This window comes from Coregonus lavaretus (assembly GCF_964263955.1).
Source record: "Coregonus lavaretus genome assembly, chromosome: 8".
Classification (NCBI taxonomy): domain Eukaryota; kingdom Metazoa; phylum Chordata; class Actinopteri; order Salmoniformes; family Salmonidae; genus Coregonus; species Coregonus lavaretus.
The window spans coordinates 37544719-37616807 of record NC_139995.1 but is presented as its reverse complement, the minus strand read 5'-3'; the positions used below and the strand labels follow the sequence as shown (position 1 = coordinate 37616807).

General features: G+C 43.4%; 2 protein-coding genes across 2 annotated transcripts in view; both read left to right on the top strand.

The window, feature by feature from the left end:
• Window positions 1–23624, top strand: part of LOC311134040 (RNA-binding protein Musashi homolog 1-like) — a gene marked incomplete at both ends in the record, with an annotated part of 28356 nt that extends 4732 nt beyond the window's left edge. The window contains 10 exons of the mRNA XM_084167646.1: window positions 8867–8908; window positions 9353–9445; window positions 15893–15941; window positions 20737–20819; window positions 20941–21058; window positions 21520–21600; window positions 22193–22249; window positions 22615–22671; window positions 23000–23154; window positions 23586–23624. Coding sequence (XP_084023772.1) covers window positions 8867–8908; window positions 9353–9445; window positions 15893–15941; window positions 20737–20819; window positions 20941–21058; window positions 21520–21600; window positions 22193–22249; window positions 22615–22671; window positions 23000–23154; window positions 23586–23624 — 774 coding nt within the window. The remainder of the gene's footprint in view (window positions 1–8866; window positions 8909–9352; window positions 9446–15892; window positions 15942–20736; window positions 20820–20940; window positions 21059–21519; window positions 21601–22192; window positions 22250–22614; window positions 22672–22999; window positions 23155–23585) is intronic.
• A 3818-nt stretch (window positions 23625–27442) lies between these two features.
• On the top strand, window positions 27443–69406 carry LOC311134039 (transmembrane protein 233-like; the record flags this gene model as incomplete). The annotated part of the gene is made up of 3 exons (XM_084167645.1): window positions 27443–27653; window positions 32133–32257; window positions 69203–69406. The coding sequence occupies 3 exons, from the start codon at window positions 27443–27445 to the stop codon at window positions 69404–69406; spliced, it is 540 nt and encodes a 179-aa protein (XP_084023771.1).
• Window positions 69407–72089: the final 2683 nt, after the last annotated feature.

The following is a 72089-nucleotide window of genomic DNA, read 5'->3' as shown; positions in this document are numbered from 1 at the left end:
TAACCCTTTCCTTTCCAACAAAAACTGAAGCGATTAAATCCGAACATCATTGAAAAGAATAATGTAATTAGAATTATTATTGTTCTTGTAATTATTTTATAAATCCTTGGCCCTTCTCTGAAGGTGTAGAAGGCCCTCATTGAGTGGCTCTATTTTCCCTTAGCATGTATGTTTTCACCATTCTGAATGTCTAAAGAATCTATATGTTCTTCTGAAATATGAACACAGAAATACTGGACATTTTGAACTCTTATTTGTATTTATTAAGGATCCCCATTAGTTCCTGCCAAGGCAGCAGCTACTCTTCCTGGGGTCCAGGAACATTAAGACAGTTATTTACAATTAAAAATATTATTGGTGTCAATTTGACAAAATTACAATCATGGTCTTGAATTGGACTCACATTTTTCTTAGTCTCGGACCCCTTGTCACCCTCTCGGTCTTGACTCGTTCTCGCCCCCCCGGTCTTGGTATTAAATCGGTCTCGCTTTAGGTGGACTCGACCACAACACTGGTTGACTTGAATGGAAATGTCAGTTCTATTCAATCTAATTCTATGGATAAGACTAGTCTTTGAAGAAACCGGTGATGCCACACACAGTAACATAACCGTTGATGATGCTTGTGTCTAAACACTTGTTTGTTGTTGATGGCCAACACAAAGATTGATTGCTGCTAATGTCAATATTTCAATGACTATACAAGGTGTGAATATGTGTCTGTGTGATTTTGTGTTGGTCATGCATACAGCTTTGTCAGCAATGGATGTTTCTCCATCCCCCACCCCCTCGATACACACACTCTCACGTGTGCACACAGTACTATTACCACCGACACACACACTGCCTAGCCCTAGAGGGATAACATTTGACAGTGAAAGGTGAGAGAGAGGGGGAGGATAGAAGGCAAGTGTGGTTACATGACGCAGGTCTGTTGCCCTGGGTGAAATCAGTCACATCCACAGGGGACATAATGGTGACTCCACAGCCTAGTGGGACTTTTGTCTCCATATCAACTCTCTTTTAGCATTTGAAGATGAATGCAGCATGTACTGCTGCCACCAATGCAGAGCCATCCCAAGGACAACAGCCACTATGCCATAAAGACATATTTACATTTTTGTCATTTAGCAGATGCTGTTATCCATAGCAACTTACAGTAGTGAGTGCATACATTTGCGTACTTTTTCATCCTGCCCCTCGTGAGAATCGAACCCACAACCCTGGCATTGCAAGCACCATGCTCTACCAACTGAGTCATACGGCAGTGGTTGTGTAGGACGTTGATTTACAGGTCCTTAGTTACATAGCTTTGACTAAACTAAAACGTGTTTTTCAGTTACAATTAATCTCTTCAATATTGGTCACACTTTATGATCCAATAATATGCCTATTAGAATTTTTCCCAAAGGAGCAAAGCAAGTGCACTGATGTTATAGCTACAGTCTATAGATTCTACAGTAATTACAGTAAAAGTAGGGTTTTTGTGGATACAGTGAACACATTGTCATAACATGGTAGAGATACAGTATGTTTGTGAAGACGTTGAGTTGTATTCATACGACCACCACTCCAAATGAATCACCTGTTCAAGACAGATAAAAATACTATTACGTTAACTATCTTATAAATAGATTGCACCATTTATATCTTGTTGTTTACTTGATCGAGGTGGTAATGTGTTTTTGTGTAACCCCGTTGGTATTTTATAGCCTGGTTGTCGTCTCTGTTCAGCTATTACATTCCACTCCTTGTACACATCTTTTGCATATGACACAAAGAGTCAAATGTTACAGAGACAGGTACTCAGACTAGGTATTTTACGCTTCAGAAATTGTTTGAAATCAGGAGCAGATGTGTGTTGGGTGTCATGGCGATGTATCTGTGGATCCTAGTTACAGTAGGCCTTGTATTGTCAGAAGTGTGTTTGTGCGTGTGTTTCTCAATCTGATCTTTGAATATCTTATGAGCTAGGTGACATTTGAAGACCCCGGGCTCTACTGTGTCGATGTGTGTGTGTAAAAGTGTGATGGTCAATCATTGTGTTACCGTGTCTGGATAACGCAGTGCATAATGTTTAAGAATGAGCGGGGCGTCTGTGATGCTAATGCTAGGCCATAGGTAGGAGGAGGCCAAGCCTCTGCAATCACAGCAGGGTTTGGTTTGGGACATATCACCCTGAAAGGAGGTTGTTGTGGCCATGTTGAGGGTTGAATGGTCTACCACGGCAGGGACACCATTTTTGATTTTATAACAATATTTTGTTTCAGCTCACCTTGTTATGTTTCGGTGTGCTGAAAATGTCTGGTGTGCTGATTTCACATACAGTACGTCAATTGATAAATTGTGTCTCTGTGTAATTGGAAAAAAACATACTCAATTTTGGTGTTCCAGTCTCCCTTACTTTGTCTCTCGCTTTATCTCTCTCTATCTGACTCTATCTCACCTTCTCCCTGCCTATCTATTCACCTATTTCATTCTGTCCTCTTTTTGTACTATCTCTTCTACTTTCCTTGTGCACTTTTACCTCTTGAACACTCCCCGCCTCCATCCCTCCAAACCGTTTTACCCTCTCTCCCTTGTGGATGGCTATTGTTTGACCAGCATGAGATGAGATGAGAAGGAGAGTGAAATTCCTTTCTGGAATTAGAAAGAATGTTCCATGCTTTGAGTGTTTTTTTCGATGCTCACCCCATGGAGGGTGAGAAAGAAACAGAGAGAGAGAGAAAGTGAGAGAAAGGCCAAGGTGAATGAGAGGGGTTTGGCAGTAGGAATGGGGGCAAGTTTAAGCGCTTTGAAAAGCAGTGACAATACGCTTGACACTGTAAAAGCAAAGAGCTGGGGACAAATAGAAGAGTCGTGATTTATTTTTGGCAACTACTTGATTAGGAAAGTCTGTGTTACCTACTGTAATTCAGATGGAAAACATAGCACAGTCTAATCATATAAAGGACCAAGATGTGTGCGAATAAGTCAAATGTCTTTGATGAACCTTTTACTGCAGTGGGCTAAATCAGGGTCACACAGAGTGATTCTTGGTAGTCTTAACATGGTTATGGGCTTAAGAAAAAGAAGACACCTGTACTATGTCAGATATAGTGGTCATTGACTGCAGGAAAGGGCTACATCATGCAGAGATGTCAAGGGTAGTTTTGCATGAAAATTCGAGTTACTCGCCCATATCTCAAGACGACTTTCATGTTGTTATTGACAATAACAGTATTGACCAATTGAATAGGTTTTTATGAGCGAGGCATATTGGTGATGTTGTTTTGGCATGAAGACAGAGTCCTACTTGTTTGGCTGCTTCAGAGGACTCGGACACAGGGAAGTAGTGTGATGTAGTGCATAGAGGACCTGAGTGTTATTGCCTGGTCTGGAGTAAGACTATCCAGGGTCGTTTTTTATTAGTGCACCTAATGGAAAACGTTTTGTAGCGGAAAATGGAAATGAGTCTTTCTTATTGGACTAGTCCACATAGTCCCAGTTTAAGTAATTTTTCTTCCATTTGATGCCTAATGAACACGACCCTGGTCCCATTTTGACTATGCAAAACAAATATAGTCTATTACTAATAGACTTTAGCACATCAAATCGTCGTCATTAGTACGAAGTAAGTTTGGATTGCATGGATTTCCTATGCACATAGTCAAATTCCAAGCCCACACAATTTTTTTGTGGCTGTTCTAGTCCAACACAGCTAAGTAAACCAATCAGTTCGTTAGGTATGTTAGTCCTGCTGCATTGAATATACCTCATGAAGAGTGTGAGAAAGAGAAAGAACTTTGGTTACACTCTAATATCTTATTTGAAGGTCATAAACTGCTGATTTATGTTATTATTACTTGTAGTTAACCATTGCATTAGATTAATACACAATTATGTTGGTTATGATTTAGGCAGATTACTGGCCCTTGTAACAATGCTTTATACATACATGTATTTACTGATTTTAATTCATACATGAATGGACAATTTACTGATGTTAGTAATTCTAGAGCAGTTTAGTGATGCCACGGGCCTGGTTAAAGTTAGCTAGCAATGCTAACACGGCTCACCAAGAAAAGGCTATTAAATGTTTTTGTCACAAGGGGAAAACTCATTACCGGACTCAGAGCAAGCAAAGAGATTTAGCATGATGACAAAATCTGCTACGCTTGCAAATCTGTTCATTGGATTTGGCTGTGTGTCTGTTCACTAATGGGTGATTGGTCTCCATATGGAGTGAGACCTAAAAATACTAAATATGGGGTGAGAACTAGGTTAGCATTAACATTAGCTGTTAGCACTGCCCCAGGTCATGGCTCTGTGGAGATTAGCTCTCTGGTGGTGACAGGGGCAGAGGAGACGACAAGGGGATGGATGAGAAGATGGAAAGGCGAGAGAGACAGACAGAAAGGCCCTGGTCTGTAATTAGTATGAATCTGAAAGGCACCTAATCGGATTGAAGGAAACAAACTGGTGCTTCTGAAGTATAGCATCATCCCCGAGTGTGTATCTGCCCTCCTGAAGGAAGTAATAAGTCGCACTCACACACACAAACACACACACACGAAAACACACGCACACAGACACAGGTTGTCCTAGCTGGGTCTTAGGGGTAGGGGGCCTCATTAGTGGACTTCGTTAACTAATTACTCTGCCATTGTTCAGCAGTGCAGATTGACCCCGATAGCCCAGACCCAAATCCAATCGCTGTCCACAGAGTGACACAATAGCCTAGCCACCTTCCAAATGTCTTGGTATGGCTGTTTCTAAACAGATGTATTTTATGTGTTGAATTATGAGGTGATAGGATAGGATAGCACACTTTCGTTAACTATTTGTGTGTGTTTTCCTTACAAACATTTTGTGAATGAGAGATTGTTAGAAAAAGCAGTGATTTGGTGGATCATATTGTGTGGGTGTGCGTGTGTGTTTTATGTGTTTAACCGCACAATGAGGGTGTGTGGGGTGGGTTGGGGGATCCCCTGTTCCTCTGTGGGCCCATCTGTTTTGTCCTCCTTTTGTCCTGTTAATTAATGAAATCAGAAGGCTGCCTACTGGGCTAGGACTCCCTGCTCACAAACTGGGGAGTTTTTGTTTTAAAATGAATGGCCACGCTCTCTCTTTCCCCTTCTCTCACTCTTTCCCCTTCTCTCTCTCTTTCCCCTTCTCTCTCTCTTTCCCCTTCTCTCTCTCTTGCCCCTTCTCTCTCTCTTTCCCCTTCTCTCTCTCTTTCCCCTTCTCTCTCTCTTTCCCCTTCTCTCACTCTTTCCCCTTCTCTCACTCTTTCCCCTTCTCTCACTCTTTCCCCTTCTCCCACTCTTTCCCCTTCTCTCTCTCTTTCCTCTTCTCTCTCTCTTTCCCCTTCTCTCACTCTTTCCCCTTCTCTCACATATTTTCCTCTCTTCCTCGATCTAGGCCTATCTCCCTCTCTCTTTCCTTCCTTTTCACCCTCTCCGGTTTACATTTACGGTACATTTTAGTCATTTAGCAGACACTCTTATCCAGAGAGACTTACAGGAGCAATTAGTGTTAAGTGCCTAGCTCAAGGGCACATCGACAGATTTTTCACCTAGTCGGCTCGGGGATTCGAACCAACAACCTTTCTGTTTCTTGCCAAAAGCTTTTAAAGGGATACTTTAAAGCTCTTAAAGGGATACATCCACAGATGTAGTTTGTAGTTTGAAGGAAGTTGCTAACTAGTGCTAGCACAATTGCTAACTAGCGTTAGCGCAATGACTGGAAGTCATACCCATAGACTTCCAGTCATTGCACTAACGCTAGTTAGCATTGGCTCGTGAAACTACCTCTAACTTCCTTCAAGACATAAAAATTGTATCCATGAGTTCATCTGACTCTGCGAAAGTAGATAAAGGGCCTCATTGCCAACATCCCGAAGTATCCATTCAACCACTAAGCTACCTGCCGCCCTAGTTCTTACTATTTATTCAGTTCATTCTTGCTTTCATTCTATCACTTCCCCATCCCGATCCCGATCCGTAAAAAAAAAAAACATACACACAATAGAAATGTGAAAATAACAGTAGTGCTGTGAGAGTATAATGTGAATGTTGTAAGACTATAACTTTTTATGTTGTTCTCTGCCTTTGCGACATGTGTTGGCGACCGGGTGCTAATGATGATTTGTAATGCCTTCACTTTGTTTGTTTGTTTCAGTTTTAAACATATCTGGATGGGTTTGGCAGTTTGAGGTCTAGTCTTATGGGGATACTTTGGGATGTTGACAATGAGGCCCTTTATCTACTTTCCCAAAGTCAGATGAACTCGTTGATAACATTTCTATGTCTCTGCGTGCAGTTTGAAGGAAGTTGCTAACTAGCTGTAGTGCAATTGCTAACTAGCGTTAGCGCACTGGAAGTCTATGGGTATCTGCTAGCGTTGGGTATCTGTTCGCTCGCTAGCGGATACCAATAGACTTCCAGTCATTGTGCTAATGCTAGTTAGCATTGGCTCGCCGAACTACCTCTTAACTTCCTTCGTACTGGACACAGAGACTTAAAAATGGTATCCATAAGTTTATCTAACTCTGGGGAAGTAGATAAATGGCTTCATTGCCAAAATCCTGAAGTATCCCTTTAACATAAGCCACTCAACAAATAGGCTCTGGTTTGATGGGATCCTTCTCTGCGCTCTAGTATCCATCTGGGTTGTATGTCACAAAGCAAGAAGTCGGCCGGCTAACATTAATAAACACTCAGTTATAACTTTATTACTATCATTCTCTGCTTTGTAACGTACAATATGTTATTAAGTCAGTTATACCATTGCCATTTTAAGTTGTTATTCGCGATCAAGGATATGTTTCTGAATATTTATGAATGTTAGCTGGGTAATTACTCCTGGTTTCTGGAATAGACCAATTTGGGCTAAACTAAAAAAGTTTTCTATAGAGGCCATAGTGTAGGCCCACATTCACTGTACTATCTATACCTATCTATACCTGTGCTCTGCTTCATTTTAGGTGCTGTAGATCTGTACCCCGTCATGTCTTTATAATGTAAGGATACTAAACAGCATGGCAAGATGTAGCCTATAGCACAACTGTGGTAGTCGATACTTTAGGTCCAATACTTAGTTAGGGGTGTTGGTCCTTTTGTCTTTGTTGCGTTTTTCTATCTTTATGACAAACATGCTTTGTTTTACTGATTTCTGAGCACTGGAGGGAACATGAACATGCTTGATAGGAAGGTTTTGAAATAAAATGGCACCAAACTATTGGGATGATCAGGCTCTTGTTTGACCCAAGAAACGATTGTTTGTGTCATGGTGTGATAACTCTGCCACAAGGGCCAATTCAGTGAAGTGTCATTAGACATATGTATCGAGCGACAAATGTGAGATCATCAGTAGAAGTCATGGTTTCTTCCCGTCATGTGGAGTAAATGAGAAGCAGAATTTGAAAAGTCCCGGGTGCTCAACAATCGACCATAGCTGTTGTGCCACCCCTGCTAACGTAGCCATGCTATGTAGTCCCCTTCCGTCGTCAACTGTCCCCTCTGTCACCCTGAAGCCAGCTGGAGGTGACGGTCCTCCCTTCCTCTCTGTCCTACACCATGGGGTGAGGAGGAGCCCTCCGTCTCACTCAAACATCAGCCGTTACTGTGTCATTTAGCACATGCTTTTATCCAGAGCGACTTAAAGTATAGTGAGTACATACACTGAGTGTACAAAACGTTAAGAACACCTTCCTAATATTGAGTTACACCCCCTTCTGGCCTCAGAACAGTCTCAATTCGTCGGAGCATGGGCTCTACAAGGTGTCGAAAGCGTTCCACAAGGAATGCTGGCCCATGTTGACTCCAGTGCTTCCCACAGTTGTGTCAAGTTGGCTGGATGTCCTTTGGGTGGATGACCATTATTGATAAACACAGGAAACTGTTGAGTGTGAGAAACCCAGCAACGTTGCAGTTCTTGACACACTCAAACCGGTGCACCTGGCATCTACTACCATACCCTGTTCAAAAGCACTTTCCTAATGTTTTGTACACTCAGTGTAGATTTTAGTAGTATGTAACCCCAGCAGGAATGGAACCCACAACCCTGCCATTGCTAGACCAATGCTCATACCAACAGAGCCTCACAAGACCGCGGCCCCTGATTTGACTTGAAAGACACGTGGGAAACCTGAGCCTTTATGCAAATCCTCCACGGCATACAATGCTCTGATTTGAACAGAAGCTTTTTTCTCGAGTCAGACAGTGTTTTCTACAAGTACACACTGTCAACATGAGTCTATTCATTGATATACTGTGTGAATTTTAAGTGTTGTTTTGCTATTGTAGAGTATTATACTGTGATATGCTAGCCTGGTCCCAGATCTGTTCTGGCTGTCTTGTCAACTCATATGGCGTGACCACAGGAGTTTACAAGACAGAACAAGCAGATCTGGGACCAGGCTAGTGGTATGCAGTCTGCCACTACATTGGTCATATAACTCCAGTGTATCACAGGTTGGGGACTGTCATAGAAATTGAATGCAATGCCTTTCAAATACCAGAAAAGCTTTCTATCATAAAGTTTGTATCATTCAAGTTTGTGGTCCATTGTCTTGAACTGTGAGTCACCATTACCTGTATGGTCTCTAAATGTTTTTGTCCACCTGTTTCTAACACATCGTCTCTCTCTCTCGCTCTCTCTCTCTCTCTCTCTCTCTCTCTCTCTCTCTCTCTCTCTCTCTCTCTCTCTCTCTCTCTCTCTCTCTCTCTCTCTCTCTCTCTCTCTCTCTCTCTCTCTCTCTCTCTCTCTCTCTCTCTCTCTCTCTCCTCTCTCCCTCTCTGACTTCTCTCTCTCTCTTCCAACTCCCATCTCTCTCTCTCTCTCTCTCTCTCTCTCTCTCCCTCTCTCTCTCTCTCTCTTTCCAGATTGATCCCAAGGTGGCGTTTCCTCGTAGAGCCCAGCCCAAGGTGAGTTCTCATCCCTGACAGGGTTAACTCTTGGAGGCCAAGGTGACGTCACAGCCGCCATGTCCCATCAGGGTAGGCCCGCATGCCGCACCAGATTATGTTCCTGTATTCCGTTCACGTGATGAAGGGGCAGCAGGGGCAGCAATCCTCCGTCCCCCCTCACCCCCTACCTCACCCGACCTCTATATGACCCCGATACATAAGAACCAGGGGGCTCTACCAGCCTAAAGACTCATGTACACATCCACACTCATGCACACACTCACACACTGTGTCAAATGAATTGTCTTATTACTGTACTATGCTGTTCCGAGTGCCTGGCAACCCTCCTCCCTAGATATTTTTACTGCTTAACAGATCTTAGATCTTTATTATCTGAAACATCTAGCCATTTCAATGTGCTTTGTGTTAATGATTGTGTGTCCTCTACCTCTGTGTTGTCAGTTGGTGACCAGGACAAAGAAGATATTTGTGGGAGGCCTCTCTGTGAACACAACCATCGAGGACGTCAAGCAATACTTTGACCAGTTTGGAAAGGTAAATGTGACACACTGTCTTAAGATACGTTTGTTGACATGCTTTTGCTGCAAATTACACTACATCAGGGATGGGCAACTTGCGGGCCGCATGCGGCCAACAGCCCCCCCTTTGAAGGCCCTCTGATAAAGGTTAGATTTTTTGGGAACTCGTCGCGGTTTCAACTTACTGTTGTGAGGTAGAATAGTAGCACAAGGTGCAATTTCAAAATGTGGTTGTCCATCAATGGTTTGTCTCTTGTTATGTCAGTCCCTGATAGTCACTCAATTAACCCATGTCAGCTAACGTGTTTTAGATTGGTAAGTTAGTCTCGCGGCCAGCTATCTAAACTTGTAGTAATCAAGGTCGATTAGAGCCCGGGGGGCCCCCACTGATGTTGTTAGTCAGTGTCACTCAAATATCATATTAAAAACTGCAAACATTTCTTTCCACCCTATGGCAAAATGTGTAGAATGGCAGGAAATTAGCTGTAAAACTACTAATTTTCCTCTCCGCTCCATGGCAAAATATTTATAATTGCACGAAATTAACTCTAAAACTGAAGTTATAAAATTGCAAAATCTTCTCTCCGCCACATGGCAAAGTGTGTAGAATTGCAGCAAATGTGGCCCCCACCCCCATCAAAGTTGCCCATCCCTGTATTACATGTATATCATGAATCAGGAGTAGTTCTCCATTTTGACATGATCAACATCAAAGTTTCTCCAAGTGCTCTCTCCTTTTTCATTGAATGTCCCCCGTTCACTCTATATCTCATGTTTTCTCTGTCTATTTGTCTCCCTGTTTCTCTCTTTTCGCTCTCTCTTTTTCTCTTATTCCACATTTGGGTTAGAGACAGGGTAAGCGTGGCTAATTTCAGAGAAGAGTTGAAAGGGAGGAAGGAGAAGAGGGATCTCAAAAGAGGGAACACAACAACATTATGTTTGATATTTACTGTCAAAAGGTATTCTAATGGATATTAGCATTTCTGTCTTCCATTTTTCTCCCGTTGCTGTTGTTTGAGTTGCTTCGGCTGTTCAATTTTTCTTCAAGCTAGTTAAGCCTATTTGAATGAAATGCAGTGAAAGGCAAACTCATGCTGGGATGACAGAGGAGTGGATAGAAAGAGGGAAGGGGGAGAAAGAGGGGTGAAGAGAGTGAAGAGGCACCTCCTGGAGAGAGGTAGGGGTACTCAGAAGGGAAGTGTTTTCAAACTGCAGGAGAGAAGAGGAACGCAGACATGTATGAGAAGAACCAACTCTCACTAAAATGTTAGAGAAGTTCCAAATAGGCTGAAGAAAAAGTGGGATAAAGGGATGAAAAGTGGAACAGATTGAAAGAAAGTTGACAAACAGTCTTGAATCAGTGGGAAGGAAGATGTGGAGAGGTGTTAGGGAGAGAACGAGTGAAGAGGTCTGTGCTAGAGAGAGGTGTAGTTAAGGAGGGAGGAGGTGAAGGGTCTCCAATTTTGAACTAATCTAATGCAACAGCTGCGCTTGCCACGAGACCCCCCCCCCCCCACACACACACACACACACAAAAAAACACACACACACACATACACACACTCCCCATCCCAAAACACACTCTTACCCCCTGCACCTGTCTCAGTCTGTTGCCTTGGTGACCTGCTTTAGCCAATGTCCCTTGGTAATTTAGCAGTATGTCTGTGCGTGAGGCTAATGTCTCACACTCACCGACTTAAAAGAGTGTGTCCTGACTGTCTTGAGCAGCAGTGGACAGAAAACCTTCTAGAAACCTAGACAGAATCAACATCCCCTCAGAAGGGGCTTAATGATGTCACTTTGAGGGGGTAGAGAGAGGAAGAAACTAAAGGATGGAAGAGACTGAGAGAAAGGGGGTAGAGGAAAAAGAGTTCTGGTGGAGGATCCTGTCAAGTATTGATCTCCACATAGGGGATGCTTGGGCCGAATGAAATCTTTGCATATTTCCACATTGCGCTTCCAGCATTTGATTTGTACAGCAGCGTGTCTTGGAGGGAGTTTGTCACTTGATTTAAGAATGGACAGTGTGGCACACTCAACAGAACTGTCAATTTCTTACCATTGTTGTCTGTGCACTTCCAAATTAGGTTGGCATTTAGGCCTAAATGGGGTCAATGTCAGTCTAGTGCAAAACATAAGCCCTTTTTTCTTTGATGTGATTGACCAACCGGATGTAACCATACACTGGTTGCTCAACCGAGCCGATCCCAGCGCTCACGGGCGACCATGTTTGTCTGGGAAGCAGGTCAGAATCCCACAGAGACGCGTCTCGTTTTACGCCCCTGCCTTGCCTGGCCAGAAATCTGCTGTGTTCTGTCCTGGCGTTCCCACTATCCCATTCCCAGACCTGTCCTCCCAAACAGTACTGGGAAACCATCGGATAGCACTCTGCCTCAAAGTACAGTGCAATAATACCGCAGCACCAGCTTCACTTTGAAGAGTCAGCAGCAAACTATAGGCCTAACTTCATCCTTCCAAAATGGACGAGAGAGAAGGGGGAGGGGTGGAGATAGAGGAAGAGGAAGGGGAGAGATATAGGGGTGGACAGGACAGACGGATAAGTTGGGCTCCAGTCAGCCATGTGAGTTTGCAATTAGAGGGCTTCACTGGACACTTTGTTTTCTGGCCTGTTTGGAGAGATGGGTGGAGAGAGGGAAGGAAAGAGAGCGAGGGAAGAGTGAAACAGAGAGGAGAGAGGAAGGTGGTTGAGGTGAGAGTGTGACTGAAAATGTTCTCAGAATGTTCCTGAAAAGTTCCTTGTCAATGTAACCTAATGAGAATGTAATGTGACATGCTGTAAGGGGGATGCGCTCTCTGCTGGGTAGTGAGTGTGAACCGTGCTGAGGTAAATACAAGACACTATAGTTCAGCCAGATAGTATTAAACTGCTCTGGACACAGTGGACAACAGGTTGTTTTCCTATTGACTTTGTCCTGGAGGCTAACTTTCCTCTCAGACACAAAGCTAGCTTGTCACATACCCTCGTGACTCTGTAACAGTTGGCCTAACACTTTTGTTATTGATACTGACGACAGTAAAGCTTACCCACAGCTATAAGCTTCAAGATGTTAGCTAGCCAGTAAATTAGTAAAATTCACTGTTAGCCATCCTCACAGTTCGATAATAGGGCTAAAGGTGGCTATTTAGTGTTCACACCCACATGCGTTAGCCTAATGCTAAAAGGAGCCTACTTGAACATGTAACACACTGCTTATGACAACATGTCTCTGGTGCTGCATCTGTCCACTTATTGTCCCTGTCCCGATTTTGCTGTGTCATTGGGTTTAAAGGACCGGAAGGGTGAAGGGAGAGGAGGGGGGAGGAGGGATATCAAAACTGAATGAAGGACAGTGGGTGGACTGGGGAGGGGGCTGTTTTGTGGGTGTGGGGGGCTATGTGTGTGTGTGTGTGTGTGTGTGTGTGTGTGTGTGTGTGTGTGTGTGTGTGTGTGTGTGTGTGTGTGTGTGTGAAAGAGAGCGGAAGAGAGAGAGAGAGATAGAGAGAGAGACTCAGTTGGACTAACGGGTCTCCAACCCTGACCTTTTCCATATTCCATGGACACACACAGGGACACACACCCAGATACATACACTCACACACAAAATCTTTCTCACACATCTTCTCTCACAGGCACACACTCACATGCACAGTTTGTGTAAACTTTGTTGTCAGATTCAAAAAAACGAAATATATTTGTCATATGCACTGCTTTTATGAAGATACCATCAAACGATCTCAAAGGTTAGAAATCAAACTGGAGCTTTCCTCCACTCACATTTCACCCTGTGTTGAGTTTCATTAGACTTCGCTGATAGGTAATGAAAATAGCAATGCAGTCATGCTGTGTGTGCGTGTGTTAGCTTTGGTACTACTGATAATGTCTCTCACTGGCAAAACGTGGAGTAGTTTCACAGTTTCTCTATTAGAGGAGAGTTTGTGCTAACTTTCTTACCAGCAAAGGAGAGTGAAGAGGGGAGGGAGGGAGGGAGGGAGGGAGGAAGTCAGCATGAATAGGGCTGCAGGGAGTGGGATAGAAAAAAAAGAAAAATGGAGTGAGAGGAAAAATGAAAGGGGTGCATGTTGACAAAGCCCCCACTTCTCTTTGTTCTCTCTCTCTCTCCCTGCCTCTCCCTCAGTCTGTCTTTCTGTCCATACAACCCTCTCTCTCTCCCTGCCTCTCCCTCAGTCTGTCTTTCTGTCCATACAACCCTCTCTCGCTCCCTGCCTCTCCCTCAGTCTGTCTTTCTGTCCATACAACTCTCTCTCTCTCCCTGCCTCTCCCTCAGTCTGTCTTTCTGTCCATACAACCCTCTCTCTCTCCCTGCCTCTCCCTCAGTCTGTCTTTCTGTCCATACAACCCTCTCTCGCTCCCTGCCTCTCCCTCAGTCTGTCTTTCTGTCCATACAACCCTCTCTCGCTCCCTGCCTCTCCCTCAGACTGTCTTTCAGTCCATACAACCCTCTCTCTCTCCCTGCCTCTCCCTCAGTCTGTCTTTCTGTCCATCCAACCCTCTCTCTCTCTCCCTGCCTCTCCCTCAGTCTTTCTGTCCATACAACCCTCTTTCTCTCTCTCTCCCTGGCTCTCCATCAGTCTGTCCTTCTGTCCATCCAACCCTCTCTCTCTCTCCCTGCCTCTCCCTCAGTCAGTCCTTCTGTCCATCCATCCAACCCCCTCTCTCTCTCCCTGCCTCTCCCTCAGTCTGTCCTTCTGTCCATCCAACCCCCTCTCTCTCTCCCTGCCTCTCCCTCAGTCTGTCCTTCTGTCCATCCAACCCTCTCTCTCTCCCTGCCTCTCCCTCAGTCTGTCTTTCTGTCCATCCAATCCTCTCTCTCTCCCCCAAATATTTTATCCTTTTCACTCTCGACCCACACTTTCGTATGCACCAATCCCCCTCCCATCTTTATTCTGTCCTGAACTATCTCTTGCCTTCTCTCTAAGCCCTTTTTTCAACGGTGTCCCCCTCTCTCCATCCCCCCACCCCTCTTTTTGTCTCTCTCTCACACACACTTCTCTCTCTCTCTCTCCCTCTCTCTCCCTCTGTAGTTCTATTCATAGTGAGAGGAGGGTAAATTCTCCTAATTGAAATTCTTTACAGGGTCTCCATGGGAATAGTAAACTTTGTGGAGAGGAGAAGAAAGAGAGAACAGGACACAGAGTTTATGAAAAGCTTATCCCCCCCTACCAAACAGAGAGAGAGGGGGAGAGAATATTCCCTCCTACACCCTTAGAAAAAAGGGTTCCAAAAGGGTTCTTTGGTCGTTCTTCTGTGGAAAGGGTTCTTCATGGAACCCAGAAGTGTTCTACCTGGAACCAAAGGGGTTCTACCTTGAACCAAAATGGGTTCTTCAAATGGTTCTCCTATGGGGACAGCCGAATAACCATTTTAGGTTCTAGATAGCACCTTTTTTTCTAAGAGTGTAGAACTTGGGGAGTGAGTTAAACAGTGACTCTTTAACTTCACAGAGAAGAAGGACTGCCTCTTCCTATCTCTTCTCAATCTCCTCTTTTCTCTTTACCTCCCCCACACTCTTTTTCTTCTCCCCTGTCCCCCCTTCTTTCTCTCCTCCTCCTTTGTCACCTGTCACCCCCCTTGCTCCCTTCTGCTTTCTCCATCTGTTGGCCCCCTCTCCTCTCTTGCTCGAAAGGACAGGCCTGAAGGAGGGACAATGAAGCCCCATGCTGTGTAATGGCCTGTCTGCGTGTGTGTGTGTCTGTGTGCATGTGTGTGTGGTGTCCAAGCTCATCTCTCAATTCAATTCAAAGGGTTTTATTGGCATGGGAAACGTGTTTACATTGCCAAAGCAAGTGGAATAGACAATCAACAAAAAGGGAAATAAACAAGGGAAATAAACAATCAGAAATGAACGGTAAACATTACCCTCACAAAAGTTTTAAAAGAATATAGACATTTAAATTCTTATATTATTGGCTATGTATATTGTTGTAACAATGTGCAAAATCTTGCTGCTGTGGTGGCACACTGTGGTATTTCACCTAATAGATATGGGAATTTATCAAGATTGGATTTGTTTTCAAATTCTTTGTGGGTCTATGTAATCTGAGGGAAATATGTGTCTCTATACATTTGGCAGGAGGTTAGGAAGTGCAGCTTTCCACCTCATTTTGTGGGCAGTGGGCACATAGCCTGTCTTCTCTTGAGAGCCAGGTCTGCCGATGGCAGCCTCTCTCAACAGCAGGGCTATGCTCACTGAGTCTGTACATAGTCAAAGCTTTCCTTAATTTTGGGTCAGTCACAGTGGTCAGGTGTTCTGCTACTGTGTACAGTACTCTCTGTTTAGGGCCAAATAACATTCCAGTTTGCTCTGTGTTTTTGTTGATTCTTTCCAATGTTTAAAGTAATTATCTTTTTGTTTTCTCATGATTTGTGTTGCTGTCCTGGGGCTCTGTGGGGTCTGTTTGTGTTTGTGTTTGTGAACTGGTTGTGTCTCTCTATCTCTCATAGGTCGATGATGCCATGCTCATGTTCGACAAAACCACCAACAGACACAGAGGTATTGCCACGAAACACCAGCCGACACACACACACACACACACACAATTAACATTTTACTATGGTGGGCCAAATTAGGGTCACATAGTGATTCTTGGTAGTCTTAAACAAATCTACTTTGGAACAAAAGTTTACAACTCACACACATGGTTATGGGCTTAAAAAAAAGAAGACACCTGTACCATGTCAGATATAGAGTTGAGATGTATTCCATTTTGAGTTTGCATCCCAATATTACACTTTATATACACTACCAGTCAAAAGTTTGGACAAACCTACTCATTCAAGGGTTTTTCTTTATTTATACTATTTTTTACATTGTAGAATAATAGTGAAGACATAAAAACTATGAAATAACACATATGGAATCATGTAGTAACCCAAAAAGTGTTAAACTAATTATTTGAGATTCTTCAAATAGACACCCTTTGCCTTGACGACAGCTTTGCACACTCTTGGCATTCTCTCAACCAGCTTCATGAGGTAGTCACCTGGAATGCATTTCAATTAACAGGTGTGCCTTGTTAAAAGTTAATTTGTGTAATTTCTTTCCTTCTTAATGCATTTGAGGCAATCAGTTGTGTTGTTACAAGGTGGGGGGGGGGGGGGGCAAGAACAGCTCAAATAAGCAAAGAGAAACGACAGTCCATTACTTTAAGACATGAAGGTCAGTCAATACAGAACATTTCAAGAACTTTTAAAGTTTCTTCAAGTGCAGTCACAAAAACCATCAAGCGCTATGATGAAACTGGATCCCATCATTACTTTAAGACATGAAGGTCAGTCAATACAGAACATTTCAAGAACTTTGAAAGTTTCTTCAAGTGCAGTCACAAAAACCATCAAGCGCTATGATGAAACTGGATCTCATGAGGACCACCACAGGAATGGAAGACCCAGAGTTACCTCTGCTGAAGAAGATAAGTTCATTAGAGTTACCAGCCTCAGAAATTGCAGCCCAAATAAATGCTTCACAGAGTTCAAGTCACAGACACATCTCAACATGAACTGTTCAGAGGGGACTGTGTGAATCAGGCCTTCATGGTCTAATTGCTGCAAAGAAACCACTACTAACGGACACCAATAAGAATAAGAGACCTGCTTGGGCCAAGAAACACGAGCAATGGACATTAGACCGGTGGAAATGTGTCCTTTGGTCTGGAGTCCAAATTTGAGATTTTTGGTTCCAACCACCGTGTCTTTGTGAGACGATGTGTGGGTGAACAGATGATTTCCACATGTGTAGCTCCCACTGTAAAGCATGGAGGAGGAGGTGTTATGGTGTGGGGGTGCTTTGCTGTTGACACTGTCTGTGATTTATTATTATATTATTATTATTATTTATTTAGATTTCAAGTCACACTTAACCAGCATGGCTACCACAGCATTCTGCAGCGATACGCCATCCCATCTGGTTTGGGCTTAGTGGGACAATCATTTGTTTTTCAACAGGACAATGACCCAACACACCTCCAGGCTGTGTAAGAAGGAGAGTGATGGAGTGCTGCATCAGATGACCTGGCCTCCACAATCCCCCGACCTCAACCCAATTGAGATAGTTTGGGACGGCAGAGTGAAGGAAAAGCAGCCAACAAGTGCTAACCATATGTGGGAACTCCTTTAAGACAGTTGGAAAAGCATTCCAGGTGAAGCTGGTTGAGAGAATGCCAAGAGTGTGCAAAGCTGTCATCAAGGCAAAGGGTGGCTATTTGAAGATTCTCAAATATAAAATATATTTTGATTTGTTTTAACACTTGTTTGGTTACTACATGATTCCATATGTGTTATTTCATCGTTTTGATGTCTTCACTATTATTCTACAATGTAGAAAATAGTAAAAATAAAGAAAAACCCTTGAATGAGTAGGTGTGTCCACATTTTTGATTGGTACTGTACATCACAGAAGACTGAAATATGACAAAACTGTTTGACATAGAAACACCAGATTTTCGTCAGTTAATTTTATTTTTATTAATGATGAAATCATGAAAAATATTAATAACATTCCACCCATGAGGCCAAAGAGGGTGCTTTTAGTCATTGACTGCAGGAAAGGGCTACATGTGATAATATTCTCTCAGGTCAATTGGCAGACCTTACTAGCGGGTTTCTTGGTGCAAAAGTTAATGTTATGCTGAAACAAATAACACACACATTATCAGACTCTCACACATTGTATAGATAAACACAGACTAATCCTGATACACATTCAATGTTCTTGACAGTATTTTAATGTGTGGGAACTGTACTGGGCTGAGCTGGTTACACATCCACAATAGCTGCTGGAACCATGCTGGAAAGGACTGAAAATAAAATATCTGAGCTAGCAGAGTGCAGGTCAGGTTGGCCCTATAATGTGAATCAGACATCTGAGGTGAGATGAGGGAGGAATAAGTAAAGGGAGGTGAGAAGGGAGGAGCTGGGTTAATTGGTCAGCTCATTTAATCGGAGCTCAGGCGAAAACCTTACCTAATACTCCACACCATCCCCCTTCACCACGACAACAGATTGACAGTTAGGGCACAGCCTCCTGAAGTGTGGGGGAGGGAGAAGGGACAGGTAAGGGACCGATCTAAATTTACTGGGGGGGAGAGGTGGTCCAAAATAGGGGATGGTTGTCAAACTTTTTATTTTGCTTTGGGGAGGGCTGTGTGTTTTTGGGGGGGCACAGGGGAGGGTAGTGTGTTTTTCCCCTGGTTTACATTCGCTCTTATGCTTGTATTTTCTCTATAAACAATGGCTTGACTTACTTTTGATATTACCCTAGTAAAGGTTAGAAATGTTTGTGAAGGTTTGGTATGGTATGGCTATTAGTAAGCTTTAGCTACTGCAGGCCTATGATATGAAGGCAGTGTGCATCGCCGCTCCAACTGACTCAGACAGTTGAACTTGAGATGAGGAAGACTGTTTTAAGCCTACCAAAGATTCTGATCGAAATGTAACGAATTAGCCTCCTTCTGTATGTCTATATCTGTATAGCAGACATAGCAGCCATCCGACATGAAGAAATACATGTCGATGTCGTAGCATGCCACCAGCATATCTCTATCTATCTGGGGTTAGGCCTAAGCTTATTTTCCTTTCTATATATATTACAGTATATATTTATTAAAATATGAATATCATACAGTGGACACCTAAGCCTTTGCATGCAATGCCCTGATACATTTAGTGCTCAAATCTCTGACAGCTGAACCATGAGGTGGACAATTATTGTTTTAGAAAAGTAGCCTAAACAAAACCCCAAAAATAGGCTGTCAAGTTTTGCATATGCTGCACATCGAAACACATAGAATAGTGTTTTTGTAATTTGTTATAGGCTGTTTTTAAGGACACGTAAATGTGGCTCATTTGGCCAACATCCCTCGTTTATTGATGGCGCTTGCTGCGCCAGGTTGTATCTGAATGCAAATGGATGTCCATTACATTTCTCAAATGTCCAGTAAATTAAAAATCTTCCCTGTCATGTTGTCCAGCGCCAAATTTTCCTAAAAGAAACTCTGAAATGGCATATTGTTTTTATGAAGATTTTAGAATATTGGCATGAAAATCTGTCACCAATTGGATGGAAACCTAGCTATAGACACCCTAAAGACTCTGGGAAGTGTGCTAGTCCGGTGTCACTTCTTTATGCCTGCACATCATGGTTCACCAGCAGCCCCAAACATCTAAAGAATAAGCTACCAGCTAAACAAGCTTGTAAGAATTGTTCTTAAACTCCCCCCTCATTTTTTTCAACTATAGCTCTGTAATGTGTCTGTATCTATGTAATTGTATATGTATTTATGTGAAGAAAAAAAAAAATCGGGACCACAATGGAAATAAGTCCCCGACTTTACTGTGCAATCCTGGTCACTTTGTGTATATATGTATTTTTTTTACTGACAAATAAAATCAAGCAATCAAACCAGACTGTGCATTGGCCAATTGATAAATGGAAAGAGACATCTGTTACAAAACACCAAAAAGTTTAATGACATTCGGAGATTGTCAGGCCAAGCCTTCGTTACTGGGTAAACCTACATGGTAGGGAGGGATGGATTTTCTGTTTGAGATTGATACAGTCTATTTATTGTGGTGTTGAAAACGCAAACTATGATATTGAAGTGCCCGAAGTTGGTATGCTTTGTTTATTGGTTGTGTGGTGCATTGGTACAGAACCCTGTTGGTGGAAAATTCGTTGCATATATTTTATATACATATTACATGGCATCAACATTTTGAAAATCTGATTTCCCCCTAGCTGATCATTGTCTGCAGCCGGCTCTGATCGTAGTGTAATGAAACAGGCAGAGCGAGTGAGCTCGTCTGTAGTGGTCGGCAAACCCTCAACCTTTTGGCCCGTAGCCCTGCGTGGCATCGACTGTTCCACAAAAGCATGCTGAAGTGGCAAAGTCGATATCAATTTATTTGACAGTACAAGGGGAGGGTGATGTAGAGGGGTAGAGACCAGGTGAGTCTCAATACTTTGATGTAGTCTCCGCTACCTATTTGTTCTGTCATCTGAAAGCGATTGAATAGATGAAAGCAAATAAAACGTTATAATATGCTTCGAGGGAGAGAGAGGAAAGAAGTGTAAATGAGGATAGGAAGAGGGCAAAGTTAAATGGGCTGCATCCCAATCATTAACTTTCTTCCCTTGCCTCCTCCCCTCATCTCCTTTTCTTAATTGGTGATCCCTAACCTGGAAGAACTGGACATGTGAAGTTATGATTGCAGTCAGTTTGATAGAAAATGAAAACATATGGCCATAGTGGAAAGCGAAAGCAGTCTGTCTGTGTTCCTGTGTCCCTCAGGTTTTGGCTTTGTGACCTTTGAGAATGAAGACATGGTGGAAAAAGTGTGTGAGATCCACTTCCACGAAATCAACAACAAAATGGTATGTATGTGGACAACATGTACAGTATGTGTATGTGCGAGTGTGTGTGTGTCAGTGTTGATGGCGAGGAGCGTTTGTGTCTATGTGCAGAATATCTAAAATAATTTGCATTCCTCTCCAGGTGGAGTGCAAGAAAGCCCAGCCCAAGGAAGTGATGTCACCGACGGGTACGGCTCGAGGTCGTGCCAGGATTATGCCCTACGGCATGGACGCTTTCATGCTGGGGATCGGCATGCTGAGTAAGAACAGAACATCAATAACACGGTCATTTAGCCGCCGCTAAACACTCTGGAACAATATTCACAAAGCGTCTCAGAGTAGGGGTGCTGATCTAGGATCAGTTTTGCTTTTTTAATTCACAATGAATACGATTTACATTATATAACCGGGGAGACCTGATCCTAGATCAACACTCCTACTTAAAGAAGCTTTATGAATTTAGGAGCAGTACTGGAGAGCAGGGCTAAAGAGATAGGAGGAGAGGAAGTGGGGGAAGGTGTTTCAGTGGGACTCAAGTATGCCATGGCCCACAGTGAAGTCATTGTCTCTTGCTCCACCTACAGTTATGGCAACAGCATGGTACTGAGTTATGGTGCTAGTTGCTACATGCTACATGAGGTCTAATATAAATGCATTAGCATCTCCTTAAGCTGTGTTCAGCCATATCCTGATGGTTTTTTGTTTGTCTCTCTCTTCGCAGGCTACCCAGGCTTCCAAGCAGCTACGTACGCTAGCCGCAGCTACCCTGGCATCGCTCCTGGATACACCTACCAGTTCCCTGGTATGAGCATCACTCTCTGTCACAATGATTTATGTAGAGGTTTAGTTACAGACGTACATACGACTTGAGTCTTTTATTCATCCAAAGAACTGGCTAGGAAACAATGCATTGGCCTAGTGATCGTAACAGATACATATTGATGTTGTTTTTATGTTCGTTGACAAACATATACACGCACACCTACACTTTTTACTCCACGTATAAGCACATATGGCAGAGTCTCTGGCTGCTTGTAGATTTCAGAGAGTTGTATTTTGGATTTGTCATCCTCCTCTCTCCGGTCCTCTTCTCCTCCCCTCTCACGGTAAATGTCATCTTGCCATTTGTTAAAATGTGCTGTACTTCTATCTCCCTCCCCATCACCTAATTTTATCCTTCTTTCATGTCCACTCTCCCCTCAGTGCTCTTCCTTCCTCTCCTTTCCCCCTATCACCCTTCTCGCCTGTAGTCTCTCCTTTGTAAATTGCTTTCTTGTGTGTGTTGTCCTATGTGCCTGTTTGTGTGTGCACATGTTCATGTGTGTGTGTGTGTCAATAGACACGCGGATGGTGTATGTAATTAAAAATGCGCTCTCTTGACATTGCTGTTCTAGAATTCCATTTAGAGAGGACCCCCCTTCTGACATCACCCCACCCCTCTGAGCTCACAGGTCAGTCACTCCTCCAGATCTACAAGCAGCTCTCTTTCTCGTTATTAACAAGGCAACAGTGCTAGACTGTGGCGGAATGGTGTATGGCCCTCCTTTTTCCAATCGGGAAGGGTTCAAGCCTAACTTTAATATAAGCACAACTTTTGCAACAAATAAAAAATATTGATGATCACGGAATTGACTGCAGCAATGTTAGGCTTGGATATTTTTTTGAATGGTTTCACCATCTTTAAAACTGTCAACTACCTGACAATTAATAGTTTGGTGAACTAAATTCACACACTGCCAAACACTGTTAAGGTGACATACTGGTAGAGGTAAAAGAAGACATATGTGAAATTGTCCCTCTCTCCTCTGGCCCTCAGCCATTCCACTGTCAGCCTACGGACCAATGGCAGCGGCAGCAGCAGCTGCTATGAGAGGTAAAGATCATTCTCCTTCATCATTCTGTTTGTGTGTGTCTATCTGTCGTCCATGTGTATGTGACTGACTGACTGTCTCTTTCTCCCCTGTCTCTGTCTCTCTCTCTCTCTCGCTTTTCCTCTCTCTCTCGCTTTTCCTCTCTCTCTCTCTCTCTCTCTCTCTCTCTCTCTCTCTCTCTCTCTCTCTCTCTCTCTCTCTCTCTCTCTCTCTCTCTCTCTCTCTCTCTCTCTCTCTCTCTCTCTCTCTCTCTCTCTCTCTCTCTCTCTCTCTCTCTCTCTCTCTCTCTCTCTCTCTCTCTCTCTCTCTCTCTCTCTCTCTCACTCTCAGGTTCCACCCAGTCGCGTAACGCAGGCTATCTGGGCACCAGCAGCCCTGGGCCAATGGCTGACCTGTATGCAGCAGCTAGTCAGGACTCAGCAGTCAGCAGCTATCTCAGCGCAGCCAGTCCTGGCCCCAACTCAGGATTCGGCCACAGTCTCGGGGTACGTCACTATCAACGAGACAGAACACGGTCGTTGTATTCATTAGGGCACACCGTAGCAAAATGATTCGCAATGGAAAATGAAAATGAGCATTTCTTATTTGACAAGTTCAGGTAGTCCCTCCCTGCTTCAGTCTGTTTTGTTCCTTTTGGTGCCTAATGAATACGACCCAGGGTTGGAATATCGCAAAGAGGGATCTATAAGACTAAAGGAGCCCGCTTAGTGGCATATGGCATGTATCTAATGCTAGGGGAAACCAGGGATTGTGGATTATGGAAGTGTATAGCTGCCAAAATTCGATTTGAAGTGCAAATTGGATAATGACAAATCAATGCACTATTTGCAATTTTGGTTGATCATCTCCTTTCTTCATTTCAAAATATCTATCAGCTGCTCTGTCTCTAATAGTATGTGTCTCTCTTCGTTCTCAGGGTCCTCTGATCGCCGCCTTTACCAACGGGTACCACTGAGCAGATTCAGCCAATCACCGGACACGGAAGGAGGTCACTTCTGCTGATGAGCCAATCAACTGCTGTGTGCCTACCCATGGCACAATCTGATTGGCAGCCACAGGTCAATCCCTGCCCCTGGCTCCCCCTGACTCCACCCACCGACTGAAGAAGATATTTTATTTTATATTTTAAACTCCTGTATCCTGTAGTCCTGTACTAATATCACTTCCTCTTCTCAGTCCCTTGTTTCTCCTATCCTTTACCTTCACGTAGGTTTATTTAATTAGATTCCAATGCTGTTTCTTTTTTAAAATATCATTCTGACAGAAAAATTAATGTGAAAACAATGATTGTGGGTTGCGCTCATGGCAAACACAGATTCTGTCAGATTTCTTTTTGATTTATATTTGAGGAATTTTTATTTAATCACAATGTTTTGATGTATTGTCTGCTCCTTTGACCTCCCTTTAATGTGTTACTGAGGTGAGATGGAGAGAACGAGGAGAAGAGAGGGGTAGAGAGAACTGAAATGGTGTGTGGGATGGGGTCTCCTTGTCAAAAGGAGTACCTAACCCATTTTAAACAGTGGAAGAACAAAGAAATGATGTCATTTCCTTTTTTAACAAATGTGTCACAGGAAACATGAAAAGAAAACAAAAATGTATATTTTGATAGTTTTAAAAACAAAACATTTGTAATATTGTTATTAATATTGAACGGGATGATAATAATGATGATAATCGGTAAGGTATTTTATTCCGTAATTGGTTTAGAAAGGAATATTTTATTTCCTTCCTGTAAAATATTGTATATAGAGTTTGGGGGGGGGGGGGGGTTACTTTGATTGGCAGGCAAGGTTACTATTAACCATTCGGGCGCCATTTTAACTGGAAGTCTTTTTAACTGCTACAACATGTTCTACAGTGGCAGGTCATTTTCTAATTGAAAGTGGCTATCCCCTAAGCATTTGTTTAGTGTTTAGGCCAACAACATGCATGAGCAGGGTTGAAGACTAGATGATATTTGTAAATAAGACGGAATGATAAGATCCTATTCATTAGAAATTGGTTTCAGAGATTAGCCAAAAGTAACAACAAGAGAACATGCTTGAATTTACATGCAGTTGAGTTTCATTCCATGTCTTGCTGTAAACATTTATTATTGGTAGTGTGTGAATTCCAAATCTGCATTTCGTCATACAGCGCTAGAAACAGAGTTGTTTTTTATTTGTGCCAGTAACCTGTTTCTATTGAATCGGGCCCCTTAAAGGCACAGTCTTATCAAGTGACATTAACATAAAAATATAATTACTTGAATGGGGATTCCCATTCTTGTAATTCTAGATCTATTGTCATGACATCCAAGTATCCCTCAGAATAATTTGAATTGGAACAGATGATAGGATGAGGAACAACTTAAATGAGGCCCTGTTTTTATTGGCTATGGTGAGGGTGCATGGGTGGGGTTAAGGGGGATTGGGTGGGCTTTAATACAGCTTTTTGGTGGGATATATTTTGCGCTATTTTAAGTATATTTTGCGCTATTTTCCTTCATTATGTTTTTTCTTTCTTTCTTGGTGTTCAATGTACGGGTCATATGGACCGTAGAAACAAATGAAGGACATACTTAACAAAGCAATTGACTCTTAAAATACTATTACATCATGGTTGTATTTGTCCTCTGATTACTTTTGAAGGTGCGTGTGTCATTATGTGTGAACGTGTGTTTCTGTGTGAGTATGTTTACACGCACAATAGTGAGGTGAAGTATGGAACTAGCTACATTCGATAGTTGAGATGCATTTTTTGACTGCCATTTTGGTACTGATATCTTTGCCTGGTTCCATTTAGTCTTAACACCCCGCACCCTATGTGTCCTTTCAGATCATAGGGACTAGGGGTAGATAAATCAAAATGGAATAGGGCCTCTGTCCCAGTCAGTACAGAAAGAGGTGTACACAGACCAGTAGCTGGAAGGGAGGAGGAGACAGAGTGTCACAAAGCTATTTAAATGAAAATCACATTAATTTTGTATATGTTCCACAAAGTCTTCCACTAAACAAGAATCTCCCATATTAAACTGGCTAGTACTGCCCTTCTCCGACTGGCTGGGTCACTATACAAAACTACTGCTGGACACGAACACTGTAACTTTTTAACTTACAAAAAGCAATGTTATTTTTTATTTTAGAATTAATAATGATATTAATAGCAATATGAGTATTGATAATTCCATGGCATTAAGACTTATTTTCAGAACAAAAAATAAACTATATTTTTCTTTTGTACGATTTCGTTCCCCATGTACAAAAATGATTCAGTGATTTTTAAGACGCTGGTGTTTTTTGTTTTGTTTGTGTTAATGCTTTCTTCAGGGTCGGGAAAGGCCTTGGTTGTTAAAGCTCCAAGGTCTTTACCAACACTGTAACTAAACTTTGATTTGGACTGTTCCCCACCCGCTTTGTCATATGTATTTCTTTTTTTGTTTTTCTCCTCTGGAAATGTCAATTTTACAATTCCTAATAAATTATTTTAAAGAATTCCACTGAGATTGTGGTTCTGTTTGTTTTTCTAAGCATTTGAGACTGAGTTGTATGGAAGCAGATTCATGCCAAAACAAATACTTTAATTTAAATTTGTATTTGTTTTGGCATGAATCTGCTTCCATAAATGTAGGTATAACATTTTAAAAAAGGAGAGAAATGACAAACATTCTTGAAAATGTATTTTTGTGTAAATGCTTTTATACCCTTAATGTATTTTGAGGGTTGTCCTATAGAAAGTCATACAATGCATTATTGGGTCACAGTGTTGGCAATTCTTTTTTGTAATCTTGAGACTTGATGTAAACTTAATCCCGCAGGACAGGTACCATGACATGTCAACATGTGCTTATCTACGGCGTCATCTAGACTGTTGTGTCATCACTCTCAGGGACTGATGCCATTTGGACTAGCCTCTGGTAAGCCCTACTACAGTGGGAGGAGAATATAAATGTGTGGGCAGCATTAGCACATATATTTTGGCAGGACTTCAGCACCGCTCCTGACCTTGGAAGTATCACAAAGCATATAATAATAATAAGGAACATTTTTACTAGGTATATTTGTCCCGTTTCGTGCCTACTGAACATGACCTAGGTGTGCTCAAGGTGGGCTGGAACAGAAGCAGTAGGGTTGGCTATTCACCCTTGTGAAATTGATTGCAGTGTGAGTAAATGTTGTTTGTGAGTGTGGGGAAAACAGTGTTGTACAGTTACCAAACTGTCATTTGGGGATGCTGGAGATTCCTGTCTGACTGTGTGTGTGTGTGTGTGTGTGTGTGTGTGTGTGTGTGTGTGTGTGTGTGTGTGAGAAAGAGGGAGATTAATTTTAGCCACAGCAAATTAGGTCAGGTCCTGATCTCTCTTCTCCCTCCTTTCTCTTGCCTAGGGAGGGTGATGAGGTCAGCTCTTTGCGTGGGGGTACAGTCCTCCTCACGCCCCATCCCACACCTACCATCTTCAGACCTCTCCCACAGTTCCGGGAAGCTTGACAACCTCTACTCCTTCACTGGCTATTCCATTGTTCCTTTTCCCAAGTATGATTTTCTACCCTTTTTTCGTCTTTTGAGTGGGATTTGTCCTGTGTAGTGTTTCCTGTACCATCCCTGAAGCTCCAGGGTCCAAGGTCATTTGGCCATAATTGTTTTCGCAGTTTTTTGGGGGGGCCTGAGATTTCTTTATCTCTCTCTGTCCTACCTTTCCATTTGTCTTTGGTGGTCGTTTTGTGGCTCTTCTCTCTTTTTCTCTCTTTTGGCTGTTTTCTCTCTCTCCTGCCATCATCTGTTGCCCATACCATGGCCCGTCCTTTGGTTCTGGAGCCGATAAGAGGACATTTAGGAGCTAAGAGTTCTCTAAATGGGAGTGCAGACTTTGACAGACTGAGTTTTATGGGGGAACAGGATCCTCCATCTCCCCTCCACAATTACCTTTGGCTAACAATCCTTACCTGCTTTTGCCCCGCGTACCCAGTCAACATCGAAGCCCTGGTCTTCTCAGTACTGGTGAGTAGCGGACATCCCAGGCATATGGGAAACAGTTTACTCACTGACTAATTTATGTGTTAAAGCTGATATAGGTTTATAGAATACTGAATGAGAAATATATAGAAACATTTCAATTCTTGAGCACAGTATATGCAGTGTGCAACATCCTGAAAAGTAGGCCAACATCAGGTAAATTTCCATGAAAGAAAAAGCCGATGCAAAGTGTGATATGTTGCATGATTAATACATTGTAAACATATGGGCTATTGTATTTCACAATACTTGCAATTATAAAATAATCCTAATTCTATGTTCTATTGATGTAGTATTAAAGGGATAGTTAGCTTCTTTGAAGTTAACAATTTTATTTACTCCCATAGGGTGTTGTTTCTCCCAAACCGTTTAGAAATTCATTAGCAATGTTCAAAATAATCTGTCTAGCATTTTTGAAGAATGTAGTAATGCTAGTGGAAACATATTGTCTCTGTTAGCAGTTATTCAAAAGCATGGGGAAAGCGGAGGAGAGCGCCCCCTACTATGGAAGGCGGCTCTGCTCTAGACCTTTCCCCATGCTTTGAATGCAATAATAATCTGTTTAATAATCTGCTTCCATGTTTTTTCTCTGGGATTCCAGCAACAAGCAGTAAACATTGAGATCTGGTGTACCAGCTACGATGCTTGGCAGGACAACAGTGCTCCTCTGCAATTCTCACATGGTCTTATGCTAACGTTACATGTCAGTTCATAAGATACAGTGTTGAAAGCTGGCTGACCTCTAGCCCAACTTTCCCATGATGTGTGTGTGTGTATGTGTGTGTGTGTATGTGTGTGTGTGTATGTGTGTGTGTGTGTCATACAGTGCCTTCAGAAAGCATTCACACTCCTTGACTTTTTCCACGTTTTGTTGTGTTACATCCTGAATTTAAAATGAATTAAATTGGGATCTTGTATCACTGGACTACACACAATACCCCATAATGGCAAAGTGGAATTATGTTTTTAGAAATGTTAAAACATTTATTACAAATGAAAAGCTGAAATGTCTTGAGTCAATAAGTATTCAACCCCTTTTTTATGGCAAGCCTAAATAAGATCAGGAGTAAAAGCTTGCTTAACAAGTCACAAAATAAGTTGCATGGACTCACTCTGTGTGCAATAATAGTGTTTAACATGATTAATGAATGACTGTCTCATCTCTGTAGCCCACACATACAATTATCTGTAAGGTCCCTCCATCGAGCAGTGAATTTCAAACACAGATTCAACCACAAAGATCAGGGAGGTTTTCCAATGCCTCGCAAATAAGGGCACCTATTGGTAGATGGGTAAAACATAAAAAAATCAGATATTGAATATCCCTTTGAGCATGGTGAAGTTATTCATTACTTTCTGAAGGCACTGTATGTCTGTGTGTGACCAAGAAAGAGCAATGGTGTTAGTAATATGGGAAAGAGTCTACTGGTAATCTGGTGTGTAATTGAGAATCTGCGTGTGGCCTTTTGTGTATACATGGTGTGTGTGTATGTGTGTGTGTGTGTGTGTGTGTGTGTGTCTCTGTCTGTCTGTCTGTCTGTCTGTCTGTCTGTCTGTCTGCCTGCCTGCGTGTGTTTGAGGAAAAGAGACACAAATGTCTGATGAGAGGAACAGATGTGTGTGGCAGGGCATGGTTTAATCTAATTGCCCTCTGACATGCACATCACTGACACTTTCCTATCCGAAGAGTTTCTTTCCCACCCCTCTCTTCTCTCTCTCACTCAGACACACAATCACACAATGTTATGCTGACCTGTGTTCATATAGTATTTGTTAGAGGCACTTCATTGAGCTTGCCTGGCGCAATGTAATCAATGGAATAGTTAAAAGTGCAGATCCCACCCATCTGGCACTCCAGCCAGGCTCAATCAAACACTCAAAATATTTGAAAGAAAACGGATGCTATTTGAACCCATGTGTGGTGTTAAGTATACTGTACAGTACCACATGAGTTACAGTTCATATAAGATAATACGTCAATTGAAATAAATTCATTAGGCCCTAATCTATGGATTTCACATGACTGTGAATACAGATATGGATCTGCTGGTCACAGATACAGTGAGGGAAAAAAGTATTTGATCCCCTGCTGATTTTGTATGTTTGCCCACTGACAAAGAAATGACCAGTCTATAATTTTAATGGTAGGTTTATTTGAACAGTGAGAGACAGAATAACAACAAAAAAATCCAGAAAAACGCCTGTAAACAATCAGAAAGATTTCTGGCTCCCAGGTGTCTTTTATACAGGTAACGAGCTGAGATTAGGAGCACACTCTTAAAGGGAGTGCTCCTAATCTCAGCTTGTTACCTGTATAAAAGACACCTGTCCACAGAAGCAATCAATCAATCAGATTCCAAACTCTCCACCATGGCCAAGACCAAAGAGCTCTCCAAGGATGTCAGGGACAAGATTGTAGACCTACACAAGGCTGGAATGAGCTACAAGACCATCGCCAAGCAGCTTGGTGAGAAGGTGACAACAGTTGGTGCGATTATTCGCAAATGGAAGAAACACAAAAGACTGTCAATCTCCCTCGGCCTGGGGCTTCATGCAAGATCTCACCTCGTGGAGTTGCAATGATCATGAGAACGGTGAGGAATCAGCCCAGAACTACACGGGAGGATCTTGTCAATGATCTCAAGGCAGCTGGGACCATAGTCACCAAGAAAACAATTGGTAACACACTACGCCATGAAGGACTAAAATCCTGCAGTGCCCGCAAGGTCCCCCTGCTCAAGAAAGCACATATACAGGGCCATCTGAAGTTTGCCAATGAACATCTGAATGATTCAGAGGAGAACTGGGTGAAAGTGTTGTGGTCAGATTAGACCAAAATCAAGCTCTTTGGCATCAACTCAACTCGCCGTGTTTGGAGGAGGAGGAATGCTGCCTATGACCCCAAGAACACCATCCCCACCGTCAAACATGGAGGTGGAAACATTATGCTTTGGGGGTGTTTTTCTGCTAAGGGGACAGGACAATTTCACTGCATCAAAGGGACGATGGATGGGGCCATGTACCGTCAAATCTTGGGTCAGAACCTCCTTCCCTCAGCCAGGGCATTGACAATCGGTCGTGGATGGGTATTCCAGCATGACAATGACCCAAAACACACGGCCAAGGCAACAAAGGAGTGGCTCAAGAAGAAGCACATTAAGGTCCTGGAGTGGCCTAGCCAGTCTCCAGACCTTAATCCCATAGAAAATCTGTGGAGGGAGCTGAAGGTTTGAGTTGCTAAACGTCAGCCTCGAAACCTTAATGACTTGGAGAAGATCTGCAAAGAGGAGTGGAACAAAATCCCTCCTGAGATGTGTGCAAACCTGGTGGCCAACTACAAGAAACGTCTGACCTCTGTGATTGCCAAAAAGGGTTTTTCCATGTTTTTCAGAGGGGTCAAATACTTATTTCCCTCATTACAATGCAAATCAATTTATAACATTTTTGACATGCGTTTATCTGGATTTTGTTGTTGTTATTCTGTCTCTCACTGTTCAAATAAACCTACCATTAAAATTATAGTTTGATCATGTCTTTGTCAGTGGGCAAACTTACAAAATCAGCAGGGGATCAAATACTTTTTTCCCTCACTGTACCTTAGAAAAAAGTGTGGATCAGAAAACCAGTCAGTATCTGGTGTGACCACCATTTGCCTCATGCAGCACGACACATCTCCTTAGCATAGAGTTGATCAGGCTGTTGATTGTGGCCTGTGGAATGTTCTCCAACTCCTCTTCAATGGCTGTGTGAAGTTGCTGGATATTGTGGGAACTGGAACACGCTGTCGTACATGTCGATCCAGAGCATCCCAAACATGCTCAATGGGTGACATGTCTGGTGAGTATGCAGGGCATGGAAGAACTTGGACATTTTCAACTTCCAGGAATTGTGTACAGATCCTTCCGACATGGGACCGTGCATAATCATGCAGAAACATGAGGTGATGGCGGCGGATGAATGGCACGACAATTGGCCTCAGGATCTCGTAACAGTATCTCTGTGCATTCAAATTGCCATCAATAAGCAAACTGCTCACCCACACAACGCCATACACAGGGTCTGCGGTTGTGAGGCCTGTTGGACGTACTGCCAAATTCTCTAAAACAACATTGGCTTATGGCAGAGAAATGAACATTCAATTATCTGGCAACAGCACTGGTGGCCTTTTATTGTCCCCAGCACAAGGTGCACCTGTGTAATGATCATGCTGTTTAATCAGCTTCTTGATATGCTACACCTGTCAGGTGGATAGATTATCTTGGCAAAGGAGAAATGCTCACAAATTTGTGCACAAAATGTGAGAGAAATATGCTTTTTGTGCGTATGGAACATTTCTGGGATCTTTTATTTCAGCTCATGAAACATGGGACCAACACTTTACATGTTGCGTTTCTATTTTTGTTCTGTGTAAATGATCATGGTAAAGCAACACGTCATAGTCCATGTTTCCCCCTTTGTCCCCATGCAGTCCAGGAACAGTTATGCTATGACGGCTCGCAGTGGCTGGGTCGGAAAGCTCTCCACGTGGCCATCGCCTCCATTGTCATTGGCCTCCTCATCATTGCCATATTCCTCATCGTTCACTTCACCACGGTAAACGCAGCAGCCCCTCCCCTAAGGTATCACACCAGGGGTTACATCATAGACTTACACTCACAGGTCAGTTTATTAGGTACACCCATCTAGTAGCGGGTTGGACCCCCCTTGCCTCCAGAACAGCCTGAATTTTTCGGGGCATGGATTCTACAAGGTGGAAACTTTCCACAGGGAAGTTGGTCCATGCTGACACGATGGCATCACGCCGTTGCTGCAGATTGGACGGCGGTGCACCACCACCACCAGCCTGTACCATTGACGCCAAATCCTGACTCTGTCATCAGCATGACGCAACAGGAACTGGGATTCTTCGGACCAGGAAATGTTTTTCCACTCCTCAATTGTTCAGTGTTGGTGATTGCTTGCCTACTGGAGCCACTTCTTCTTGTTTTTAGCTGATAGGAGTGGAACCCAGTGTGGTCGTCTGCTGTAATAGCCTATTCGTGAGAAGAATAGAAATGCCGTTCTGCACACCACTGTTGTACTGCGCCGTTATTTTCTGTTTGTGGCCCGGCTGTTGGTGTGCACGATTCTTGCCATTCTCCTTCGACCTCTCTCGTCAACAAGCTGTTTTCGCCCACAGGACAGCCGCTGACTGGATGTTTTTTGTTTGTTGCACCATTCTTGGTAAACCCTGTTTAATCTGGCGTGCCTGGCACCGACGATCATACCACGCTCAAAGTCACATAGGTCACTCGTTTTGCCCATTCTAATGTTCAATCGAACAGTAACTGAATGCCTCAATGCCTGTCTGCCTGCTTTATATAACAAGCCATGGCCACGTGACGTGACTCACTTTCTATAGGAGTGATCCACTTTCGTGAACAGGGTGGTGTACCTAACAAACTAGCCGGTGAGTGTACATAGACACAATGTAACCAATGGAATTTCCCAAAAAGTGCAAACCCCGCCCATCTGGCACTCCAGGCAGGCTCAATCAAAAGATCCAAGTATTTAAAAGAAAACAAAAAACTGTTTGAACCACAGTCTAACAGACATAAAGTACTGTGTGTCTGTCTTTTTCTCTATTCTAGTATAATGTTTAGCAGAATTACGCTGGAGAAAGCTGGAGAAAGCAAAACGAAGATCAAAGACATGGACACCTCTCTGAATGGACAAGCCATAAGACTCCTTAACAGCTAATCATGGCTACCCGGACTATTTGCATTGCCCCCCCACCCCACCCCAACCCAACCCCCTCTTTTATGCTGCTGCTACTCTGTTTATTATTTATGCATAGTCACTTTAACTCTACCCACATTTACATATTACCTCAATTACCTCGACTAACTGGTGCCCCCGCACATTGACTCTATACCGGTACCCCCTGTATATAGCCTCCCTACTGTTATTTGATTTTACTGCTGCTCTTTAATTATGATTATTTTTTATTTTGTTTTTGTTTTTTACTTATCTATTTTTTACTTAACACTTTTTATTTTCTTCAAAACTGCATTGTTGGTTAAGGGCTTGTAAGTAAGCATTTCACTGTAATGTCTACACCTGTTGTATTCGGCGCATGTGGCAAATACAATTTGATTTGATTTATCACCCAACGCTGGCTAAAAATAGGGACAGATTTCCCCGTGTCCTGGTGTTGGGCTGCATGACACGCTAGCATGCTGTGTTCTGTCTAACGCAAGTCACATGGACAAGAAGAGCTGACTCAGCTACTGCCTGTTAAGAAACCCAAAACGTCATCTGTGGGAACGCTTAACAAAACATTTGGCACTTCAGTTACAGTCAGGTCCAAAATTATTGGCACCCTTCAAAAAAATTATCAAAAAGACTGTATTAAAAAAATATTAAAATACTCAAAAAAAGGGGGATATTATAATATTTTATACTAATACATTTGCTCAGAGAAAGAGATTTTGTTGAACAAGTAATAAAAAAAAACTACAAAAGATAGGTGTCAAAATTGTTGGCACCTCTACATTTAAAAATACAAAAAATAAAATGAAATGAAATCTGCGTTAACATTCTACATTGACATTCTACGTTAATATTCTAAGTTCATGTCATCTTAAGGAAGTTTATTGTGGCCTTACATGGATTCCTATTTCACTGGGGTATAAACTGAGCTTACACGCATGTAAAATCCCTTTGTCATCTATCACCATTGGAAAAGGCAAAGGGCTCACAAATGACAAGAGACAAATGGTTGTTGACCTTCATGAATCAGGCAATGGGTACAAAACGAATAGCAAAAACATTAAATATACCACCTACCACTATTAGGGAAACAATTAAGACGTTTAAAACCACTGGAACGGTGGTACCCTTGCCTGGTATTGGACGCAAGTTTATCTTGTCCTGATGCACAGTGAGGAAGATGGTTTGCGAGGCAAAGAAAAAATCCAAGGACCAAAGTTGAAGAATTACAGAATTGGTTGCATCTTGGGGTCACCAAGTCTCCAAATCTCCAAATCTCCAAATCTGCCAATAGGCTCTTTGGAAGGTTTGCCAAAAAAAGCCTTTATTGATAACAACCAACAAATGTAAACGCCTGGAGTTTGCTAAATGGCATTGGTATTTGGATTGGAACCGGTGCTATGGTCTGATGACATGAAAATAGAGCTCTTTGGCCACGCATACCAGTGGTGGGTTTGACGTCAAAAGAACTGTCAGCGTCTGGGTGCAGTGGGGAAACGGAATCAGGCGCAGGACACAGAACTGAGAATAAATGGCTTTACTCGACTCCAAGTAAATATTAGCAAACCCTCCACGCAGGGAAGAGCAAAAACAACAGCTCAACAGACGACGTAACAAAGAACAATCACGCACACACTCAGGAGGGAAAACAGAGGTAATATAGGGAAACTAATAAGCCTAATGAGTAACAGGTGTGAACAATAAAGACAGAACTAGTGAGAGACAGAAACGTCGATCGGTGGCAGCTAGTACTCCGGTGACGACGACCGCCGAAGCCTGCCCGAACGAGGAGGAGGGGCAGCCTCGGCCGTATCCGTGACAAGAACGTACTGTAAAATATGGTTCTGGATCTTTGATGTTATGGGGCTGTTTTGCTTCCACTGGTCTTGGGGCCCTTGTTAAGGTCAACTGCACCATGAACTCTACCAAGTACCAGGACACTTTAGCCAAAAGAAACCTGTGGCTTGAATTGAAGAGAACAGTCCATTAGCAGAGGCCGACGGATTCATGGATCTGGAAAGATTCTGTATGGAGGAATGGTCTAAGATCCCTCCCAATGTGTTCTCCAATCTCATAAAATATTTTAGAAAAAGGCTCAGTGCGTTATCCTCGCAAGAATAGGGTGCCGGAGTATTGAAAACAGGGGTGCCAATAATTTTGACACCTATCTTTTTTTAGATTTATTTTATTACTTGTTAAACAAAATATATTTATCTGAGTAATGTATTAATATAAAATAATAGAATTTGTATTATTTATTTGATACAATATTTTTTGGGTGCCAATCATTTTGGACCTGACTGTAAATAAAGTGCTTTAATTTCTTTAAACGGTAAAACAGATATTAATTAAAATACCATTAAATAAAAGGTGACATGCTGTACTGTCGCATCATAGGAAACATTTGATCTCAAATCCAAAATGCTGGAGTAGAGCCAAATGTAAACATTTTAGCTTTTGTAGGACAGCTGTGGTGGGACCACCTTTTTGCAAGCTACCCAGAACAGATGACATACTGATATGATTTATGGTAGTGTGGTTTCAAATAAGAGCTTTGTGGGGAAAAATATGATAATAGGTTTTGCTTTATGAAAAGAAAACATTGTGTTTTTACAAAACTAAGGTGTATCTCTGTTCAACATTTCTTGTCTATTTCATCAAATGAATTGGTATCCAACAAGTGTTTTGCTACAAGTTGTAGGTGCTTTTGGACAGACAACGTAATTGTACCAACAAAGGGTAAAACAATTTTTTGTATGTACATTGAGAGGGAGAAATTACTGGTAGCAAAAAACAATACCACACTGGTAAACTGTTCCCACCCCACATCCGAGTGTCGCCCACCGTCTAAAACCTCAGGATAGAGAAACTATATCCATGATCTCTGCGCTTTAAAGGAACTTAAACTAACTTCCTGGTTAAAACACCACATCACAAAGAGACACACCACAGACACTCCAAACGAAAACAGTTTTTAGACAAGTCTGTGTGATTGATGTTTCTTTGAAACTCCTGGGTTTATGATGTGGAACTGGCAGAAAGAAACCTGAGACGGGCTCTGCTGCTGCTCCATACACATACATGCTTCCTGTGCCAGAGGCAGATTGGTTAGTGCTATTAGGGATCCTTGGGGTGTCCTTACCTTAAACCCTAACCATTACCTTAATTTTATTTTTTTATTTTTATGGGGTGACGTCAGAGTTGGGACATCCCAAGGATCCCATTTGGACTTTTCCAAGGCAACTCAGACTGACATGGAGCTATGTTGTGTTCATTTGGACTGAGCCACCACAACGTCATTGCTCACTTTGGAGCTCCTCATACAGTATACACTCCGTTAAAGCCTAATGCTAAATGACTACAACTGGTTGTGACTTGTTCCTCATACATGTCATCTGTAGTTTCTCTTATTCAAGTGAAAAATAAAGATTGAGTTGCTTGTCCCTCAGGTGTGTCATTGGTTGTGCTCTTGTGGTTAAACATTAGCAAGTGTGGATGCGAAGACTCTAAGAAGGAAACAGGTGTTGCTGACCCTTCATAATCAAGGCTGTTGGATTCAGATAGAGTAGAGTAGTGCTGTGTGGATGTCCTGTTCCACAGTATATATAAGGACATCATGGAATCCTTATGAGTCTATTGACACACCCATGAGTCAATCTAATGAACATAATACAAATATCTGTTTTTTTGCATGGACTCTGTCTCAATCCACCGCATCCGCCTATGTCTGTCACGACTTCCGCCGAGGCTGCCCCCCCCTCCTGGTTTGGGCAGGCTTCGGCGTTCGTCGTCACCGCAGTACTAGCTACTGCTGATCCCATTCTCATCACTCCACTTGTCATGTCTTGTCAATCACACACACCTGGTGCTCATTCCCCTAATTAGTATGTGTATAAGTGTTCCCTCTGTTCCCCTTGTCTTTGTGAGTGATTGTTTGTTGTGAGAGCGTGTAGCTCGGTTGAGCTACTATTCACTGTGTTTATGCCAAGGTGGATATTTTCCCTTGTAATAGTTTTGTTTGACGCTTTGGGCGTTTGATTTATGTAAACAGAATAAACTCTGGACTCCTTCATTCACACCTCGTCACAGAATCACTCACCTGATCTGATATGGAGTCAGCAGGAGAAGACCGCATGCCTGGAGTTATGGCAAGGGTCCAGAAGCATTCCTCGATGTTGGCCAGCTTGGGGGAAGCGATGGATTGGGTTCTTCAGGTGGTACAACGCCTGGAGAGGAGAGGATCCGATCTATCGAGATCAGCTGGTCAACCGGATCCAGCCACCTACACCCTAGCCCCTGGAGGGATCCAGATATCCCGGCCACCGGCGTTTGATGGGACGGCAGCGCGATGTAAGGGATTCCTACTCCAACTGGAGTTGTACTTCTCCAGCATCAGGCCGGCGCCCCGGGAGCGGGAGAAGGTATCCGTCCTCGATTCCTGCCTTTGTGGGAGAGCCCTGGAGTGGGCCAACGCTGTGTGGAATGAGGGAGGTACCGCGTTGGAGGACTACGGGGAGTTTGCTCGCCTCTTTCGGGCCGTTTTTGAGGCGGGCGAACGACTGGTTCATCTGAGGCAGGGGACGAGGACCACTCAGGACTACGCGCTGGAGTTCCGGACGCTGGCAGCGGGGTCCGGGTGGAATGAGCGGGCCCTGATCGACCATTTCCGGTGCCACCTAAGGGAGGATGTCCGACGGGAGCTAGCCTGCCGGGATGCCATGCTATCGTTCTCCCAACTGGTGGACATGGCCATCCGGCTGGACAATCTGCTAGCAGTCAGAGGACGTCCTGGTAGGGGTCTGCCCGTTCCCACTCCGGACGACTCTGACCCTGAGCAGATGGAGCTGGGGGGAGCAGTCGGTCGAGAGAGCGCAGGAGGACAGCGACAGTGCCACTCTGGTGGCACAAAGGGACAATCCACCTCACGTCGCAGTCAATGTTCTTTTGGGTCTGGAGGCGGTAGGCAGGGTACTCACGCATCACCCCAGGTAACGAACACCCAAACGTGTTCAGAGCCCTATGCGGCGCACTGTACTTTATCTGGGAATTTTATGGACAGGGCATTTGTACGCCGTCAAGGCATTTCATTGGTTCCCCTAACCATTCCACTCCCCATCAGAGCACTTCATAGTCAACCATTAGGGTCCGGGTTGGTTAAGGAAGTTACGGTACCAGTCACCATGATTACGCAGGAGACGCATGTTGAGCAGATCACCTTTATGATTATTGAGTCTCCTGCTTACCCTGTAGTCTTGGGTATCCCGTGGTTAACCCTTCACAACCCCAATTTCTCATGGCCGCAGAGGGTTCTTACGGGGTGGTCGCGTGAGTGTTCGGGTAGGTGTCTAGGTGTTTCCGTTGGTGCGACCACAGTGGAAAGTCCAGACGGAATCCCCACCGTGCGCATTCCCCCCGAATACCATGATCTGGCGCTCGCGTTTTCCAAGACGCAAGCGACTAAATTACCACCTCATCTGGAGGGGGATTGCGCGATAAACCTTCGGGTAGACACTGTACCTCCCAGGAGTCATGTGTATCCCCTGTCGCAGGCTGAAACGTAGGCTATGGAAACATACGTCACCGAGTCCCTGCGCCAGGGGTATATACGTTCCTCCACTTCACCTGCCTCCTCGAGTTTCTTCTTTGTGAAGAAGAAAGATGGCGGTTTACGCCCGTGCATTGATTATCGACCACTGAATAATGTGACGGTATGATTTAGTTATCATCTTCCCCTCATTCCTTCAGTGATTGAGTCAATGCATGGGGCTCGTTTTTTCACCAAATTAGACCTCAGGAGTGCCTACAACCTGATGCGTATTCGGGAAGGGCATGAGTGGAAAACAGCATTCAGCACAACCTACGGTTTGATGAATGCTCCATCCGTTTTCCAGTCCTTTGTGAACGAGGTGTTTCGGGACATGCTTGGTCGCGGTGTGGTGGTCTACATCGATGACATCCTGGTGTATTCCGCTATGCGCGCCGAGCATGTGTCCCTGGTTCGCAAGGTACTGGTCCGACTGCTGGAAAATGATCTTTATGCCAAGGCAGAGAAGTGTGAGTTTTTCCAGCAGTCAATCTCCTTCCTCGGATATCGCATTACCACCACAGGTGTGGTGATGGAGGGAGACCGCATTGCAGCCGTGCGTAATTGGCCAACTCCAACCATGGTAAAGGAGGTGCAGCGCGTCCTTGGCTTTGCCAACTACTATCTAAGGTTTATTCGGTGCTTTGGCAAGGTCGCAGCTCCCATTACCTCCTTGTTGAAGGGTGGGCCGTCCCGGCTCTGCTGGTCTGCTGAGGCTGATTTGGCCTTCAGTAGATTGCGGGGTCTGTTCACCTCAGCCCTGGTACTGGCTCACCCCGATCCATCACTACCGTTCGTAGTGGAGGTGGATGCGTCCGAGGTAGGGATAGGAGCTATCTTATCCCAACGCTCGGGCACGCCACCCAAGCTCTGCCCCTGTGCCTTCTTTTCTAAGAAGCTCAGCTTGGCGGAGTAGAACTACAGCGTTGGTGATCGGGAGCTGCTGGCTGTTGTCCGACCATTGACGGTGTGGAGACATTGGCTCAAAGGGGCAAAACACCCTTTCCTCGTCTGGACAGACCACCGTAACCTGGAGTACATTCGCGCAGCGAGGAGGCTGAATCCTCGCCAGGCCAGGTGGGCCCTCTTCTTCACCCGGTTTGATTTCACAATCTCATACATTCCGGGTACGAAGAACGTGACTGCAGACGCACTGTCTCGGCTGTATGACACAGAGGAGGGGCCGGGGTCGGCGCACTGCTGGAGCCACGCGTCGTGGGGGGGGGGGGTACTGTCACAACTTACGCCGAAGCTGCCCCCCCTCCTGGTTCGGGCAGGCTTCGGCATTCGTCGTCACCGGAGTACTAGCTACTGCCGATCCCATTCTCATCACTCCACTTGTCATGTCTTGTCAATCACACACCTGGTGCTCATTCCCCTAATTAGTATGTGTTTAAGTGTTCCCTCTGTTCCCCTTGTCTTTGTGAGTGATTGTTTGTTGTGAGAGCGTGTAGCTCGCTTGAGCTACTATTCACTGTGTTTATGCCAAGGTGGATGTTTTCCCTTGTAATAGTTTTGTTTGACGCTTTGGGCGTTTGATTTATGTAAACGGAATAAACTCTGGACTTCGGTATTTTACCTCCTGCGCCTGACTCCTTCATTCACACCTCGTCACAATGTCGGCCTTCCGCATCTGAAGTGGAAAGTGGCAGAGCTACAAAACGTTTTGGTCTACTAACTAATATAACCCCATATGGCCTACTAACTAATGGCCTACTAACTAATATAAAGGGGAGACTCTACGACCCCCACAAGTGTCATGGGATTCGTCTGAAGGTAACCCGATACCAGTTTAAAAAATTAATGGACGTATGGAGGTAATTTATTGGCAACAAGAAAAGGGGTTAAATATGTGTCACGAAAAAAATATATTTCTTGAGCTTTCTTATGTCTCCTAGATATAGGACAGACACTTCAAAACCTTATTCCTTAAGAGTTATTTTTTGACTGTCTGTTTTGACATTTATGAATGTATTATTCAATGTGTTTCTATGGGCTATAGTAGTAAAGGCCAAATTCAATATTTTATCAAATCATTTTTGTACATATGTTTTTTATACCTACAGGGGTCCTAAAATTCGAAATCAAATAGCTAAATGATCTATGGTGTGACCATCTTAAAACAATTCCATATGTTAGCTTAGTAGAACCTGCTGAACCTCTTTTACATTTGTACTGAAAACAATCAAATCCTATTCAATCCAATCTGTAAACCAAGTTTCCAAGTCAAGAACAGGTTTCTTCTAGGGCTGCATAATGCACATTTGGAACACACACACAGCAGGGGAATAATGATAATCAACGTAATGGAAGAGAACATACTGTACATAGACTGTCCCTTACACAGGCATAAACACAAATACCTAATAGTTGATTAACTCCTTATTCCTTAAACATTTTAATATACTTTATGTGTAGTGTTACCTATGTTTTTACAAGCCATTATACAAGCCATTACCCAACTTACTCCACTGACAGCAGGATGGGGTTATAGTGTGCACGATGATTCCTTTCCTGCCTGTGATGTAGGCCTTAGAACTGGGCTCAGCCTCTGCCGGGTTGTGCTTGCCCACAAGCACACAATAATTCAGGTTCAGACTGGATGGAGGAATAAGGAAAAGCTATAGGCCTACCCATTTCTCACATTGGTCAAACACAATGCTTTTTTGTGCTGGTCAATACCAGCAGTGTGTTTGTGTTGACTTTCTCAATGCAGTGGGCATCAGTCATAACCCAGTTGGTGGCGATGAGGAATCCACTACAGGTGTGTCTCTACAGAGACAGACAAGGAAAATAATATGTAGACTCCAGCACAGTAGACTCTGGACCACATAAATCAGCTATTAGGGCCCAAAATAGAGATATGGTATTTTGGCCAGTAGGGGGCCTCAGATACAAAGTGATTAAACAACTTTAAACAGACAAAACACACCAGAGGGTACGAATCATTTGAGGTTTCATCAAATTACAGAAATGTCCGATTCAGATGGCCTCCTCATCATGCCAGACGTTGTTTATGAACATACTTTCCTCAAATTAATATACTTTCCTCGTGGCATCGATGAACTCCCAATAGGGCTATTTTCTAATGGTTTAGCACTTCCAACACTTTTGTATCAGGATTGAAATGTGTATTTTATAAGGTCACGGACTACTAGTGAAGCATAGTCCTCCTCTCAAAGCATTATGCCACAATTTAAAGCATATGCATATTTTGTATGGTTGGAAATGTGTGAGTTGAAGAGAGAGGGGTAACAAGTGAAGTATAGCCTAGCACTAGAATAGGAGACAACAGTATATGAAGTGAGAGGGCCTTATTTGTGAGCTGGCAGAAATAATAAGGTATTTACATAATAACCGTCTGACTGTGGTATGATTGACATCAATCACCAGTATACACTCTGCATGGGCCCTCAGATCCTCAAAAATGTCTACAACTGCACCATTGAGAGCATTTTGACTGGCTGCATCATCGCTTGGTATGAGGGTAGTGCATAGTAGATCACTGGGGCTGAGCTCCCTGCCATTCCAACCTGGTCTCAGAGCATTTCGTATTATTCTGTACGTAAATCCGAGACACGCCATTACGATGATATGTTAAGTTTCGTATGGTATGTATTAATTTGTGGATGATATGTTATGAAATACAATTCGTACTATATGTTATGAATTTGCAAAATGTACAATGTTACGTATTTGCGATACGTATGATATGTTACGAATTCTAGCTAGGTGCTAGGTGGCTAACGTTAGCTAGCTGGCTAAAGTTAGCTAGGTTATGGGTTAGGGTTAAGGTTAGGGTTAAGTTTAGGAGTTAGGTTAAAGAGTTAGGGGAAGCGGAACCCTAACCCAAAGGCTGCAAGTTTGAATCTCATCACAGATAACTTTAGCATTTTTTCAACTACTTACTACTTTTTAACCTTAAGGTTAGGGAAGGGTTAGCTAAAGGTTAGGGTTAAGGTTAGGGGAAAGGTTAGCTAACATGCCAAGTATTTGCAAAGTAGCTAAATAGTTGAAAAGCTGGTAATTAGCAAAAATACTAAAGTTGTCCGTGATTAAATTCAATCTTGCAACATTTGGGTTGCTAGACGTTCGCGTTATACGCCCACCCATCCACCCCGACCAACCATCCTACTTTTGTTTTTGCCTTAAGTAACCATCTGTCTTATGTAACCATAACGAATGTAACATATCATACTAATTTGAGTGTCCCGGATTTACATTTACTATGTTACATCTAGTCTATGAGACCAGGGTGGCCATCCAGGACCTCTATACCAGGCGGTTTGGGAGGAAGGCCCTAAAAATGGTCAAAGACTCAAGAAGTGGCTTCCTTGCTGCCCTTCTTGACACCAAGCCATCCTCCAAAAGTCTTCGCCTCACTGTGTGTGCAGATGCACTCACACCTGCCTGCTGCCATTCCTGAGCAAGCTCTGCACTGGTGGTGCCCCGATCCCGCAGCTGAATCAACTTTAGGAGATGGTCCTGGAGCTTGCTGGACTTTCTTGGGTGCCCTGAAGCCTTCTTCACAACAATTGAACCTCTCTCCTTGAAGTTCTTGATGATCCGATAAATGGTTGATTTAGGTGCAATCTTACTAGCAGCAATATCCTTGCCTGTGAAGCCCTTTTTGTGCAAAGCAATGATGACGGCACATGTTTCCTTGCAGGTAACCATGGTTAACAGAGGAAGAACAATGATTTCAAGCACCACCCTCCTTTTAAAACTTCCAGTCTGTTATTCTAACTCAATCAGCATGACTGTCACGGTTTCGGCCGAGGCTGCTCCTCCTCCTGGTTCGGGCAGGCTTCGGCGGTCGTCGTCCCCGGAGTACTAGCTGCCACCGATCTATGTTTCATGTTCGTTTGGTTTTGTCTGGATGTTGTACACCTGTGTCTTGTTAGTCCTCGTTAGTGTCCTATTTAGTTCTCGTTGTGTGTGCTTGTCGTTGTGTGTGATTGCGCTTCTGTTTCGTGTTTGGAGCTACATTTTCCCTCCAGTGTTTTGGAGAGGTTATTTTGCACATGTTTGTGCGCCGTTTGTTTTGTCGCCTGTGTGCGCCGTGTATTCGCCTTCGGGCTTATTATGCTTCTGTCTTTTATATATATTGCACTAAAGCCTTTGGACTGAGCCTCTGCGTCCTGCGCATGATTCATTCACCACACCCACCTTCAGCACGCCTTGACAATGACAGAGTGATCTCCAGCCTTGTCCTCGTCTACACTCTCACCTGTGTTAATGAGAGAATCACTGACATGATGTCAGCTGGTCCTTTTGTGGCAGGGCTGAAATGCAGTGGAAATGTTTTTGGGGGATTAAATTCATTTTCATGGCAAAGAGGGACTTTGCAATTAATTGCAATTCATCTGATCACTCTTCATAACATTCTGGAGTATATGCAAATTGCCATCATAAAAACTGAGGCAGCAGACTTTGTGAAAATGAAGATTTGTGTCATTCTCAAAACTGTTGACCACGACTGTACTCATTCCAGGGTTTTTCTTTATTTTTACTATTTTCTACATTGTAGAATAATAGTAAAGACATCAAAACTATGAAACAACACATATGGAATCATGTAGTAACCAAAAAAGTGTGAAACAAATCAAAATATATTTTATATTTTAGATTATTCAAAGTAGCCACCTTTTGCCTTGATGACATCTTTGCACACTCTTGGCATTCTCTCAACCAGCTTCATGAGGTAGTCACCTGGAATGAATTTCAATTAACAGGTATGCCTTGTTAAAAGTTAATTTGTGGAATTTCTTTCCTTCTTCTCAACCAGCTTCACCTGGAATGCTTTTCCAATGGTCTTGAAGGAGTTCCCATATATGCTGAGCAATTGTTGGCTGCTTTTCCTTCACTCTGCGGTCCAACTCATCCCACACCATCTCAATTGGGTTGAGGTTGGGTGATTGTGGAGGCCAGGTCATCTGATGCAGCACTCCATCACTCTCCTTCTTGGTCAAATAGCCCTTACACAGCCTGGAGGTGTGTTGGGTCATTGTCCAGTAGAAAAACAAAAGATAGTCCCACTAAGCGCAAACCAGATGGGATGGCGTATTGCTGCAGAATGCTGTGGTAGCCATGCTGGTTACATGTGCCTTGAATTCTAAATAAATCACAGACAGTGTCACCAGCAAAGCACCCCCACACCATCACACCTCTTCCTCCATGCTTCACGGTGGGAACCACACATGCGGAGATCATCCGTTCACCTACTCTGCATCTCACAAAGACACAGCGGTTGGAACCAAAAATCTCAAATTTGGATTCATCAGACCAAAGGACATATTTCCACTGGTCTAATGTCCATTGCTCGTGTTTCTTGGCCCAAGCAAGTCTCTTCTTCTTATTGGTGTCCTTTAGTAGTGGTTTATTTGCAGCAATTTGACCATGAAGCTGCTCTTGCCATAATATGGTATTTTACCAAATAGTGCTATCTTCTGTATACCAACCCTACCTTGTCACAACACAACTGATTGGCTCAAACGCATTAAGAAGGAAATAAATTCCACAAATTAACTTTTAACAAGGCACACCTGTTAATTGAAATGCATTCCAGGTGACTATCTCATGAAGCTGGTTGAGAGAATGCCAAGAGTGTGCAAAGCTGTCATCAAGGCAAAGGGTGGCTACTTTGAAGAATAAAATATATTTTGATTTGTTTAACAGTTTTTTGGTTACTACATGATTCCATATGTGTTATTTCATAGTTTTGATGTCTTCACTATTATTCTACAACAGGGTTCTTCAATTCCAGTCCTGGAGGGCCGAAACACCTCTGTTTTTCATCCTCTCCTTCTAATCAGGGGCTAATTCAGACCTGGGACACCAGGTGAGTGCAATTAACCAGGTAGAAATAAAAAACAGAAGTGTTTCAGCCCTCCAGGACCGGAATTGAAGAACCCTGTTCTACAATGTAGAAAATAGTAAAAATAAAGAAAAACCCTGGAACGAGTTGGTGTTTCCAAGCTTTTGACTGGTACTGAATATGTACATCCAGTATCTACCTCAATTACCTCGTACCCATGCACATTGTGTATAAAGCGAAGTTATCCTTATTTTATTCCTCATGTTATAATCTTTTTCTATTTATTTCTCTGTTTTCTCTCTGCATTGATGGGAAGGGCCGTAAGTAAGCATATCACTGTTAGTCTACACCTGTTAGTCTACACACACACACACACACACACACACACACACACACACACACACACACACACACACACACACACACACACACACACACACACACACACACACACACACATACACACACACGCACCGTAAACTGTGTAATGCCAGCAGCTGCTAGCATCAACAGAATGCAATTTCTATAATAATAAAAGTCCTCATGCATTCGCACCTTAAGGATTTAGAATATGCTTTTTGGTAAATCTTTGGTAAATTAATTTTCTACAATAACGAAGAATTCGTATTAGAACATAAAATTACCATCAAAACTATATTTGAACGTTTTGTTTACATTTCCATATATTTTAGAAAAATGCTTTTATTTTGTAGATGAATCCAGAGGTTGACATAAATTTGCTGGCGTAACAGTTTACAAATCACGCGACTGGGAGTAGGCTACGAGAATTTCACTGCGCGAAGCGCTGGGAGGCAAGAGCATCAGACTGGAGCCAGACAGTGCGTGTGTTAGAAACAGTTGGCAATATTCGGACGCCTATCCCGAGAAGAATTAGGCTACACATCTACATCTGTGTTCAAGAGGTATTGTGCTATTTGTGTTATTGTATTTTTGGCCTCACTGTTATGTTTATATATTTATGATAGTAATGTGCCTTTTCCAGAGGCTGTGTAGTAGATGAGAGATAGTGCCCGCACACATGAGCATCAATAAAGCCTTTGCCTTTTCGCTTTAAAGGTAAAATATGCAATATTTACAGATGTTCAATGGTCATTTCAATTAATGATACACCAATTGATGATTCTTCAAGAATATAAATTAATCATCATTACTTGTCCTACCCCATCATAACCCAGAATATAGATACAAAATAAAGATTGTTTAATGTTTATAAACAAAGGAGTAAAACAATGTATTTGTAAACATACCTATAGTTTCAACATAATAAAGTATTTTTTTGAGCTCATGGACTGTCAGTCTGTGCATCCATAGCTTCATCTGAACTTGAAAGTTGTTACATTTCTCCAGCCCCATCCCTCAGCTTTAATTAACCAAGTGGTAGGCTGGTTTTAGGCTGGGAGGAAAATTCAGAATTGTGCCTTTAATCCTACTCACTTAGTAGAATATTCACTCATTTGTTGGCGATTCACCATTTAGCAAAACATCACTCAGTCAAATGTATGCTTGACTGGAATAACTTTCCAGTTTTCTGTCCTATGAACTGCTTGGCTGGATTTACAGTGTGTTTTGAGTCAATCCAACCAAGGAGTTCATAGGACAGAAAAGTGGAAAGCTAGTCCAGTCAATTATGCGTTTGACTTGCTGAAGAGAGGAGACTGCAGTCACATGCAACAACTGAACTGAACACGGCTCTGCAAAGTAAAGCGTAAAAACTGCATATTATGACATACCTAAAAATGAAGATAGCAAGTTTGGTGATGGCAATGGGTTACAGCCTTGCAGGCTCGATGTACTTATTTAAGGCTGCTGTGTAAACGCAGTCTTGAGATGGCAATGTGATTTAGAGTCTAGAAAGACCCAAGCTGACAGTGACTCAGACCTTGGGAATAATCTCAGATGGATGCCCAGGCCAGTCCTGCAATGGTGATCGGCTTGTGAAGACTCCAGCTGTGATGCAGCAGCAACAGCAGCAGCAACCCCCCCTCTGCTGATCCGGATGGTTCGTTCTGCTGCCTCTGGACAACTGCCATGCTTCTGTCTGCCCTCTTGGCCAATAAGACATTCAGAGAGAAGGGGTGGTTTGTTGTTGTGGAAAGTTATATGTTCTCTCTGTATGGATGGATAGTGGTCTTTAAAGTGATGCTCCCAAACTTTTGTATAATATCAGCCAATAGTTTTGAAAGTGGTGTTCACTTTGGTGTACTATGTCACCTAGTTGTGTACTACGTCATCTATTTCATATGATATGTTAAGTCCTGCAAAAAAACAACAACAGTTTTTGCAATTCATTCAATATGTTATGAATCTGTTGCGCTTAAGATCCCGGACTGCATCTTTAAGTGAAGGAAGTACTTTTTTTGACAGGGGCTCTAATGGTTGTCAAACCACAAGGATATGAGTGAGTCGTTTGTGTGCCTATCTCTGTTCTTGAGTGATATTTTTGGTTTCTGTTCTTGTGTCCGATTCAAAGTCTCCAAGGGTGAATGAATACCAAATTGTATTTACTTGAATCCTTGCCTCCTCTATTCATTCCTCCTACTCAAAATGCATCGGAGGAGAACATCTGAGCGGAGGAACTTCGTATGTTCTCCTCCAATGCGTTTTGAGAACGCGAAGACAGAGGAGAGAGGAATCAAATAAATTCAACTGAGATCAACCCAAGTCTCCAAGCTACTATGATTGATTAAGTGGAAGTCCTTGTATCCATCAAAACCATTGAGTGACAGTTTGTTTGGGTTTCATATTGGGCAAGAGGATAAGCTGGTCTTTTCATACTCAGATGTATTTTTATGATACAGACATGATACTATGTGTCATCATAGAGAATGTAAACTGTTCAATGCGCTTTCTTAATAAAAAATACAATGAGCTGACTATTGTATTTACATCGATTTCAATGACATTGATCAGTGTCATTGGTCCAGAATCACTATTCATTGCCTCTGCATAGAATGGAAATAAACAATATAGACCAGTTGCCCTTTTCCTGAGCACATCACAACAATGGGTTTTCTATCAAAGGAAGTTCATGCAATATCAGTGTAGATTATTATTTATTGCCCGCTCAACAGACGGCTATTCCTGTCTGCTAATACAGGACTAGTAAAGGCCCAGTGCACTACTTTTGTTTAAAAAAAAAATCTGTTTTTTCAAGGGGTGCTACAACACCCTCAGCACCCCTACTTCCTGCGGCTATGCCATTAAGGACACATGCTTTGTGTTGCTCAACATTCTGACAATGCATACTGCTATCATACTATACAGTGCATTCGGAAAGTATTCAGACCCCTTGACTTTTTCCACATTTTGTCTAAAATAGACTAAATTGTTTTCCCCCCCTCATCAATCTACACACAATACCCCATAATGACAAAGCAAAAACAGGTTTTTAGAAATTTTTGCAAATTTCTAAAACAAATCAAAACTGAAATATCACATTTACATAAGTATTCAGACCCTTTACTCAGTACTTTGTTGAAGCACCTTTGGCAGCGATTACAGCCTCAAATCTTCTTAGGTATGACGCTACAAGCTTGGCACACCTGTATTTGGGGAGTTTATCCCATTCTTCTCTGCAGATCCTCTCAAGCTCTGTCAGGTTGAATGGGGAGCGTCGCTGCACAGCTATCTTCAGTCCGGGCTATGGTTGGGCCACTCAATGACATTCAGAGACTTGTCCCGAAGCCACTCCTGCATTGTCTTGGCTGTGTGCTTAGGGTCGTTGTCCTGTTGGAAAGTGAACCTTCGCCCCCGTCTGAGGTCCTGAGTGCTCTGGAGCAGGTTTTCATCAAGGATCTCTCTGTACTCTACTCCGTTCATCTTTCCCTCAATCCTGACTAGTCTCCCTGCCACTGAAAAATCCCCACAGCAAGATGCTGCCACCACCATGCTTCACCGTAGGGATGGTGCCAGGTTTCCTCCAGACGTGACGCTTGGCATTCAGGCCAAAGAGCATTCAGGCCAAGCGGGCTGTCATGTGCATTTTACTGACGAGTGGCTTCCGTCTGGCCACTCTACCATAAAGGCCTGATTGGTGGAGTGCTGCAGAGATGGTTGTCCTTCTGGAAGGTTCTCCCATCTCCATAGAGGAGTTCTTGGTCACCTCCCTGACCAAGGCCATTCTCCCCCGATTGCTCAGTTTGGCCAGCTCTAGGAAGAGTCTTGGTGGTTCCAAACTACTTATATTTAAGAATTATGGAGGCCACTGTGTTCTTGGGGACCTTCAATGCTGCAGACATTTTTTGGTACCCTTCCCCAGATCTGTGCCTCGACACAATCCTGTCTCGGAGCTCTACGGACAATTCCTTTGACCTCATGGCTTGGTTTTTGCTCTGACATACACTGTCAGCTGTGGGACCTTATATACAGTGAGGGAAAAAAGTATTTGATCCCCTGCTGATTTTGTACGATTGCCCACTGACAAAGTGTTATGTGAATTATTTAACAAACTATTTCAGTGTCTCTGTGCGTCTCCCAAAAGGTTGTAAGTCTTTTGGATTTAAGAAACGGACAGAGTCCCGGTCTGCATAGTCAGAGATTTATTCATTGAGAATTCTGCCATCACAATTTCAGAGTCCATCTTTTATACTCACACGTCATACAAAAATCCCTCCCCTCTTTAGGCGGGCTGTAGTTTTCCACTTTATAATTGCTCTCCTGACCATCAGTTCACACACACACACACACACACACACACACACACACACACACACACACACACACACACACACACACACACACACACACACACACACACACACACACACACACACACACACACACACACACACACACACACACACACACATGCACACTTCCAAGCCTAACAGTTTCTCTCCTCCCTAAATTCCTCAGTAATCTTGGTTTCTCAGTTGTCTGTAGAGAGTTCTCCTTGTCCTTTGTTGTCTGGTCTAACTCTTACTCACATTGCTAAATAGTAGCTCAATGTCATAGTCTTTACTGGTCCTACACTCACACATTCTAACACATTTCACACAGTTTCAGGGTGTAATAATTAGTCATTAATAATTATTCTATCAATCCACCCTTTGACTAAATATTACACACATACTCACAAAATATATGTTGTTATAGAAATGAATCACACACATTGAAGCATATAAGTTGATTTGCATATAAAAACATAAAAAATTGTCTCATTCAATGCAGGTTCATCAGGGTTACCCCATGATTAAAAGCGTAACGTTACTCTTTAGCAATGGTACCTAACCTGTTTACCCACTATCTGGAAACAACAGTCTAAGCCTATAGTGAAGAACTTTTGCTTCATCACGTCCTGCAACATCGGTTAACTAGTACATCATACTTAAAACAAGACTTTAATACACAAAATATCATTACAATAACTTTTAAACTAGAGATTTATAGTTTTAGGAAAACATCCAGTCTCAAACTATCTGAATCGTCGTCGTCCTCCACCAAGCCTGGTGGGTCATATTCTTCATTCGGTTGGTCGGAGTCCGGGATTGGGCCGTATCTCACCATCTGCTGTGATACTGCATCCTCCAACGCCTTGCTCACCAACCCTCGGACACAGGGAATAAGACAACATCCACAAAGAACAAGTATACCCATAGAAGCTATAGCTGCACCCAGAATAGTTACAACAATAGTTTTCCATTTACCAAACATGTTATCAAACCAACCAGTCATTGATGTATTCACCCTCCAGTTCTCAGCCCATTCTTTACTTAATGCAGTGAGACCTGCCAGTGCTCTAGTTACTGTACCATCTGGGGCTTTATTGTTGGGGATAAACATACAACAATGACCTCCCACCATCTTGCAAATCCGCCCTTCTCTGCTAAAAGCATTTCGAGAACCAAACTATTCTGCAGGTCATGAGTGAGGTGGCGGATAGTTGGCCTGAGATTCTCTTCACTGCATCCCTTGTCTAATTAACGAACCTTTGTAGATGTAATTAATCCAGTCAACATTTTTATCAATTTGATCTGTGATTCGCATTACTTTGGTGTCTATAACACTGATAATCTCCGGGGTTCATGGTGAATTGGGGTGCCTTAGTATTATCCTTTTTAAGAGTGGTTATTTTAATATCAGAACAATTAGGTGAGGTTTGGTTTGATCCCAAATCTATCACACAAGAGAACATGGTCTGAGGCATAGGTGCAGTTAGAAGGGTTGGCCTACCTGTTGAACAGGCATAACAATTAGTTTGACCCAACACCCTAGCTGTGTAGTTCATCCACCTTACCCAGAAGTTCTCATTTGAAATTCCTTCTACTTCTCCTTGATTCATTTCCTGCAAGAGGAAATATTCTACCCTTGGTGGTTCAGTGCTATTTAGGATTCCTTCTGAGGGCCTTCCAAGGGGTATTAGACTATTTGTTGATACCTCTGGTGATAACATTGGATCTACCTGCTGATCTGTCTCAGAGGTGGAAGATTCATTTCTCTCCTGAAAAATGAACCTCAAACATATATCTGCCCCAAAATCATCAACACAGGCCCAATATTTCCTTGCTATGTCATCTTGCATAACTGACTTTACCGTTATCACCAGTTCTGTTTTACACTTATCATGGATTTGTTTAATTCCCCATCGGTGTAATGCGTCCATTCCATTCTCATAGGATGTTCCCCAGGTATGTTTAAACACCCTTGCCCAAGGACATGAGCGTTCCCCAGTGTAAATGTATTTACCATACCTTCTAGGACCTAACTTTCTTGTACACGCCCCCTTCTTACCAAAGATAATCATTCCCCCAATAGTCTTTCTTGGTTTCAGTATTTCTACGAGATCAAATCAGTGCATAATTTCCCTGTTTAGGTTGACCTGGATTAATCCATAATATGGTTAACATGATGATGCAGCTCAGAGTCCCCCAAAATCCCAAAAACCGCCATCCCAATCCTGTCCCTGACCCACCTGCCTGGTACTTCCCCATACCCACACCTCTATAAATACCCCACAGTGATGAAAGGTCGGGGTAGGGTTTCTTCGTTAACAGAGTTTACCCCCGAACCCTAGTTGTTCGGTTCTTCTCTTTAACTCTGTGTGTGTTCAACGGTGTTGGTATGTGGGCCTACCTTTTTGCAGTGGGTAACGTGGACCCAAGTGGCTCTCTCAGCTATTCTTATAGCGAAGGCAGTTACCAATAGGACTTGGTATGGTCCCTCCCAGCGTAGCTGCTTTCAATCCTTTTTCCTCAACGATTGGATCCACACCCAGTCTCCAGGTTATATACTATGAATCACCTTCTCCTTTAATTCTCCTGTAGGACACAAATTCTTAGACATACGGGTATGGTTAACGAACAATTTTCTCATGTGTTCTGCTAGTGTATTCTCTAGTTCTATGTCTGCCTGTTCTGGTCCTGCCAACTGTGGCATTCTGTAAGGTCTTCCAAACACTTTAAAATATATATATATATATATATATATATTTTAGTAATTCGTTATACCATAGGCCACAAAGTGTTTCCTAACCTGCTCTACCATCCATCCCTCCCGTTGACACATGGCTCTGCCCGTGTGTCAATATTGCAGCATATCTAAACAGTAATTTCGGGAGAATTGGTAAGCTGTCTTTGACCCATATTCCTTCCTTATTTACTGCGCCTTGCTTCACCCATCTGTGAACTTCCTTAATTGGGGCCCTACTGTAGCTCTCTATAAGTAGATCTTTATCTATCGAAACTTCCTCTTTTGACAGCTGACTGGGACCAGAGAAGTGTTTTAACCCTGCTGACAACATTTGATAATACCTCAACTTACTTCTATCCCATAAAAGTAATCGAAGATTAGTACAATTTACTAGCAACAGGTATCCCTCATTCAGGGAAAGCTCTCTCTCTCTTCTGTTATTTTATGGTTCGAATCATATATATTATTACCAAATTATAAAGTTCTTCACACTTTTCACAGTACTATAAATTACCCTCAACTTGGTAAAATAAAAGTCCTCCTCTCATGCCTTTAGAATTTACCAGTGTGGATGATCAATTCACACCAGAAAGTCAAAACAGAGTTCAGAGGCCATTGAAATCATTAAACGAACTGTTCCATCCCATAGTATACTAAACATTACCATCATCCTAAATATTTCATAAATGTTACTTATCCCAAGTGTTCATTAATTTCTCATGACATTTATTCTCATAAGAAATCATATATACCCTAAACTCAGTAAAAACAGAAAAACTCCATAAAATTCACTGTGTGTGCTCCTTTAAGACTTATCACCTTTGACCTGTTGAAAACCCCCTAAAATTGAAATAACAACCCTTTATAAACATCATACTAGGTGTGTTGTTTTTTATTTGAAAAACCCAATTGAAAAACAACAACCAAAAATAGCAGGCCCCACTTAATTTGGTAGCTCACTTTTACGACCTAAATACTGCCTAACTCCACTAAACTGCTCCCCTATCCCTGGGCAACATTCCAATGAGATAAGTGAATCTCTTTCTCCTGGAAGAGAAATTATTCATTTTGTTAACCTTCAATTACCATCAGTAATCTAAAGATGGTAAGTACACACAAAACATGATACAGATATCCCCAGTCCTAACTCATCAATAATAATTTGTATCAATCTAATTCCTCATAACTAATCCATAAAACCACTCAAAATTCCTCGAGTATACAATGATTATGTTTAATTGATTACCCTTCAGATCATATCCTCTTTAAATCTCACAATGATTATTGAACCCCTAAATCTGCTCCATGTGATCTCATCTCAAATGATCCATTATCAATTATTTGATCAACACCATAGGAAAATCTGTCTCCCCTTCTATTGTTCCTGTCGCCCCTGTAAATGTCATATTTCATTCATTAGCCAATACAATCACATACTCCGTATAAGTAAGACATTATATTTTATCCCAGGCATTCCCTTAACATAATGCTATAGGAGACTTCCATCAATCCTGGAAGACACTATATAATACCACGTTTCATTAAGTTCACTACACCTTCTAATATAAACCTATAACCCCTTTCTATTAATTGAATCATCGCAACCTGTTGCATTTATGTTTTTAAAATATAAACCTATTGTTTAATAAATCCACTGTTTGCATTGAACACATCTCTCAGTCTCTCTAGGTATTGACTAATAGTCTCACTGTCTCCCTGCTTACACTCGTGGACTTTGGAGAAGTCGGCATGTCTGTGACAATATTCTCTCAGATTATCACAGTTGTGCCAATTTTTCTCCATAAGCCCCTCCTTCTGCCCACTCTAGAACCGGCGCATTCCCATCTCCGGGAACCCAGTTTCCTCTCACTGCCGCCCAGTCCTTTAACACTATCTGTCTGACTGCCCTCTCTAGTTCCCCTGTATTCAGCTTAAAGCTGGCGGTCAGCCCTTCCATATCTCTTCTGAACTGGTGTACCCCCGTCTTAGGGTGGGGTATCCGTTCCACTGCTCTCACTACATCTCTCTGCTTCGTTTACTAAATCCTGGCATTAGTAAATTCTATCCACACACCACCAAAAACAAATAACATATTTGCATACACATAACTCGAAAGCATGAATTTAATACCATTCTTGCTTAAACAATGCAATTCAACATTTCTCATCACCCAATTTCTATTACTTTTTTCACACATGAAACCCTGTATAATCTCTATCCTCTATTGCTGACTTTCCATCTAACATTACTTTTCAACATTTCTCAAATCTAATTACCTCTGTTATCAACTAAAATTATAGCCACCTCTTATGAAACCCCCAATCTGTCATTGTTTAGAATACAGCAGATATACAGTGGGTGAAAAAGTATTTAGTCAGCCACCAATTGTGCAAGTTCTCCCACTTAAAAAGATGAGAGAGGCCTGTAATTTTCATCATAGGTACACGTCAACTATGACAGACAAATTGAGAAAAAAAAATACAGAAAATCACATTGTAGGATTTTTAATGAATTTATTTGCAAATTATGGTGGAAAATAAGTATTTGGTCACCTACAAACAAGCAAGATTTCTGGCTCTCACAGACCTGTAACTTCTTCTTTAAGAGGCTCCTCTGTCCTCCACTCGTTACCTGTATTAATGGCACCTGTTTGAACTTGTTATCAGTATAAAAGACACCTGTCCACAACCTCAAACAGTCACACTCCAAACTCCACTATAGCCAAGACCAAAGAGCTGTCAAAGGACACCAGAAACAAAATTGTAGACCTGCACCAGGCTGGGAAGACTGAATCTGCAATAGGTAAGCAGCTTGGTTTGAAGAAATCAACTGTGGGAGCAATTATTAGGAAATGGAAGACATACAAGACCACTGATAATCTCCCTCGATCTGGGGCTCCACGCAAGATCTCACCCCGTGGGGTCAAAATGATCACAAGAACGGTGAGCAAAAATCCCAGAACCACACGGGGGGACCTAGTGAATGACCTGCAGAGAGCTGGGACCAAAGTAACAAAGCCTACCATCAGTAACACACTACGCCGCCAGGGACTCAAATCCTGCAGTGCAAGATGTGTCCCCCTGCTTAAGCCAGTACATGTCCAGGCCCGTCTGGTTTGCTAGAGAGCATTTGGATGATCCAGAAGAGGATTGGGAGAATGTCATATGGTCAGATGAAACCAAAATATAACTTTTTGGTAAAAACTCAACTCGTCGTGTTTGGAGGACACAGAATGCTGAGTTGCATCCAAAGAACACTATACCTACTGTGAAGCATGGGGGTGGAAACATCATGCTTTGGGGCTGTTTTTCTGCAAAGGGACCAGGACGACTGATCCGTGTAAAGGAAAGAATGAATGGGGCCATGTATCGTGAGATTTTGAGTGAAAACCTCCTTCCATCAGCAAGGGCATTGAAGATGAAACGTGGCTGGGTCTTTCAGCATGACAATGATCCCAAACACACCGCCCGGGCAACGAAGGAGTGGCTTCGTAAGAAGCATTTCAAGGTCCTGGAGTGGCCTAGCCAGTCTCCAGATCTCAACCCCATAGAAAATCTTTGGAGGGAGTTGAAAGTCCGTGTTGCCCAGCGACAGCCCCAAAACATCACTGCTCTAGAGGAGATCTGCATGGAGGAATGGGCCAAAATACCAGCAACAGTGTGTGAAAACCTTGTGAAGACTTACAGAAAACGTTTGACCTGTGTCATTGCCAACAAAGGGTATATAACAAAGTATTGAGAAACTTTTGTTATTGACCAAATACTTATTTTCCACCATAATTTGCAAATAAATTCATAAAAAATCCTACAATGTGATTTTCTGGATTTTTTTTCTCATTTTGTCTGTCATAGTTGACGTGTACCTATGATGAAAATTGCAGGCCTCTCTCATCTTTTTAAGTGGGAGAACTTGCACAATTGGTGGCTGACTAAATACTTTTTCCCCCCACTATAGGTAACTGTCCTTTCTAAGTAGGCTACAAATAACACCAAACACATGCCGTAGTTGACCAGCATATATTGAATTTATCTCCATAGTATTAATATCCAATGTAGTGATTGACGTTCCTTAATGGAAACCCTAAATTGGCTTTGTACAATATTATATTAATTATGTCTCACCCATGACGTATGTCTACGTTTGGGTGAGCAAGTTAATATATTATTATTATTCCAATTATTATTTTATGAAGTCTCTAGCCTCTCATTCAACACAAATCCCCATCATCAAATATACTCCCAGCAGAACTGAAAAAAAACTAAAACAGACTGTGATTTCCAGGACACTGCCCCTTTGTTTCTGGCCTCACTATCTCCCCGAGAGTTGGCACTCCCTTAAGGTCTCTCTTACTCTTCTTTTTCTCTCCCAATCTGCTCTTGGTAAACTGCATACTTTTTAAACCTCAATCAGTGTTGCTGTGCCGTTTTTGACCCTATAAGTATTTTTAATGGTCCTGTTTATCTCTGGTCTCATTCCACTGAGGAACGCTATATTTTTAATTGCTGATGGTAGGGCGTATCATTTCCCTTTCTCTGGTCTGGCTCGGGTATGCCACTGTTTGCGTTAAACACATCTTTAAGCCTCTCTAAGTACTGGCTGACAGTCTCACTATCCTCTTCTTTACACTCATGTACTGTAGAGATGTCTGCATGACGATGGTAATGTTCTCTGAGGCTATTACACAATTCAGTTATTCTCCCAACATACTCTCCGTGATCGGCCCAAAAGTGCCCTCTGGGCATCCCCTGAAACCCACTGCCCTCTAACATCTAAGGTTGCTGGGGCCCCTTCATCCCCTGCCAATAGATTAGGTAAGGCTATCAGTGGGTACTGGCCCCCTCCTACTCTCTCATCTCCTGACTCATACTGACTCCCTCCTGAGTTTCTTTAGATCATTACCACAATTTACATGCATTTGTTTAATCATGGACTCTAGTTTAATTACTCTCTTTTCTGTTTAATTAAGATCAGTACCACAATTTACATGCATTTGTTTAATCATGGATTCCAGTTTAATTACATCAAGTCGCCCAGTAAAGCCATTTCCCCCCCCCCAATTAGGTCCATAATACACATTTCGTTTGAGGATTTGCCTCCCATGGTTGGTACTGTTAAAAATCCCTTAGCCACCTTTTTTTATATAACAAATTATTCAAAACAGTTTCACACAACAATTGAAATCACCCCTTCCTGTGTAGGTATTCTTGACTAGTCCCCCAGAATTATCTCATACTCTACGGAGGAATTTATTCCCACAATGTAATCTTGATAATTCCTGACAGTCTCATACAACAGGAATGGGTTCTCCCTCCTCTCTATACAACCACCTGGAATTATTCATAGATGTGACTTTTGAGCAAATATTAGGTCTCACACGTATACAACCTTACATGATTATTGGTTAACACCATCGGTAACCCGGAGTTTGTAAGGCTCCAGTTTCATGAAACGGATAGAGTTACGGCAAAATCTACAGTTGTTTGTGACTTTTGACTTTACTAATATTCTATTTCTCACACATGCTATTTTAATTCCTTCTGGTGTACTTTTTGTATTTGTTTAACCCAGATTATTTGTTGACTGTTCTATAATCTCTTACAGGTTACATCCCTTAGGTGTACTTTTAATAGTTCCTTCTATTTCAACACCGGGTAGTTTCTTTTGGTAATGGCCTATTACCATGAATCGTTACGGACCCACCAACCTTAAATTGGCTACAACCTTAAATCGGCTACCGGCTACAACCTTAAATTGGCTACCTTAAAATGGCTACGCATTGATCAATTTGCTACTTTAAATTATGACGTTACCCTCAGTCAATATTTTAGCAAGTTCTCAAATCAATTTCACCAAGTAATGAATAAAGACTACTGACCTTATCCTTGCAGCCGAGATTCAATGTAGGTTTGGATTCCGTCACCGTCTCTGTCATTAATCAGGTGTCCTCTGGCCTGTCTTAACCCTTAATGTCAAAGGGCAGGACTTTCTATTTACGAATGTATCATTCGCCCGTCGACGGTTTTCAGAGTTACCTGGAATGATAGAGGCAGGTATTGGATTCCGGCTCAGGAGGACCAAGCTGTTATGTGAATTATTTAACAAACTATTTCAGTGTCTCTGTGCGTCTCCCAAAAGGTTGTAAGTCTTTTGGATTTAAGAAACGGACAGAGTCCCGGTCTGCATAGTCAGAGATTTATTCATTGAGAATTCTGCCATCACAATTTCAGAGTCCATCTTTTATACTCACACGTCATACAAAAATCCCTCCCCTCTTTAGGCGGGCTGTAGTTTTCCACTTTATAATTGCTCTCCTGACCATCAGTTCACACACACACACACACACACACACACACACACACACACACACACACACACACACACACACACACACACACACACACACACACACACACACACACACACACACACATGCACTCTTCCAAGCCTAACAGTTTCTCTCCTCCCTAAATTCCTCAGTAATCTTGGTTTCTCAGTTGTCTGTAGACAGTTCTCCTTGTCCTTTGTTGTCTGGTCTAACTCTTACTCACATTGCTAAATAGTAGCTCAATGTCATAGTCTTTACTGGTCCTACACTCACACATTCTAACACATTTCACACAGTTTCAGGGTGTAATAATTAGTCATTAATAATTATTCTATCACAAAGACATGATCAGTCTATAATTTTAATGGTAGGTTTATTTGAACAGTGAGAGACAGAATAACAACAAAATAATCCAGAAAAACGCATGTCAAAAATGTTATAAATTGATTTGCATTTTAATTAGAGAAATAAGTATTTGACCCCTCTTCAAAACATTACTTAGTACTTGGTGGCAAATTCTTGTTGGCAATCACAGAGGTCAGACGTTTCTTGTAGTTGGCCACCAGGTTTGCACACATCTCAGGAGGGATTTTGTCCCACTCCTCTTTGCAGATCTTCTCCAAGTCATTAAGGTTTCGAGCCTGACGTTTGGCAACTCGAACCTTCAGCTCCCTCCACAGATTTTCTATGGGATTAAGGTCCTGGAGTGGCCTAGCCAGTCTCCAGACCTTAATCCCATAGAAAATCTGTAATGGGCTTCTTCTTGAGCCACTCCTTTGTTGCCTTGGCCATGTGTTTTGGGTCATTGTCATGCTGGAATACCCATTCACAACCCATTTTCAATGCCCTGGCTGAGGGAAGGAGGTTCTCACCCAAGATTTGACGGTACATGGACCCGTCCATCGTCCCTTTGATGCGGTGAAGTTGTCCTGTCCCCTTAGCAGAAAAACACCCCCAAAGCATAATGTTTCCACCTCCATGTTTGACGGTGGGGATGGTGTTCTTGGGGTCATAGGCAGCATTCCTCCTCCTCCAAACACGGCGAGTTGAGTTGATGCCAAAGAGCTCGATTTTGGTCTCATCTGACCAAAACACTTTCACCCAGTTATCCTCTGAATCATTCAGATGTTCATTGGCAAACTTCAGACGGGCCTGTATATGTGCTTTCTTGAGCAGGGGGACCTTGCGGGTGCTGCAGGATTTCAGTCCTTCACGGCGTAGTGTGTTACTAATTGTTTTCTTGGTGACTATGGTCCCAGCTGCCTTGAGATCATTGACAAGATCCTCCTGTGTAGTTCTCGGCTGATTCCTCACCGTTCTCATGATCATTGCAACTCCACGAGGTGAGATCTTGCATGGAGCCCCAGGTCGAGGGAGATTGACAGTCTTTTGTGTTTCTTCCATTTGCGAATAATCGCACCAACTGTTGTCACCTTCTCACCAAGCTGCTTGGCGATGGTCTTGTAGCCCATTCCAGCCTTGTGTAGGTCTACAATCTTGTCCCTGAACCTTGGAGAGCTCTTTGGTCTTGGCCATGGTGGAGAGTTTGGATTCTGATTGATTGATTGCTTCTGTGGACAGGCGTCTTTTATACAGGTAACAAGCTGAGATTAGAGTGTGCTCCTAATCTCAACTCGTTACCTGTATAAAAGACACCTGGGAGCCAGAAATCTTTCTGATTAAGAGGGGGTCAAATACTTATTTCCCTCATTAAAAATGCAAATCAATTTATAACATTTTTGACATGGGTTTTTCTGGATTTTTTTTTTGTTATTCTGTCTCTCACTGTTCAAATAAACCTAAATCATTGAATTTACCCCAGGTGGACGCCAATCAAGTTGTAGAAACATGTCAAGGATGATCATTGGAAACAGGATGCACCTGAGCTCAATTTCGAGTCTCATAGCAAAGGGTCTGAATACTTATGTAAATAAGGTATTTCTGTTTTTTATTTGTAATAAATGTGCAACAATTTCAAAAAACCTGTTTTCACTTTGTCATTATGGGGTATTGTGTGTAGATTGATGAGGAAATTTTTTTATTTAATCAATTTTAGAATAAGGCTGTAAAGTAACAAAATGTGGATAAAGTCAAGGGGTCTGAATACCTTCTGAATGCACTGTATACAGCCAAACCCAGCTATGTTTCATTTCTCTGACCTACAATCCACAGTTCTGAGGCAATGTGTTCTGCCTGTCTGATATGCTCCGTACTACCTCTGGGATTTACAAGACATTTGTTATTTGTCCTTTTGAAGCTCGGCTTTTAGCAATAACAAAATAGAAGTCAAGCTTAGTACGAGGGTTTAATAACAAATAGAACAGCTGCCTTGTGTCCCAGCTGTTAACATTAGTGTTACTCTTACACAATTTAAGTGGTTATACAGGAGCTTGACTTAAGCCCCTTTAGCTCTGTGAGGAGCATTCATCATTCACAAATGTTCTAATAAGAAGTCATGAATAAGTATTAAATAAGTAACAAGTGGGCCTCCCGAGTGGCGCAGCGGTCTAAGTCACTGCATCGCAGTGTTGCGGTTTCACTACAGCATGAGGTTTGATCCCAGGCTGTGTCACAACTGGCCGTGACCGGGGGTCCCATAGGGCGATGCACAATTGGCCCCGCGTAGTCCGGGTTAGGGCAGGGTTTGGCCGGTGGGGGCTTTACTTGGCTCATCGCGCTCTAGCGACTCTTTGTGGTGGGCTGACTTTGGTCATCAGTTGAACGGTGTTTCCTCCGACACATTGGTGTAGCTGGCTTCCGGGTTAAGTGGGTGTTAAGAAGCGCGGTTTGGCGGGTCATGTTTCGGAGGACGCATGACTCGACCTTCGCCTCTCCCGAGCCCGTTGGGGAGTTGCATCGATGAGACATGATTGTAATTGGGGGGTAAAAAAAGGGGGTTAAAATAAAAGAAAAAGAAAATAGTAATAGGTAATAAAGTGCCCTCAACTAGAAGAACCAAACACTTAACACAATCCTGGTCATGGGAAACCACAGGATGTGCAGGCATTTATTCCAGCACAGGATTAAAACAACCCACTCATCTAATCGACTAATCATCAAGCCCTTGATTATTAAAGTCAGGTGTGTTAATACTTGGCTGAAACAAAAGCTTGCACGTCCTGTGGGTCTCCAGAACCAGGATTGAAGAACACGGTTCTGCCCTCTCTCTGCTGGGAGACGCTTGCTCTTACTCAGCCTCAGTGGGTATCACCAGCTCTTGTGTCCCACTTCTTTGGAAAGGAGTCCTTCCTTCCTGCCCACGCACTGGCAGACGATGTGCCTATCTGCTGTGCACGTGCTTCCCACGTTCAGGCTGACAAACACAGCTGACTCTGATCTCAAGGCTGCCTGCCCGGGTATTCTGAGGTGTCTGCATGTTTATCTCCCAGGAAATTATGTTGCCCTCGTCTGTCATATGAATCATTAGAATCTCATCCTTTATAGGCCAGGTTTGTGTGTGTGTGTGTGTGTGTGTGTGTGTGCATGCACGTGTTTGTGCATGTGTGCATGCAATGGGCTGTCTCTTTTGTGCTCACACAGTGTTCCCCTCAGCGGTGAACCCCAAAATAATGTGCTATTTGGCCATCCTCCATGCCAAGAGCCGAGCTGAAAGTCATTGTGTGGTGTGACAGGCGCCTTTGTAAAAATACAGCTCATTGTGCCATGTAGACCCCCCACCTCCCCCTTCCATAGACCTATTTATGCACAGTCTGTTCTCCTCTCCACGGTTCATATCGCTTCTGACATCTTCTGGCATTGATGGCCCCTCCCCGGCCGTCTCTCCCGTTGGAAGAGGATTTGGAGAGGCCTGTAGTGCTGTCTCACCTTCTTCATCTCTCTGTGCAGTGGTGCGATGGGGCAGAGAGAGTGGGAGAGTTGAGAGAGAGTTCTAGACACATCTATATCCACATCCACTTCCATAGCCTATAAGCCAAAATGAACCTGTTTAATTTTCGGGCATCCTCTGCCAACTCTGCCGGAATGACCCCCCCCCCCCCCATGTGATTACTGCAGCTGCTCTCTTCTGTTATTGACACACACACACACACACACACACACACACACACACACACACACACACACACACACACACACACATACACACACACACACACACACACAAAATAAAATTGTATTTGTCATATGAGCCGAATACAACTGGTATGGACTTTACTGTGAAATGCTTGCTTATGATCCCTTCCCAACAATGCAGAGTTTAAAAATACAACTAAAATAGTAACACAAGAGGACTAAAATAAAATATACAATAATGGAGCTATATACAGGGAGTACCAGCACCAGATGTGCAGAGGTACGAGGTATTTGAGGTAGATATTATGTACATGAAGGCAGGGTAAAGTGACTAGGCATCAGGATAGATAATTATAAGACTAAAATAAAGAACAGAGTAGCAGCAGCAAATAATGAGTGTAAAAGTGTCTGTGAGAGCGTGCGTGTGCGTGTGTAATGGGTATGTATGTGTGTTTGTGTTGTGTCGGTTTGCGTGTGTATGTACAGTATGTATGTCACGCCCTGGCTCTGGGGACACTGTTATGTTGAGCCAGGGTGTGTAGATTTCTGTGTTGTAGGTCTAGTTGTTTCTTTTCTATGTTGCCAGTGTGGTTCTCAATCAGAGGCAACGAGTGTCAGCTGTGGCTGGTTGTCTCTGATTGGGAACCACATTTAAACAGACTGTTTTCCCACAATAGTTGTGGGATCTTGTTCTAGTTGGTTTGTGTTAGACCGTTGACTGTCACGTTATCGTTTTGTTGTTTTGATCGTGTATCACCTATAATAAATATGTACGCTGCGCCTTGGTCCTCCTCTCTTACCGACGATCGTGACAGAAGATCCCACCAAGACTGGACCAAGCAGCAAGTCCAGGAGCCATCGCCTGGGAGATCTCTAGCGGATCTCCTTCGCCTCCTCGACTGGGTCAAGCCATGTGAGGAAGAGAGGGGCTTGACGTGGAAGCAGAAGGGTGAAAGGCTGGCAAAAAGTATGGAGACCTGGTCCACGGGTAGGAGTGAAGCCCATAAAATTTTTAGGGGGGGGCTAACGCCGTGGACGACGGGCCAGCAGGAGACCGCGACAGAGCGGCCCAGCGGGTTGGCAGAGGAGGCCGCCAGGTTACGGGGGCCACTGGTCGAAGAGGGGATGGAAGGTGTAGAGGCACGGCGAAGGGTACTGGGGTGTGTTACCAGTCCGGTCCGGCCCGTTCCAGATCCCTGCGTAGGGCCAGTGGTGTGTGTCCCCAGTACGGTCCGGCCTGTTCCTGCTCCCCACACCAGGCCAATGGTGCGAGTCTCCAGCCCGGTCCGGCCCGCTCCTGTTCCCCACACCAAGCCAGTGGTGCGCATCGCCAGCCCGGTCCGGCCCGCTCCTGCTCCCCACACCAAGCCAGTGGTGTGCGTCGTCAGCCCGGCACGGCCCGTGCCTGTTCCCCACACCAAGCCAGTGGTGCGCATCGCCAGCCCGGTCCGGCCCGCTCCTGCCCCCCACACCAAGCCAGTGGTGTGCGTCGTCAGCCCGGCACGGCCCGTGCCTGTTCCCCACACCAAGCCAGTGGTGTGCGTCGTCAGCCCGGCACGGCCCGTGCCTGTTCCCCACACCAAGCCAGTGGTGCGCATCGCCAGCCCGGTCCGGCCCGCTCCTGCTCCCCACACCAAGCCAGTGGTGTGCGTCGTCAGCCCGGCACGGCCCGTGCCTGTTCCCCACACCAAGCCAGTGGTGTGCGTCGTCAGCCCGGCACGGCCCGTGCCTGTTCCCCACACCAAGCCAGTGGTGTGCGTCGTCAGCCCGGCACGGCCCGTGCCTGTTCCCCACACCAAGCCAGTGGTGTGCGTCGTCAGCCCGGCACGGCCCGTGCCTGTTCCCCACACCAAGCCAGTGGTGTGCGTCGTCAGTCCGGCACGTCCCGAGCCTGTTCCACCGGTGCCTGGTCCGGCACCGGTCAGATGCTTCACGCCGGAGCTAGAGCAATCCGCTCCACCAATGTGCAGTCCAGCTCCGGCCAGCGGGGCCAGACCGGACCAGGGGTACTTTGGGGGGTTGGAGAGGGAGCCGGATCCACCGCCTAGGCGGAGTGCCCACCCGGTCCCTCCCCTGTGGTATTTGGTTGGCGCGGTCGGAGTCCGCGCCTTTAGGGGGGGGTACTGTCACGCCCTGGCTCTGGGGACACTGTTATGTTGAGCCAGGGTGTGTAGATTTCTGTGTTGTAGGTCTAGTTGTTTCTTTTCTATGTTGCCAGTGTGGTTCTCAATCAGAGGCAACGAGTGTCAGCTGTGGCTGGTTGTCTCTGATTGGGAACCACATTTAAACAGGCTGTTTTCCCACAATAGTTGTGGGATCTTGTTCTAGTTGGTTTGTGTTAGACCGTTGACTGTCACGTTATCGTTTTGTTGTTTTGATCGTGTATCACCTATAATAAATATGTTCGCATTCAACGCTGCGCCTTGGTCCTCCTCTCTTACCGACGATCGTGACAATGTAGTGTATGTGAGTGTGTGGGTTTTGTGTGGGAGTGTCAATGTACTGTGTGTGAGTGAGTGTGTATATGGTTTGTATATATAGTCTAGTGAGTGTGCGTAGGGTCAGTGTAAGATAGAGTCAGTGCAAATAGTTTGGGTACTATTAATTGACTATTTAGTAGTCTGGCTATTTAGCAGTCTTATGGCTTGGGGGTAGAAGCTGTCTCGGAGCCTGTTGGTCCGAGAGCCGATGCTCCGGTACCGTTTGCCGGATGGTAGCAGAGTGAACACCGCCTGATATAGAGGTCCTGGATGGCAGGGAGCTCGGCCCCAGTGATGTACTGGGCTGTCCCCACCACCCTCTGTAGCGCTTTGCGGTCAAGTGCGGTGCATTTACCATACCAAGTCCCATCGATGTGGATGGGGGCTTGCTCTCCCTTCTATAGTTCACAATCAGATCCTTGGTCTTACTGACGTTGAGGGAGAGGTTGTTGTCCTGGGACCACACTGATAAGTCTCTGACCTCCTCCCTATAGGCTGTCTCATCGCCGTCAGTGATCAGGCCTACCACCGTTGTGTCGTCAGCAAACTTGATGATGGTGTTGGAGTCATGCTTGGCCACGCAGTCGTGGGTGAACAGAGACTACAGGAGGGGACTAAGCACACACCCCTGAGGAGCCCCTGTGTTGAGGGTCAGCATGGCGGAGGTGTTGTTGCCTACCTTCACCACCTGGGGCTGGTCCGTCAGGAAGTCCAGGATCCAGTTTCAGAGGGAGGGGTTCAGTCCCAGGGTCCCTAGCTTGGTGTTGAGCTTGGAGGGGACTATGGTGTTGAACGCTGAGCTGTTGTCTATCAACAGCATTCTCACATAGTTATTTCCCCTCTTGTCCAGGTGGGAGAGAGCAGTGTGAAATGCAGTTGAAATTGCGTCATCTGTAGATCTTTTGGGGCGATATGCGAATTGGAGTGAGTCTAGGGTGTCTCGGATGATGGTGTTGATGTGTGTCATGACCAGCCTTTCAAAGCACTTCATAATTATAGATGTGAGTGCTACAGAGCGATAGTCATTTAGGCAGTTTACCTTGGAGCTCTTGGGAACAGGGTGGTCAGCTTGAAATATGTTGAGATTACATGTTGGGATAAGGATAGATTGAAAATGTCTGTAAAGACACTTGCCAGCTGGTCTGCACATGCTTTAAGATCGCGCCCTGGTATTCCGTCTGATTGTTAACCTGTTTAAACGTTTTGCTCACATCGGCCACGGAGAGCGAGATCACACAGTCATCTGGGAAACCATGTGCTTGATGAGTTCGATACCATTCCATTTATTCTGTTCCAGCCTCTCCAATTAAGGTGCCACCAGCCGCCTGTGCTTAATAGAAAAAACTGTCTGGGACACATCTCTACCTATACTTACTGGCACCACCTGCTTCTCTTGTAAGATAACTACACAATAGATTATCTTTTCCTCCTCATCTCTCCCTCTTAACTATCTCTCTTTGTCTACCTTGGTAAAATGAATGGTTAAAAAAAAAAAAATCTGACATTGTACACAGCGGGGCGCATAATTTCCTGCTTAGTGTGGGGGCGTGCATCAAGGCAGGGTGCAAACTGGGGAGATCCAATATTGGCAGTCTTATTGACAGATTTGAATTCTGTTGTTGATGATGTCTGTAAGCAGGAAGTTGCCCCACTGTGTATAATGATGTCATGGAGTCTATCTTTAAACTTATTCTGAAAACTGCACTGGAGGCATCTACCTGCGACTCCTATCTAGCCATGGAAAATGGTCTGAAGCTTTTCAAGCATGCCATGAAAAATTCACAGATAAACAAATGTGTTAAATAGAAATGTGTGAGAGCAGCATCTGCATTTGATTCACACATGTACAGTACGTCTGCGTCCCAAATGACACTAAATTCTCTTTATAGTTCCTTACTTGTGATCAGGGCCCATATGACTCTGGTCAAAAGTAGTGCACTATATTAGGAATAGTGTGCCATTTGTGATGCGCTCTATGTACACAAACGTTCCCTTATACACACTTGATGCTTTTCAAGACCATTTATAAAAATGCATGGGTATGCAAATGTATTAAATAGAAACAAACGGCATAAGAGCAGCGTTTACATTTCACTCCCCACATGCTACATTTAGAAGATCAGCATGTGGTGCTTCTGCCTGTGTGTCTCTGTGATGTAAAGTTGGCAGTGGATCATTAAGAGATGAGGGAACAGATGTTACATGTAAGTGGGACAAGACAAGCAAGACTGAATGTTTGAAGTCTACTATGAATAGACTGGGGGAAGCATTTTGTGCATCAAGAGTTCTGAAAGAGAAATTATTCTGACATGCTGTGCAAAACCCCACCCCTAAAATTTTTTGACATTAAACCTAACCTTAAATTCAGAAGTTCAACATCGGCTTGTGTTTGTGTTGAACCCCACCAATGAACCCCCTTCTCCAGACAATTTGTTTAGATGAACCTTTGTGCAACTACTCTTTCCCCTCCCAAACTTTCTCATTTGTTTTCCATTGCAGGGGCGGGGTAACCGCTGTAGCCAACTGGCGGAGACCAGTCCAGATCACGTCTAGCCTGCGCTACCATCACTGTGGATCATCATCATGGAGAGCCAGCGGTAGCTGTTTGACCCTTGGCGTCACGATGACCGGGCCCTGATTGGCCCTGAGACAAAGCAGGGACAGTGTTGAAGACTCACTCCAGAGAAAATAGAAAGAGAGCGAGAGATTTGAAATCTATAGCACAGTCAATCTCTCCAATACAGTGCTGTATCACTGGAACACATTTTATTTTTATTTTTGTTTAAGTAAATTGAGGGCCAAATGTTCATTACCCCCAAAAATGAAAGTACAAACTCCTATCTGGACTGATAGTATCATAATGCATGGATTACATCATCTGTCCTGCATAAGTATCACAACATAGAGAGCTCTGAGCCCTCACATTTGAAATCATCCTAGTTGGCGCCAGTCAATCCACCCACAGATATCAGAATACATTCACGCCATATACTCTTTTACTCAGAGACTATTTCACCTTGTACAGGTGGACTAAGGAGCAAGTCTGATCACTATAAACAGTCAAACAGAGAGCCACTCTAGTGTTGCGTGACTCGGGTCCTGTTTGGTTTGTGTCATGGAGTCCAAGGACAGCCTGGGGCTGTCGACTGCAGCTGTGGTGGCCATCACCTGCAATGCCCTGGTGGGCATCCTCCTCCTCGTCCTCTTCCTCATTCTCTACAAGGCCTGCAAGGTGCCCTCCAGCCAGGAGAGGGTGCCGGTGCTTGCGGTTCCTGCTGGGCAGACGCAACAGAGCAGCGAACACAAGTACTTGCTGACCTCATGACTGGCAGCCAGAGAGTGAGCACCACAGTGTATATATAGGGCTCAGGGAGGTACTGTGTAGTAGAGGAGTAGACTAATCCCAGATGTGTTTATAAGGGCCGGGACGATACCAGTATTGCGGCAAGGAAACAGAGCACAAAGTGGATTTCACTTCTGTAGGAAAACAGCCCTTATTATCCAAGCTATAGCACACAGTATTTTGCATACAGCAGGTATTTAAAGGACCAAAGAGTTTGGTCTGCTTTGTGTTTTCATTTTTGCCATGAAAAACATATTGTGATAATGGTATCATCCCAGCCCTACTGTTTATGCTGCCTTGCCAACTGCTATGGTCAGGCTAGTAGGAAGGGCCGGAAGACAAGGATCCCTCTTTGAAGACAAAGACCCCTCATAACAAGGATCAAAGTATCACTGTTCCTCTGACGACCAGCAGCTGAATGAATGGAACAACCTGTAACAGTTTAATATGGGACAAGTTGCTGTTACAAACTCTACTTTTGTGATGCGTGATTTGAAGGAGTCAGGCGCAGGAGGGTAAATCACAGTATACAGAGTTTATTCCGTAATCCAGCGTAACCAGTCCAGTGCGCAAAACAGGCGCACTGGAACAAACATGCACACGGGGAAAATACCCCGGCAATACAAAATACTGAGCTCAACCGAGCTACTAATACTCACAATGAACAATCACCCACAAGGACAAGGGGGGCAGAGGGAACACTTAAACACGTACTAATGAGGGGAATATGAACCAGGTGTGTGTAATTGACAAGACAAGACAAATGGAATGATGAGATATGAAGCGGCAGTGGCTAGAAGGCCGGTGACGACAAACGCCGAAGCCTGCCCGAACAAGGAGGGGAGGCAGCTTCGGAGGAAGTCGTCACAACTTTTATATTGTGTCCTATGATCTTCCTAGTCACCCGATGGAACGGACATGCATGAAGGAATGCAGGCATGAATGTGTTGCACACACACACAACCCCGTGAGGTGAAAGACACATGGTCTACCAATAGGTTTGGTTCATTCATGGAGTCAGAGAGGCTAGAACGTTGAGTGTCTGAGGACTGGACTGATCCGTTTTCCGAGGCTTCTAAATGTAGCTTCTCATTTCAGACACATTTTCTCGGGAAGAAAAACAAGCCTGTGTATATTGGCGCTAACCGAGGCAGTCTGTGTGGAGTGTGTGTCATGGTCACTCATACATAGCGGAGGCTTTTATCCGAAGCATAGTGAGTGTTATGTATGGAGCTGAGAGGCTTCGCTCGCTTTGTTCTCTTAAATGTGGTCCTCAGTACTAGCCTCCTTTGGCACAGTGTCAAAGACAGCCCACACATTGTAGTTGGAGAGCACTCCTACAACTCCCAGCCTAACCAAGACATTATACATATTTTGATGGATAAGAAAAGACACTATTAGAAAATCCACGAAAATGAACTTGAATAATGTGAAGTAAATGAATCACAGTAAGGGGGCGAGGGACCTGTACACATGCTCTGACATCAAAGGGCTTAAGGGCCAGGCTACTGGTTGAAGTAGCAGAGTTGTGGGTGCTTGCTTTTGATTTGAGTTGAGCCATAGTCAGTCAGTATAGTGGTGGCCACTTCAGTGAAGGGCAAGATGGTTAAGAGAGAGCGATGGGCAACTTTAGAAAACATAGGCGGAATAATGAGTGGAGTGGCTCACATTCAAGTTCTTCCCATAAGTTTAATTCAATATTGAAGCGTTCAAACAAAGCATCATAACTGTAATAAATGTTTGGTTTGTTTATTGCCGAGACCTAAGAGCAGACAATGGTTATTATGTGACTTGTTCTGGCGAGGACAATAGCATCTCTTTCTCTTCACAACAGAGAGAACAAGACAGACAGCTAACGCTCTCATAGTCCATGTGGGGTGAAACGACATCAGGAGGGCTAGCTCAGAACTGTAAATTGATTTTAAAGAACTGATTTTAGCATTAAAAGACTCCAAAAAATGGCCAATCATTTCAGCCGCGGGTGTGAAAAATTCAGCAGGCTACTGGCATTACACATCTGGCTAAAAGATTACTGTAGCTCTGCTGGAATCACTTTTATAGATAACTTTGACACCTTCTGGAAACAGAAGATACTCTACAGGAATGATGGAGTCCATCCAAATCATCTTGGCTCCTGGACTCTGTCCACGCATTTCAAGGCTGCGTTGAAATAATGACTTATCAATGACCCAAGACCAGCTCAGTGAATCCGTATCATTGTGACAATGAGTCGTCATAATGCTGCATCAAATGTACATTATCCTAGGGGCGTTGGCAGACACAATGTAAGTAACTTAATTTATGTCCCCCTAATTGCCCTGAATACCTCTGTTGATCATACAGTTATTATATGCGGTAATCATGAGCCTATGAACCAGAGTTACACTGTTAGCACTGAGGCGGTGTGCCCTAGTAGGAAGACCATTGTGTGCAGCTCACCCTGCACTATCAGCTCCAATATAAATAACATGAGCAAGTCTACTTCTGATAAGCTTCCCAGTAAAGCATTAAAAACAATCAAGCAACCCAGAAAAATTCTAAAAATATTAGCAGATGCAGCCTGAGAAACTAGGTCCATGAAGTCAATAACTTGCTTGTAACAGATGATATTCATATTCTGACTATCTCTGAAACTCACTTAGATAATACCTTTGATGATACAGTG